Source organism: Solanum dulcamara, chromosome 8 (genome assembly GCF_947179165.1).
Source record: "Solanum dulcamara chromosome 8, daSolDulc1.2, whole genome shotgun sequence".
NCBI lineage: Eukaryota > Viridiplantae > Streptophyta > Magnoliopsida > Solanales > Solanaceae > Solanum > Solanum dulcamara.
In genome coordinates this window covers 68,378,058-68,439,005 of record NC_077244.1, presented here as the reverse complement: position 1 = coordinate 68,439,005, position 60,948 = coordinate 68,378,058, and the positions used below count along the sequence as shown (strand labels likewise).

Here is a 60,948-nt window from a genome sequence, read left to right as displayed (position 1 = left end):
TGTATATTGTTATACCGACACCAAATTGAATTTTGTGTTGAAATTATTTTTATAGTGTAAGATAATTGTACTTTTATGAAATTTTTCTCCGTACATTGAATACCATTTGATTAATTTTAACATGTTATATACCTTCGGATCGGTCTTCCATTCGAGCTTATTCAATGTACGGAGAAAATTAATCAAATGGTATTCAATGTACGGAGAAAATTTTCATAAAAGTACAATTATCTTACACTATAAAAATAGCCGCGTGTAATAATGATGAAGCGGACAAAACATATACCCTCCGGATGATACAGACATGTCAACGAAGAGGCCCCTTGAAGCCTCTTATACTAAGTAGTAGTTTCTTCCTTACAGAGTAAAGACTAAAGAGTAAACCTTTGGAATCCATTTTACTAAACCTCAGGGGTACAAAACATAATTACCAATAAAACTTGTACTCAATTGCAACTTCCGTGAACAGCCGGTTATACGATAATTGACCGGTGCAAACTACCAGTTCGGTGCACCAACTCCATAGCCAAGCACATTGATTATCGAGCGAGGACGAAGAAAGAAGAGACTGTTGCTGCTTTCAGTGTCTACCAGGAAAACCGTCGGTTCTTCGTTTTATTCCTTCGCAATTTCGTCCTCACAGTCCTTCTCTGGCTCTTCAGTTTGGGGTAAGACATTTTCGTTTTAAGACAAATTAGGTTTTTTTAAGACAAGGTTTATATGCCAGTATTGGGTGATTCTTGGAAGTGATTCGTAATTGTGTTAACTGTGCTGTGTTACTGATGTTTTTCTTCTATTGTACTCAACTTCTATTGCACTTCCATGTTGTTTCAAGCGTCCTTGGAATCTTGACTTCTCTTTGTGTGTGATTCTCTTTGACTAGGAGTTGAACGTTAGTTTTCAGTGAATTTAAATTTTCTCAGACTTTGTGGCCTAATCTTGACTTCTCTTTGTGTTATGAGATAGCAGAATTGCAAGCCATGTTGCTCTTGTGTTTCCAAGGCATATGAGAGGTCTTTATCTAAACGTAACCTCGGAATTTGAGTGGTTTACTGATATCATTTAGTGAAAGTTGAACGAAACCTGAACAATTAGAAGTTAGATGCTCAATTTAGTTCCCTAGGTTCAGATGAATTTTGTTCTGAAGGTGGCATTTTATTTCCTTGTCCCACAGTTAATTTGTTTTTAGAGTTTTAGCACAATTAGATTGGAGCAACAGTTTGCTGAAGCTGCAAATATCGCTTGTTGCAGGAGTCGTGGAGGAGGAATTGAGATCAGAACCCAGAATAGCACATGGATCAGAGTATGTAATCGTGTTTGATATTTTTAGCCATATCCACACTTTGTTTTCTTAATGAATCTCGTAAATTGTTTGCCTTAAACCTAAAGTTGATGCCTGTTGCTAAGATTATGCATCTGGTCTTTTGTTGTGAGTTTTGGTAACATTATGTTAATGAATCGGGCCTTTCCTAGAACTTTTTTACAAGCATGGACGATACCAACTTCTGACATATGTTTTTTATTTGAAATTGATAACTTGGAGTCAGCGGTATTTATATTGTGAGGGTGGGTAATGATAGTGATCTCTATCTTGGAATTTCATGATTTTGGGAAAACGTTCGACTACAATGATTGGGATTGTAGATATTTCTATAAAGTAAACACTTCTATTTAAACTATTTGGATATTGCTATCCTTTGGGCATAATATCCTTTTTGAGAAAGGTAACATTATATTAATCATCATTACAAAGGCGTGCTCGAGTTCTTTGGGCATAATACTCTGCTACAATGTTAGATGCTGTGGTCCCTCAGAGATGATTTAAGATGTAATCACTAATACGGTTGCATTAATGATTGACCTTGTATTTGTAAAAAGGAAAAAAAAGATGGCTGGCTCTGCTGGTTTCATATGTCCTTCTGGTTAAACTTGTCCAGTTTATCGTTGTTCGACATTCAGAGGACAGATTGGTCAGAATAAGTTAGACATTACTGATGGAATACAGTATGAACATGAACTCTGTTCTTTTAGCTCTTTCCTTGAGCTTCACAGAACTATTACATTGTTGACTCTTGTAAAGACATCTGACTATATTCAGTGTTATCAAAGGCAAAAAGCGCAAAAAAGCTCTAAGGTCCATTGAGGCTTTAAGCACAGAGCGCAAATAAAAGTGTGGGCTTTAGTGAAAAAAGGCACAAAGGGAGAAAAAGATACAAATATATATGTTTAGTCCAAGACCAATAATTATAAACATGAATGACAAATATATGACCAAAGAAATTGAAAAAAAGTATGATAAAGTGAAATATCAATTGTTTAGTGAAACTTCTTCAAAAGAGGCTCATTGGCAAGGAAAATTTTGTCTTAGAACCTAGATGACCACACTGAAGGGCACACTAAAGTTCATATATTTGTTAGCAACTCTAAAGATTTACCATTCGATATTGAATGTAGATAGATACTACGCATCAAAATAAATAAATAAATGGAGATAGATACTAGTTACATATTATGTTGCTGCAGTCTACTGCATCTAATCACTGTTTATTGACTTCATTTTGTATTACAGTTTATGACCAGTAGCGGTTGCTTATGTCATTTTTATGCTTACAGATCTCCTGCAAGATGCCAAAGAACATCCCAGTAACAGTTATATGCCCCCGAAAGATGCGGAAAACAATCAGTTGGGAATCTTTGACAGACCTCTTCCTTGCTTTGGTTGTGGAATAGGATGGTTTTCGTGAGTTTTCTTGCTTGTTGCTCCTCTTTTCATTCCCCACCTCTCTTCTGTCATTTGTGTCATGATCTAGGCTTCTCTTTGGACATATCTTATATGCTCTAAGGTGTGTTCTTCTTCTCCTATCTATTTCTATTGCAGCCTGCTACTTGGTTTTGTATTCCCATTCATGTGGTATTATGCAACAATTCTTTACTTTGGGAATTACTACCAGAAAGATCCGAGGGAGCGAGCAGGGCTAGCTGCCAATGCAATAGCTGTGAGTTACCATCCTTAAGTGCAAGTTGCATTGATTCTGATTTCAGTTTGATCACCTAGAAAGTCCTTATAATGCCAAGGGAATGTATCTTCTCTACAGCACAATCTTAGAGCCCGTTTGGATGGGCCTCAAAACCAACTTAAAACCCCTTTTTAGCTTTTGGACGTGTTTGTCTAATGCTAATTTTAAGCCATAAATTCTTAAAGTCAGTCAAAAATGAAAAGTTAGGATTTCTAACCTTTTTTTTTCTAAGTGCTTAAAGTCATTTTGTTTGACCATAGAAATTACTTTTATATCCCTTATATTTTAACTAAATTCCCAAACTACCCTTTTTATTCTTTTAACCCTAAAATTCAAACACTTATTTTCAACAGAAACACTTTTATCCAAACACTCAACTGCTTATTTATAAAAATAACTTTCAGCACTTCAAAGTTCTAAAAGTACTTCATACATAAAAGTTACTTTTTTTAAGCTCATCCAAACGGGCTCTTAGTACTCTTTCTGATCAATAAATATTTTTTGCTTACCTTCTCCAAAAAGAAGAAAAAAATAGAAAAGCCAAGGAAGTTTAGTTGTCTGCTATTTGTAGGATCAGCTGCATTTTGTCCTCAAAATCCTCTATCTATTTATCTTTGTACATGTATCTCAAACAAGATCATCACTGCAGGCTCTGATATTTACTGTAGCAGCTCTAGTTGCAGTTGCCGTGGTTCTTTTGTAGTCATCTTGTGCTATGCTCTTATTCTGTTAGCTGATATCCATAATCCAGAGAACTAAGAGATGACTCCCCTATGGAGTTTGTAGCTTCACCAGAGCACGCATACAGAAAGGTGACACCTACTGGAACAATGCTGCAGGCCATATGGGGAATGGGAAATAGCCATTACCAAGGCTATGAATATGTAAAGATATGTAATACTAATGTCCATTTGTTGTGCTGTCTATTAGACGATAATATGACTTAGTCCTGTAATATTTTGGTGCATCGATTAATTTTATACACGCGGAACCAAAACAGATCGTTTTTCAGTTGCTCATGGACCCATCATGTGTATATAATTTTTCATTACTACCTTTTTTTTTTCTTGTTGCTGCCAGTGAATTTTATATATGTTGTTTTAAACAAATTTCGATGAGGATTACTAAAATATTTCCAACTGAGAGCTTTTCTAAGAAAGACAGTGTTGCATGCGGCAAAACTAAGCTACTCAAATAAGATGCCAGAATAGCTACAGTATGTAAAACTGAATCCTCTTTTAAGATATCAATGACCATTCTGAGGTGGCTGAGACAATCCCATAGAAGGGTTCATTTATTCAGTTTTCATGCTTCTTGAATAGAATATAAAAGAGCAGGGGTAACATTATCCCCTCAAACTACAAAACCAATTCATTTGATGCTATGCTACAAAATGTTCAGAACCAGTTCTGACACTAGCCAACATCAATCAAAGGAGCATAGGAAATAGCACAAAGTTGCAGCCGCCAAAAAGTTCCATTTATTTACTTAAAACATATTTCTCTCATAAGAAACTCTGAGCCTTTCATGACTCTAATTCTACCAGTGAAAGGATCACCATCTAACCAAATTCTTCATCACTGCTGAAGATGAACCAAAAGATGATGATTTTGGTATATAAGCAGAACTTACTCTTCCAAAAAGTCTGAATGAATCAGAACTTGGAATTTTTGCTTAACAGATACTTTTTGAGAACATCCATGACTGATCCAAAGTCTGCTTTCACCTGTACCGGGGGATTAGCAAACCGGCATTCCATGTTCTTTATTTCTTTTGAATGATAATCAACCTTGGATTGAGCAAACTTCAATCCATGAGCTGTACTCACAACAACAGCCCTATCAGTAGGCCCAATAACTCCAGCCTTTCTCAGCTTGGAGAGTGCAGTCAATGCCACACCAGTGTGGGGGCATATGAACATCCCAGTTGAGTCAGCCTGAGCCATCGCATCCATCAACTCTTCCTCAGTTGCCTCCTCCACTATCCCGTTTGACTTCTTTAGAGCAAAGACAGCCCTATCAATAGATACTGGGTCACCAATCTGTATAGCAGATGCAAATGTTGTATTTGCCTTGACAGGTTTGAAATCTTTCCAACCAGATTTATAATGCACGTAAAGCGGATTTGCATTGGCTGCTTGAGCACAAACAAGTCTCGGGATACGATCAACAAGTCCCAGCTCCTTGCACATTTGGAAACCTTTGTAAAATGCATATATATTGCCCAGGTTCCCACCAGGAACTATCACCCAGTCTGGAACTTCCCATTCAAACTGCTGCAGAATCTCTATTGCTGCCGTCTTTTGTCCTTCTAGCCTCAAACTATTCAAGGAATTTGCCAAGTAAATGGGCAACTCAGCTGTGACTTCACGAATCAACTGCATACAGCCATCAAAATCAGTGTCAATACTCAACACAAAGGCCCCATTGGCTATTGGTTGAACCAGTTGCGCCATAGATATCTTATTTGCAGGTAAAAACACAATTGATGGAATGCCTGCAGATGCACAGTAAGCTGACAGCGCAGCGGACGTGTCTCCAGTGGAAGCACAGCCCACACCCACAACTGGTTTATGCATTTTCCGCAACCGATTTACTTGACTCACCAATACGGTCATGCCAAGATCCTTGAAGCTACCAGTGTGGCTGATTCCACAATGTTTGACCCACAAATCATTCATGCCTAGGAATTGTTTCCCATATCGCTCAGCCCAAAAAAGATTGGAATTTCCTTCAAAAGCACTGACAATATCATCACTGTCAATTTCAGGTAGGACCCACTCCTTCTTGGACCAAACACCTGAACCATAAGGCCATGTAGTCTTTCCCACCCGGGAATCAAACAGGGACCGCCAATACTGGCCATCAAATTTCTTGAGCGCGTCCATATCGTGTTGGACATCGAGTAGGCCACCGGATCGGCTGCGATAAATGATCTCATCGAGAGAATACCACTCACTGGAGTTAGGATCGGCATTAAAAGGTACATACCTGCAGAAGCATATGCAAAATTTTAAGTTAGCAGGTGCAGACTACAATTTGCACCCACATTTTGGTAAAGTAAGTGGGAACATGATGTAAATATATATTTCTACGATTTGCTTACAGTTAGGAAGTAACAAATTAAGTGAATTTGTATTATTCCACTTTTAATGCCAATGTTATTTAACTAAGCCTATTCAACCTTCAAAAAGTGTGATTTTGTTCCCTGAGATAACCTTGCTAAAAAAACTTACGCAATCATTTTTAAAAAAAACAAAACATAAAATAAAAGGTGAAAAAAGTGTTGACCCTGCCTACGAATACGATAGAACATTACTGATGCTCCAGCACTGATGGGTAGCAGGCATCAAACTAACCGCAACACGGCTTTCATCCTATAGATTTCCTCAGGCATTTCAGCCCTTCTGATTCAACATTTACGCCTACAGAAGGCATATACCCTTAACTTTGCCTTTCTAGCTTGCAAAGATAAAGGCATGGTTTGCGTACATCTCACCCTCCCAAAACCCCACTTGTGAGATTATACTGGACAAGGAGAAATCTTCATTTGCATCAAAGAGTTATCAAGCTTTCTCCTCATTAGCACTTCCATACACTCAATAAATCACCTCAAACACTCAAAAAATCCCTGATCTGTACTTCATTCAGATACGGCAGAGGCAGAAGGCCCCTCCATTCTTGAACCAGTGAAGTCCAATCTTTCCAACATTCATAGTAATCAGGCCAACCCCATAGTCCCGTCGTTGTACAATTCCCAGTCAACAACCCACCATTTAGAAACCCCAAAAATAACAACTTTTCTCTCCTACCCACAAATTAAGCTGAAAAAACAAATTGAATCTTGAAGGATGATTAAATAAGGAATATCTTAGGAAAGGGGTTTTTCTAATCACCGCTCTATTCCTGCTATTTTTCTAGTTTCTCTATTAATTTTAAAATAATGATACCCTTAACGCTGAAACTTTTTTTAAAAAACAAATAAATAAATTGAATGAATAGAAGGTTGAATGCGGTCATTTCAAATAATAGGGAAACCATAACCCGAATAACGCAACAACTCAGCAATGGGTAGCATAATACGCATACCTAGCAGAGAAATTGTGTGAAGATATGTCGCGGCGGGCTTCTTCGCGGATGTTCTCGTCAGCAGGTCGGCGGTGCTTCTGAAGTTGTGGAGATTTGGAGATTGCGTCGTCTGTAGAAGATGTGGCTTTGATAGGAGTGCAGAAGAAAGCACGGTTGGATTTAGAAGGAGATTGTTGATGAAGATGAGGGTTCGGAGAGAGGAAAGAGGATCTGAGCATGCAAGAAGCCGCCATTGTTGAGTGGGCTAGCTATGCGGCAGTAGAGATGGTAAAGAGGCGAATGAGAAATGTAAAAAGGGTAATTATTCATGTTTTTTCTTAATGAAAAGTGCTATTTGGCCAAAAAAAAATTGGCCAAATTTGGCTAAAAACATTAAAAAGATTAGAATTGAATGTCAAGATATTATTATGCTTCCACAGGTAAACAAACAGCTCATTTAAGACTTAGCTTCATTGAAATAAAATCAACTCATGTACATGATTTTTCGAAGATATGTCTTTGATGTCATTCTAATATCTTTTTATTGGGGAGGAGCCGAATATTGCCAATAAACTCATTGTAAAATATTTGATTGTGTATAGCAAGGTTCATCAGTGCCCCAATTGACTAATATATGGAGTTTCATCATCAAGAAACTCTTCATCCTTAATTTGAAATGGATCTTTATTTATGTTAAGAGATCTCACAATTATTAAGATACTGAATAAATGTGATTTATCCATGTAAAATCGCTTCAAGATTTTTCTGAGTATGTTAATTGATGGACAAATATTTCATTTGTCAAATCTGTAGGTCATGACAAATTTTTTTCATTCCAAAATTTTTCATATTCCCTTTTCAAACACTCAATAGCTTTTGAAAGCATTTTAAGAGTAATGATATTCAAATCATCAACATACACAACTATCATAACAAATTTAGATCTGACCTTCTTATACAAATGCAAGAATAAATAGGTTCATTTTTGTATCGTTTCTTCCCTGATTGTTTCAATCCATATAAGGATTTTTGAACTTTAATGAACAAGTTTCTTTCAACTTTTATATGCTTCAAACACCTTGAATGCTTCAAGTATTTTCATACAACCTTCATCGTCTAGTTAGACGTGGCAATCATCCATTACACATATTCAAGTATTTCATCTATTGTCAGACTAAAACAAGTCTCATTACATTCACCACTGGAGAATATATCTTTATTTAATAATGTCATGACTTTTGTGAAAAACTCTTTATGCCCTAAGGCACAAACCGTACTTTATATCTTACGGTTATACTTTTGCATAATGATTCATTTGTATCCCACTGACATTATATCTTGATCTTTGAATGATAACTCCAAAAACATCACTTTTCTAAGTGAAATAAAATATTCTTGAATAGTGCATTTTATTTGCCCAATCATTTATCTATCTAGACTATATAACGGATTTGAATTCAAGATCTTCATCACCATCTATAGCATTAAGCGCTACTTGATATCAAAGATACCGTCGATAGTCATTTGACTCGATTTCAATATGACATAACTTATCGAGATTCCTTCATTTTTCCATCATTTCACGTACTTGAACCTTTGCCAAGATTTTATGAAGTGTTATGACGTCATACTCATTTCACATAACTCCAAAAACATCGCTTTATATGTACCATAGATTCTGTCCTTGAAGGACTTCTTGCAACTGAATTATAACATAGGGTCAGCAAATTCATCTGGCAATTAATTTACAACATTATGCAAATGATTATCTCTTGAACTTCAATTTCACATTTTTTTAACGAGAATCTAGATAATTCATCTCATTCATAATTTTCAATTGCCCATCATCTCTCCCCCTAATGTTAGATTTTCTAACATTCACCTCAACCTTATTTGGGGATTCATCAAATATCTCACATTTGACCTTTAGATGAAAATTGTTTGGTTTCTGGCCCTTAACCAATTATGATGGCTAAACATCTTTGACTTGATGCATACATGTGTTGTTACATGTTAAATAAATCCATCTCATATCAAATTTTATTTGGGAGTTTTGTTCTTATACCTATGGTTTAGCTATAATTGGAGGCACACAATTTCTGCTAAACCAACTAGCATTATCAACATACTTTCATAGTTTGGAACTGTGCCCTTAATTTAATAATTCAAGCAAACAACCTTACAAAAATTAATTTGTAAATTGACAATAAAGCACATGTGACCATTTCATAGATGTAACTATCATATAGTTGCAAACGGTCCACATGGTAGGTGAACGGGCCCATATTCACCATTTTATAAGTTCTAAAATCTCAGGGAATACAATTCCAACTTTAGCTAGTACAATGATACAATGATCATTTTATCATGAGAACAAGCAACACAAGAGAATTCTTGAAAGATCTCTTGTTTCTTCATCATATAGTCACGTGAATTCTCAATTAATTTTGCATTACATTTAAATCGGAATGGCCAATCGGTCATGTCAACTGATCTTTATTTCAGTAAACTTCTAGTTTACTTTTGCATGTGATTCCATCATCATACCCATGTTTATATACAACAAATAAGAAGAAAAGGCAGATAACCTTTTATATAAATATTTATAACCCGCTTCGATTGTAGTAATTTGAAGATATTAAATCTTTTCATAATTTATAGTCTCAATTATAATAATTTTTTATTTTCAATTTCTCCGAAACTTAAAAATTTTCTTTTGAGACTTACTACAACCCCAATATTATTTCTCCGATAGTACAATAACTCTTTTAAAGCTCATAATTAATTTTGTGTACTATCTCATGACACCATCCATATGGTGAACATCTTCTTTAAGGAGAAAATTATATTATTATTATCATAGATAAAATTATTATAGACAAGACATGCTTCTTGCTTTACTTTTGTCGTATCATAGATACACAACCAGTGATTATTTATGCCAAAATAAAATTTATTGATTTCTCTTAAACCTTCCGTAGAAGTGGGTTGTGACATATATCCAACCCATAATATTTTTATTTGTTTCTCTCAAACCTCCCATGGAGGTGAGTTATGGCATATATCCAACCCATAATATTTTTTATCGCATCTTGCCTCATTCACTTTTAGAATGGTCGAGCATTCATGGTGCTTATCACAAATCACATTCTCTTCAGGAAATGTACTAATCATGTGTCTATGCTTCATAAATTTGCATTATAGCTCACTATGCCTTTAATATTTATTATTTTTGCATGACCCGCTTCGACATCATTTTGAAAGGTCAAGTGTACCTCACACATACACAGACACCCTTTTCTGAGAGTACAGGGGTAAATATGACCCTTTTCCGTATTATATATTTCTTAATGAACGTGATTTTCACTATCAGCTTGTTTGGATGGTGGTTTTCTGTGGTATGGTATGGTATGGTTAGTAAGAGAACCATGTTTGTTTTGATTGTTTCTTTAATTACATGGTATTGTATGGTATGATTTGGTTTCATGGTTTTATAACCATGAAAACCCTCGCTTTTTGAAACCACCAATTTGGTGGTATCCCATTGTTTATTTTATTTTTTTCAATTATACCCTTACTTAATTTTAAATAACTCTTATTTACCCTTTATTAAGGGCATTTTCATAAATTTATCATTTACGATATAGTTCCATATAGTCAAACCAAACAACAAAATTATCGTTAAACAATAGTAAATCATACAGTCTATCCAAACATAATATTGTACTATATAATATCCTATCATATTGTACTGTACATTATGAAACCATGAAAACCACCATCCAAACAAAGTGTAAGGTGATACTTATTTTTGGACAGATGGAGAAGTACGTTTTTGACAGAGAGAGATATAATGTGGCAACATTTTTTTACGAGTCCGACAGCCATGAATCAAACTCGATATTTGTATTTCAAACAGCTGAATATTGTGGAAATTGTACATTATTAGGAATTACATTTTTACAAACAAATATGAAAATTGTACTTTAGCTTATCAATTTTTGAAAAATTGTAACCTTCTTTTCTTGAAAGTAGAGACCAACACAACTCGTTATGTCTCATTTGGTTTGATTTGATTTAATTTGTAATATATCAAATCAAGTCAATTTTTCACAAGTAAACACCAACAGACACATGTACACTAAAGTTGTATCTTAAGGGACAATGTAAATATTTTTACACCGTTGAGAGAATTGAAAAAAGTTAAAACGTTGTACCCAAGAACCAATGGATTCGATTAGTGTATACTCTTTCCGTTCATTTTTGCTTGTCCATTATTCCAAAAATAGCATTTCGTTGGATGAGGGCCAACTAAGAAATATACGATGCCAGTATTACCATCTTTTGAATGGTGTATGTAATCAACATGACCATAATTCACAATTCTAGGCAACATCAATGAGTAAAAAGCAACAGACATTTACACCAAAGTTGGTGGGAAGCTCAATAGATCACATTAATGAGACTTACCCCTACTGAAACAAGAAACATTAACTGTTTAAAATCACAGTATGGACCTGTTTTTGCTACTTTAAGACTATTTTTATACTAAACCAGCAATAGAACCCTATTCATCAGCTGCATGTTCCAACCAACAGTATACAAAGATGAATCACAGTGACATTAAACTTCCACGAGTTAGAGCCAAACGGCCTGAATAACCTGACCAACAGAAGATGCTACGTTATATCCGATTTTATATGTCAACTCGAGCTCTCTTGTGGCTACAAGACGGACACTTGTATTGCTTGATATGCTCAGCCTTGGCAGGGGTAATCTTCACACACTTGCCGTGGAACCACTTTTCACATATGTCACAGCATATCCAAAATTCATCCGCCGCATAATACTCTCCACAGGCGCCACACAGTGTCTCACCATGCTCATCCTCGTCCTGCTGCTCATCCAAGCCCTCCTCTTCATCTTTAGGCTGCAACTTTGCTAACTTCTCCTGATAATCTGGTGCCCTCTGCTTTTGCCACATAAAAAGTAAAATAATGATAACCAAAAGAGGTGAAGACCATGTATCCAGACATTAGGTATCATTGTTACAAGATTAGATCAGATTAACTGGTAAAATTGTTGTCATGTGACCAGGAGGTCACGGGTTCAAGCCTTGAAAACAGCATCTGGCAGAAATGCAAGGTAAGGCTGCATACAATAGACCCTTGTGGTTGGGCCCTTCCCCGGACCCTACGCATAGCGGGAGCTTTAGTGCACCGGACTGCCCTTTTTAGCTAGTTCACGGACAAGCTCTCATTGATATCTCTAATATCCCAGAAAACAGAAAAACAAATATGCAGTAGAATGTGACAGGTGATCAATCAAGATCCAAGATACTTGATATAACTTCAAAATTAGCATCTCCCAGGTCATGCTAGCAATGCATCTAATGCAAATTTGTCTCAGAAAAATTAAACAGCATGCTACTTCTGACTTGCAAACCAACACATTGTGCAAAGATAGACTTACCGCCTTGGAATTTGACTTGGATTTTTTGCCGCTGTGGCCGGAAGATTTTTCTTTCTTTTGCTTCTTTACAGCACCAGTCACTACTTCATATATTGTAGGCAATTCATTTATCATGTTGAAGAGCCTCTTCCTGAACAAGAACTAAGAAACTATGAGCAACAGAGAAAAAAAACGCAGTGAAGTTCATGAGGTGGGGAACTGTGATGACTTCTGCCACCACTAAGGCACATATTGACAATGTATATTCTTATGTGGGTCTCAAACAGAAGGCACAATCTTGGGTAGGTTAATAGGAATGTGAACCTAATAACTATATAAAAAAAAACAGGAATTAGCTATGAATTTTGTCGCTAAATTTGTGCGTAGCTAACAGCAGTCACTAAATAGGTTCAGCAACGACTTTTGTTGTTTAGATATGGAATATGTCCGTCACTAATGCCTTACTTTTTTTTTGTAGTGAATAGACCATTCTATCCTATATGCAGTAGTGCTAATGGAAAATAACCAGAACATGACTTTCCATTAACATCAAATTTACTTTTCTACGTGAAAAGTTGGAGCATTTTCAATACATCAAACCCTCTGACAAATGATCCTACATGTAGCACCCTTCGGGGTGGCCCAGCAGTGGTTTGGGTTTGGAACTTCCATGTTGGAGGTCTCAAGTTCGAAAGCCTTTGCCAGCGAAAGCAAAGGGTTTGCCTTCTGGGTCGAGTTCGTCGCACCAGGCTTGCCTAGTGGGTTACCTCTCCTGTGTGTTTGCGAGCTATTGCATAGGAGCGGGGGTTTTACCCTACACACAGGGCAGCGGCTGCGGGTTTCCCCTGCCATAAAAAAAAAGGATCCTACATGTAGCAAACACAAAATGCAGAAATGAAAAAAGAAAATTGAACCTTGCTCAATAAGAGCTCTTTCACAATTTCAAAGGAAATACTTGAGCTTGAATACAATGATGTTGGTTGGTTGACTGTGCTTAACCAAAAACCGACCACAAAAAACGATAAATTCAATGCAACACGTCCCAAATCAAATAGATGCATGGAATTGCTTGAGGAAACAAACCAGGAAAACAGATGAACCACTTGATTTACTAGGGATCAAATACAAACATTAAATCAAATGAACTACTAGAAGCAAATATCTCCAAAATTTATCACATCACCAACATAAATGAATTACCTACATATTTTAATCAAGTGATGACCTTAACGTCCTCTTTAAGTATGGAAATATGTGTGCTTTACAACAAAAGAAAGTTTGGATGAGAAAAAGTACCTGCTGGCTTTATCAAATCCAAATCTAGCACCAAAATAGAATGCGACAGAAAGCAACCAGGAATCACTATGGACGGCAACTAAGGATAGCCAGTCCTTTTCTTGCATCCCATCTCTCGCAAAGTTGATACCAAGAGCAGGCTCGGGGAGCTCTGGTGGTACTTCTTCAGCAGGCAGATTGACCTCCCATTGTTCATTTGGGAGCCCATACAAGCACAAGTTTTCCTTCTCTGGATAATACACAATGGAGATGTTTAACCGCTTGAACTAGAAACTACATAAATCATAAAAGATGGATTAAATTACCAAATTAAAGTACACCACATTAATGTTAATCAAAAGCTTTTCGTTGTGTGAAGGGGACCATGGTGTGAAAAAGGAGCATAGTAAATATTACCACAAACTGAGCCTCAATTAAAAGAGAAAGAGAAGAGTATAAATAGGGAACTAAGTACTCTAAGTCAATCACCTGATATATGACAAATCTGATAGCAGGAGTATGGGTCAATGCCATTACATATTGGCACTTCCAGTAGCAAAGCAAGTTCACTTTTGAAAACTTTGAGCAAATCTTTTCATCCATAAATTGCCAATAAATGCATCCAATTATGACTATATTTAGGTCCATAAAATTTAGCACAGATTCAGAAGCAAGGAGTAAAATCAAATAAGGAAAAAAAACGAGATAAAAATATGTTGAAGCTCAATGCCCTGTAATTTAAAAGTAGTGTTCTGCTTCTAGAGTAGGTAAATACTTATTACAGATATGGAAATACAGAATTTATAAATATGCAAGAACATTTACACTTGCTCAATCCTTTTTTGCTTTTGCCCTTGGCCAATGTAACGAAATGGAGGAACTGCAGAGAACATGACATGACAAACTGAGAATTTACGTATATGTTTACTGGCATATACAACAACAACATATCCAATGCATTCCCACATGAGGGATCTGGGGAAAGTAGAGTGCACACAGACCTTACCCCTATCTCGTGGAGATAGAGAGGCAGTTTCTAAAAGACCCTCGGCTCAAGTAACACATACAAGTTAGTTTGAAAAGAGAATACAGATGTAGAACAAGGCATAGCAAATAATAGAGAACGTAACAGACCATACAAAGCGGTATAAAAATCTAATAAATACAAAAATTTCTTCTTTATATGCATATAACGCTACGAACTACAATAATGCTAAGATACTCCTAGAAAAACATCAGACCAAAATAAGCATACTAACGTGACCAAACATATCATTAACTAGTTGATATCACCTATATATATCTTTTTCTTCCATCTTACTCTATCTTTAGATGAATCTGAATAGATTCTAAGAAATTATAAGTCTCTCGAGACAACTTCCTTCTACATAAAAGTTTAACATTATATGCGATTGAGAAACCCAATGCAGCCTAATTTTCTCCAAAGAGACCTAACTATGTGTGCAGTACAAATAAAAGACGGGAAGATTGAGCAACTAGAAAGGAAAAGGCCAAATTGATCATAACAAAAAGAGCTAATCGATTGACTGCTCCTATATAATTCCTTGGACCAAAACACACCCTAATCCTTTCTTCCTACTCTGAGCACTTATATCAGCACAATAACTTATTCAGAGGTGGAGCAAGAGTTAAGGCTTGTTGTAGCTTTAATTATGCAGCAAATGAACCCACATATCAGACATCACATTTACTTTCTAAGTCAAGTCAATGGCTGGGTATCAGATAAAAGGGTCACTGTGGGTCAGTTCTAGATTATTTCAACAGCAAATAACAACTAGCACAAAACTGTTTAACTTCTACATAATGAATTGATTCTGTTTCCTTAAAATATTATCACAAAAAAGAAACACACACACTGAATTGCACATGAAAGTTGCCAATGAACACAGAACTCAGCAAGGATGGCAAGTTCAGTCGGCCAGAACACAATGACATCATCTTAGTCTACTGCAACATCAAAATTCTCTAATAAAAAAAAAAAAGGCAGCCCGGTACACTAAGGCTCCCGCTATGCGCAGGTCAAAATTCTCTAATACCCAATACTAAAATGAAACAAAAATCGCAATGACAGTCACTACTAACAGCTTATACAAGTCAAGAAATTCCAAAGTTTATACTGAAAAGATCCAACTGGAAGAAACCCTTACCAGGATCACACTGCTGATAAAATTCTTCCACATCTGGAATTAAACAAAAACAAAATAAACCAATTAGTAGCATTTCATACTTTTTATGAACACAAATAGTAAAGAAATAGAAAGAAAAAAAAAATGTGAAGCAAAGGCAAACATCATTACTACTATTTGGGAATTCAAAGAAAAAAAAAGGGTGACTGTCATTTTCTCAAGAACTTATAAAGATTGAAAATCTCATCCAAATTTCACACACATCAAAACATAACTCAAAAAAAACTCGAGGGTTTTAGTTGAGCAATTATTAAAACTCAATAAAGCAGCAAGACAAAAAAAAAAAAAAAAAAAAAGCAAAACATCATTACTACTATTAGGAAATTCAAGAACTTAAAAATATTGAAATCTCATCCTAATTTTACACACACAAAAAAAAAACTCAAGGGTTTTAATGGAGCAGTTATTAAACTTCCAAAAAAACCAGCAAGACCCAACAAAAAAAAACACCTGTGGTAAGAGCCTTAATCAAAGCAACACGTCGACTCTTGAAATCCGTAAAAACATCTTCCACAGTGCGGGAATTATACTGTTCTCCGTCTCCTCCACCGTCCATTAACACGAAGAAAACCTCGATTTACAAGAAGGAAATTTGTGGGTTTTGTAAGGAAAGGAGAATGCGTACGGCTGCACAGTTTGGGGGGCAAAAAAGAGAGGGAGGAGGGATTTGAATTGTGTGTAGAAACAAAGAAGAATGGGAAAAAGGGTTTTAATAAGTGAAGGGAAGATGATGACTCCCCAACGAGGAAACCTAGAATACTGGATAACGTTCAAAAATACCTAATTAAAATTTTGTTAATTTTAACTCTACTAGCTGCGGTAAAAGCTTAGTAGCAATGATTTTTTAATTTTTGTTTCTCGGATATCTAACACATTCCATCAAGTATGGGCTAATCTTATTTTTTGTCGTTGAGATTAGAACAGATAAAAAAAATTATTAGATCAGTAAAAATAGTGAACAGATAAAAGAAATTATTAAGTCAGTAAAAATGATTTTCTCCTTATCCAATTGTGGAGAGAAGTTTTCCGATTCGATCGTTTGAAATCTCTTTTGTAAAAAATAAATCAGAAACCTTGAAAATAAAAAATATATTCTGATAACGGAAGAATTTATCCTTTTGATCTTAATTGATGTTACCGATCAACTAAAGCATAAGGGGACTTTTTTGTTTGCATGAATATTGGCTTCTTTTCAATAGGCAGATGACATATCTTGCTTGGTGAATCTGCAAGTGAATCAGAATAAACCGCCCTAGCTCAGCTACTGATTGAAAAGTCTTTTCGTAGTAATATTTTGTTTTTGTTGAGATTTAAATATGAGACGCAATGTCGCCCAACTCACTAGATTGACCACAACAATAATATTATTGACTACCACATCTTATAGTATTTTATTTTATTTTTGATTTTTTTTATAAAAAATCTTTTTACCTATTTTTCATTATTAATAGAGTTTGACAAATATACCCTATTTAATATTAAATTCTTTCAAATAATAACTTCTATCAAAATATCATATTCAGCAATTTTAAAAAAAAATAAAAGGGCAATTATCCTTTTTAAAAAAATATATTGCCGAATGCATAGTTTGTGGAATCAATCTTCACTAATGCTAGAGTTCGGAGAATTAGGAGATATCCCAAATCTCATTCTAATTTACCCTACGTCTGCAAATAAGCCGTTATATTAGTAATTTCTACGTAACTAATATTTATATAATTTATTTTTATATAATTAATATTTGAATAACTTATTCATATATAATTAATATCTAAATAATATTAATCGGTAATCAAAGAACCCCTTAAATATTAAGTAAGTAACTTTTTAGCTTCACCATTATTAATATCTGCATAATTTTAATTGCAACCAAATGAACCATGGTTTTATTTTTTTTCGTCTATGGTCTTGGTTATTTAATTCATATATATTGGTTATGATTTGACATTTACTTATTTGAATTTCTCTATACCAATTTATTCGGTATTTTTCTCTTTTTGAGAATTAATTAACTAATCTTTTAAGTTAAATTAAATTATATCAACTAAATGTTCTAAAATTAAATTATATATTCAAAAATTATACAAAAGTACTATAAATTATAATTTTTCTCATGTTAATATAATAAAAAAATATAATTTAAAATATTAATCAAACTTTACATAGTTTAAATCTCAAAAAATAAAAAATGTCACATAATTGTGACGGGGGTAGTATGTCGAGATTTGATAGCTACACTCTTTTTTTCATGGACGTTGATACTTTATCAGGCAAAAGTGAAAGTCTCAATGAGAATAGAACAATTGATCACCTAAATTTTGAAGTTAGAACTTAAAACTTGAAAATTTGAGTTTTTGAGGTTGCTTTTAGACATATATTTTTTGATTATTTTTTTTTGAAGTTTTGTGAGTGAAAGTAAAATTTCTGTCAAAAAATGACTCATTAAAAATATTTAAAGATCAAATTTTGAAAATCGGATGAATATTATGATCAAACAAATATTTGAGAATAAAATTTTATTTGATTCAAAATTTATAACCAAATGCTTGCTTAAAACTAGAAGGAAAGTTTTTGAAATATAGTTTTATTGCTAGGGGATATGCTAACCATAGTTTTTTTTTTGTCTATTACCCTTCTATATGTTATGTACTATAGAGTACTCCAATATCGTAAATTATAATAAAAACAATCTTTCTTTAATCCTGTTTCCTACTTGTCTCATGATGGAGATAAAAAGGAAGTAATATCTCGTATGTCTAAGTATATACTTGGTTAAAATATATGCAATAGAAATATAGGATCTTTGTTGTATTCAAGATAATTTTTTTAGTGAAAAATTATTTTAAGTTTAAGTGCGATTCAATTAAGTGAATGAAAAAAGTTAATTATAGATAAAAAGATGTTAAAGGGACTTCGTACTTTTCAGATAAATCATCCTATATCTATATGTTCATCAAAACTATGCAAGAAAAGCAAACAATAAGATGGTAGTGGATAAAAATTTATTTGTGCTTGATGTTTACACTAAATCATACTGGTTTATCATAATTAAGTTAAAAAATTTAAAGTAAAAATATGTATTAATTAATATAATTTAACAATAAAAGTGTAAGGTTAAATACATATTTATTGAGTTGGTGTAAGTGTAAGGTTAAATACATATTTATTGAATTGGTGTAAACGCATTTTTACCGATTATAGCATATAAAAGTAGTGACACGCAGCAGTTTTCTTCCTTTTTTTCCTGCTACTTTGGCTTCCCTGGTCGCTCTTACCATCTCATCCAACAATAATATAACTGAAATAAGAGTCTCATTTATTTGCATTAAGCTCATATATATTAGTAACAGCATTCCCTAATCAATTATCAATATCCACACTCACTGAATTAGTAGAAAAATTATCCCAAATACTTGAGTAAAACGTACAAGTAGTCATCTATACTCATACAGTTAGATTTTAACTTGCAACAATATACCGAGTGCAATTCAACAAGTGGAGTTAAAGATGGAGGTGTGTAAGAAGTCTTTTGGGAATATTTTCCATGCCAATGAAAAATAAACTTGAAAAAAAAAAGGTGTAAATCGACTCTTCACATCTTTTTTGGTTTTAATTTCCACCAATAAGTAGCTAAAAGTCTACTAAATAGTATTGAAAAGAGAAACATACATTATGAGTACAGATCAAAGAGAAGAAATATCAACTGCAGTATACCAATGAAACATCACAGTTAACTTCACGAAAAACTGTAAATCTGAAAGCTTACAAATCTATGATTATGACAAATTCACAATCACTGATATCCCCAGTATAAGGAAGAGCTCTAATCAAATCATTGGAACCCCCCTTCATCAACCAGCTGAACTTCCTTCACCAATCCATGAAATTTAGAGTAAGGAATTATTTCCTACAGCATCAATCGGTTTAACCCACCACGCGATATGGTTTGCCAACTGCTTAGTACTCTCGTCGCATTTCCTATCATGTCTCAACAAAGCAACACTCAGTTTAAGCCACTAACAGACACACACACACACACACACACACACAGAGAGAGAGAGAGAGAGAGAGAGAGAGAGAGAGTTGACGCTTTTCACTAGTTTGTTATATGACCCCTAAGACTCTTGCTGAACTGTGGCTCTCTCTAAAAACAAGAGAGATATTCACATAATATTAGAAAACGCAAACTCTCAAGTACACGGTTCACTTATGCGAAAAAGGGGTTATTTGGCCAAACATATAAACAATCAATTTTATATGCATAATAATCAGAAATACTGTTATTGATGTATGAACCAGTCAACAGACTGGAGCACAGCTTAAGCGTTTGGCTGCTGTTACGTAAATTCATCATTATTTCGGTGTTACTGGAGTAACGATCAACAAAAATAAATGTAAAATGTCAAAAGATTTCTTACAGAGGGGTAACTCGGCATATAGACTACTTGCCGAGGGTGACCAATCATCATCTGCTGTCCGTACTGCATCAAAAGGAATAGAATTTTGAACGTTCTGAAACTCATTTCAATCATATGACAGAAGAATCAGTACACATATATGCTGATAACCCAAAAAACTGACAAACCTGTGGTCCAGTTGGATGGAAAAATTGTTGTGGTACAGGTGCCTGTGGATTAAACATAACAGGCTGATGTGCAGAAAATGATGGACCAACCTGCATCACATATATGATTAACAAACCTTCAATAATGCATTAAAATGTGAAAAAGGGGAAACAGGGAAATAGCACGTCTTTAGTTGAAACACCAACAAGTACAAGAAAAAAGATTTCACAAAGATGTGACAATAGCTTCAAAAGATTTGTGAACTTCACCGGCTATCTTCCAACAACATGAAAACAGTATGGCAGTTACAAGCAATTTCAGCTCCTCAACGCACTCCATAAATTGTAGTTCAAAGAGGAGCACAAAAGCAATAAGCTAATACATCTACAGCATTGCATCGCTTATGGTCACAGGTGCATGGACAAATTTGGAGGAAAATGGAAAAGAATCAAGGACGCCTACAGAACAAGTTCTCAGCTTTTTTGGTTTCTTTAAAACTATAGGCAGATCAAAAGAACAAATTTTCTCAATAACAACATACCCATTGTAACCCCACAAGTGAGGTCTGGGGAGAGTGGTATATTCAATACAACATTAATTAGACCCAATAAGAGAAGTACAATATTTTACCACAATTGACTGCAACAGCACATAGAGTTTTAGTTCCACCATGAAAAATGAGAACGAAGGGTAACCAATCAACAGCAGAAGATTACAAATGAAAGAATCCATATGTATTCCACCTCATGTAAATTAACATTCTTAGGAAAACACACTTGCAGATTTTACAAAGTGCCACCCAAAAATGGGTTACCGACAAACAAAATCTATAAATATTTCCACCAGCATGGCCAAATATTTCACTCAAAATAAAGCTGATAGATACTACACAAGTACATATCCAAACTATAACATAGGTAATACAGCTAATGAGTCAACCATGCTTTGACTTCCAAAGACAGACCAGGTAAAATTCATAGAGATTTTTTTTTCTGTCAAAACAAACTCCGCATATATTGACTATAAAATCTACAATCATCACTTACCCCAACAGGCATCCCATGCATATTTGGAACAGTAGCCACACCAGCTGGATAATAGAAGGAATTATCAGACATCGGAGAAGCGGGTCTCAAAGGTGATTGAGACACCATGAAACTCTTTGCATTAGGATTTAGTTTAAATTCCTGACAAAATATTCAACAGAAGCAGAATAGATAAACATGTAGATGATTAGCCAGGGGGAGGGGGGAATAGCATAACTCCAATTGAAACTATGGAAATTATTGCAGGATCATTGTTCTTTCATTTTGTTGAAAAAGGGAAGATTAAGAAACAGTTCTTGCCTTCGCATGTGGATTCAATGTGGATTTTTCTGACGAAAATGAATTTACAGAAGAGGTTCGTGATAATCCATTGTCAGCTGACGTTGAGGCAGCACCTATTCCATCAGAAGCGGATAGAACAGAACTACTAGGTCGTACACGAGAATTAGCAGATTGTGAAGCCCCTTGAATCTTGGAAGACACCGCACCCTCAAACTTCTCTCTAGAAGAACTTGTGATCTTATCCTGGTCCACTGGAAGAACATGCAATGCAGAGATGTCTGAAGACAATCTACCCCCATCAGAAGTTTCCATTTTCATTCTTGAAGAAAACTTTGAATCTGCAAGAGTAGAAACCTAAGGTCAACAGAAATAGATGTTGGAAGAAAGACATTGACATAGTTGAATTCGCACTGTCAAAAGCACAATCGTATCACAGACCAGGAGACAGCAATTACCGACATCAAGTAATTGTTATTGCAAAAGCATGACATATCTCATTCCTTGGTCACAAATTCAATCTCAATTTTCAGGATGCGAGTTGAATGTAGGCAAAATGTAATCACCCTATAATTTTACCATTTAATTGCACCAACACATTCTTCTCACCAAGAATTTCTGTAACTTCACTAAATCCTTTTTTTAAAAAGAAAATCTTTGTTGTCTTGAAGTTGCATTGATATCTTGTAAAATTTGGAAGACTTGTGGAAGAGAGAGAAAAGATTAACGCAGTGAGACGATAGATAGATGAGGAAGAAGAAGCCCGATTAGTTTTTTTTTTAATTTCTGGCAAGACCAAAAAGCCCTGGTAATTGATGTGTTTTTAAATGACTATTGAGGGTAACTTGGGTAAATCAAAAGTGGTTACAATGCAAACCTACTACATGACTTACTACCTTCATGTAGTAGGTTAGCAAGACCCTATATATATATATATGTTGGCCAAGATACAGTATATCTTTTTGCCTCATTCACAGAGACAGCCGACCTCAACTGTTTGGGACTGAGGTATGGTTGTTTTTACTGTAAATGAAAAATGCAAATATGTTGGCCAAGTGTCCACTATTTTCAACACAAGGGAAATAATTAAAAAATTCCATTCGTGGGAGTTCACATGACATATCTAACTACTCCAGCTCACAAGACATACTCACCTTCCAATACTGACGTTTGAGCAACTTCAGCTATCTACATGAAACAACAAACGCCAACCATAAGAAAGTTCTCCGAGAAAAAGTACCCAAAACATTAATAATAAGTTAAAATGAAAACACTAAGCATCATGGAAGTCAGAGATTAGCTAACCATTTGATTTCTCGTATCCTCTTTATTGCAACTTGCTCCAGCATGCTCACTAAACAGGGTTTTGAGTCCCCTAAAAAGATAATTTCAGTTAGAGAGACGATAAATGAGATTACTAACAAGGCTAACATTATCTTTTAAAACTACAAGTCGTGGAACCAGAAAATAGACTTAACAGCCTAAGGGAATAAAAAGTATCACCGTGGTAGAAAGGAATGATCATAGCAAACCTGTTTATGATAGAACCATCTTTAGCGACAACTTCAGCTGATGACCGTTTCGCATGATCATCATAACAAGTCTGGTAGACATCCCTGCTGGTACTTAGCTGGGAAGATTGCACTTCATCCTACGGGCAAGATAGGCATAGAAATACTAAAACACGTCATATAATTAGCTTATATTTATCATAGTCGAGTACACAGAAGTTAAAGTATTGTTTATAGGCTCTTAAACCACATGATTCACTCTGAAAGCGCTTGGTCTAACAACAACATACCCAGTGAAATCCCACTGAGTGGGGTCTGGGGAGGTTAGAGTGTACACAGACCTTACCAATACCTCGAGGAGGTAGAGAGGCTGTTTTCGATAGACACTCGGCTCAGGTGCATCAAACTCAAGTACAAGAAAGAAAAAACAGTGAAGAAGCATAGCCGTTAATAAGCAAAGCAGTGTAGCTGAAAGTGCTTAGTCTAAGACATGGATAGCTGTCAAATTCACCAGCAATAGTAGACAATAACCAATTAAAAATACTTTCCAACTAGCTTGAGATATTTGACTATTATGACAATATCTTCCTCTGTCATCCATATGTTAAGTTAATGCCTTGGATTTCATAATAAGAAATTACAAGTTACACGAACTGTGAAACAGAACCCACAATCATTCATAGAAGGAAAAAGCCCCAGTACCGCACAACAAAACAATTCTTAGACAGACTAATGAATGTGGGTAAACAAACGTATACCATGGAGGAAGATCTTGATGAAACTTGTGCACCATCATTCATCTTCCTTCTGGTCATGTCAGTAGATGACTTGCCCATAGCACTAGATATACCTTGAAATGTCTCATCATTACGTGAATCCAATAATATGTCCTCACAGTCATCATAGCCGCTATCATCAACCTCTCTAACAACTGCAGAAAATCTGGTTTCCTCGTCAACTTCTAGGTTCTCATGAAGTTGAATCCCTCTCTCCTATGAAAAATAAATTCCAAGCAATGCAACTAAAATTAGAGCGAAAGAAGCAGAGTAAAAACACTTAGAAACAAAGAGTTCTGTATAAAGGGAGCAATTACCCCACCTCTGCTAGATGAAGATCACGTGTATCCTCACCCTCAATTTCTCTAGCTATTCTTAGAGCTTCTTTTTCCAACTCACTCATCTGAGGACCTCTCTCAAGCTTTGTCGTATAAAGGTCCTCATCAAATGTGCTTTTTACTCCAAACAGTGTTTCATTGGCTTGAAACTGATCCCAGCCCCTGAAAAACACGCACATTGTAAAGATTGAAGCAACTATAAAGAAGATATCAATATATTACTAGTATAGACATGCAAAAAGATTAAAATTAGCATAAGTATAACAACATTGGACAAAGAGAGTCTAGCAGTTACTAATAACTGGACGATACAATAATGAAGAACACCATTCTATGCATTCACCTTGCATTGACATAGAGCAGAAAGGGACATTGGCAATGTAATTGAGTGAAACTCATTTTGTAAAGGGGCATTCGTCCTGAATTAAAATACAATAATGTGCTATAACAAGTAGATGTGATCTTCAGAGCAGGGAATCACACCTTTTTCCTCCTTTTGATGATTACCCACATCAAAATTAAAAAAGGAGCTACAGGAGGAATTAACCCTTTTATTGTACTTTGAAGACAGTTGAAAACCTCTATGATTCAGTAGCAATATAATAATTAAACCAGAGGAACTTTTCCAGTGCTATATCTGGCGGAATCCAACTCAATGTCTATCTTCAGAAAAAGCTCAATTCATATTTACTTAGCTTTAGAGAAGAAGCGTTGCCTATAAAAGGAAGAACTTCACAAACAACACTTCCACGACAAAGGAGGAATATGTTTTGGATAGGATAAAGACACTGAGACAGATAGAAAGGAGGAATGTGTTCCGAATATGTAGGAAGTATGCATGAGAGGGACGGGATCAAGAAAATAATTACTGCCTCAATCCCAAGATGGAAGGAGGCAACACACATTCTCACTATCCATATCACTCCATTTAGACCCATTTCATTCGAATATTAAGCAACTTGGGGTTCCATACACAAGAATTTTTAATTCCTACTAACATAAATCTCTAAGAGGACCAAAGAGACCCGTAAAGACATTGGACCTAATGTAAGTATAGCGTCAAGACTAAGCCTTAATATCACTAGCTTGTGTTGCCTATAAGGAACTTTTTTTCCTATTCTTCCAGTTTCTCTGCTAGATATGCATGGATTACTAGAGAACATAGCCTTTTATGAATGTGATGCTCAAGAACAACTAACATAACCATCCCACTAGAAGTATCACAAGAGTTCTTTTCTTTAACCACAGTAATACTCTGTTTCAACAAGAACATAGGATAATAATTCTATAAGAAGTTGATAATGACATAATGTAAGCTCAGAATTTTTCTCCTGTTAATTTCACCATGGACTAAAAGTGGCAGTTACTACTTAAACCCATGTCTGCTAATTAAGTTAAATAAAAGTGACCAATTACGTAATTATAAATTGATATAAGTACAGTATTAGCATTTTTTTTAATCGTATACTCGGGGGTAAAGATAGGTCAATGGGTACGGGTGTTAAGATACAATCAAGAAATGTATATTATGATATTTATAAGTATATATTTTGTCAATTAATTGAAGTTATTAAATTAGAGCTTAGAATAATTAAATTCTTTGTAAACACTTGTTTTTTATACATAAGTTATATCATTTAATACCAAAGTGTTCTAGTGCTTTATGTGAATATATTTCTATGGCACAAACCGAAAACAAAACCAAATAGCTAATCAACCTATACTTCTTGGCCATACATTTATTCAAAGCACCCGAGTTAGGTTGATCAAATCTAGAGTGGATCAATCACCCACACTCAAATCGTGTCAGATCGACAGTGGTACGTCAAGGATTTGAAGGATCCCCGCAATACAGACTACAGATATCTAAAACATAAACAATCAAAGGAAATGATGTGAACTAGCAACCTATTCCAATGGCCATCAAATATATTGTCCAGTTCAGGACATTCAGGAGCATCATCATCAGGTAGCCAGCGTTCCAACTCCCGCTCTACCTCAATATGCCGAGATTGTGAAATACATGAATCTGTCAAAAGTTCCTGCTGCTGTTCCAGCATGAATTCTGTTCTGAAGCCATCTAAAGTTGTAGGCACACCCTACTCCAAAGCAATAGAGTATCATTATTACAACTAAAACTAGATGAAAATCACAACAATTTGAGTCAAAAATTGATTTGAAATGATATATAAAGGTCTTCCATGAAAGGCCATCGCCATCATATACTGTGATCTGATTTGCTTGGTTGATTATTTAAAGTGTTGTCATTGTTGAGATCAGACAGTGCATAAAGTAATTGCTGGAAAGAATTATAGTAGTTGCACACAAACCTTTGCTGTAACTTGTACAAACTCTTTACCCGGTATTATCAAAGTCTTTGATGGAGACTTGCTAAAAGTTTCAGAAGTATTCTTCATCCCCTCAGAACTATCTTTTATCAACTGCGCCATTTTCAGAATGATACCTGTGCCAAGTGAAGGGAAGAAGCCAATATTAAATATAAAATAGTTGAACATATGCCAAAACAATGTTTAGAGTCTTCAATTAATACCCAAAGACCTTCAGTCTTTCTTTTTTTAATCAAGGACCTGCAGTCTAAGTTAACTTTTCTAACATACCAAAATCTTTTTCAGGGTTTGTCGCATGAAGTATCCCTGAAAACACTGATCCGTCCATCACTTGTACTTCCACTTGATGTCCAACAAGACAGGTACTTAAATAAACTAGTCGATCACGTGACAGGCTTTGATATGCTCCCCCTTTACCTGGAACACTTGCAATTAGAACTACGGAAGAAATCAAAGACAATCGTAAGTCAGTGGCTCCCACCTACACCTGTAAATTGTCGAGAAGTAGTTTTTCCAGATTGCACTTTATTCTCCAACTTAGTACCCATTTCTCTATCAACTTTACGACGGTCATATCCATTGGCAGAAGGCCTTGGCTGCACGGGTTGCTGCATCTTCCTAAGAAATGTGTTAATTTATAGGCGTGATGCAGTTCAGCTCAGGTTCAGTCTATACACAGCAGAAGACAGCACAATAAGCAAATAACCGTAACTGCTAAAGATTGAAATTTGAATGAAGCATCTTTTTTGCAAGCATGACAAAGTACCAAACTGCACAGTACACACCAAGGTGACACTAAGTCAGTAGACCTGGATCTTCCACACCAAGGCGACACTAAGTCAGTAGACCGGGATCTTCCACTAGCTGGAACACAAAAACCAGGAATAAGAATTATATAACACAAAACATAATGCATCTTTTGAACAATAACTAGGCATTAAGGCACTTTATTGAACTGTGATTAACAAGAAACAAAGTAAAATAAAAGGCAGTGTCCTCTGCAATGCAAGGTGAGAATTGAATGTTAATAGATGCAGGACATTAATTTCTCTTATGACAAATAGAGGGTTTCAGCAATTGTTTTGCAATTTTAGCATTGGTTCAGGTATTGGAATAGTAGGTTCTTTTATATGTAATACAGGCCCAAAAGGATTGGGCTCCTTAATAGACTTCAGTCGTTGCTTGCCAAGCCAAAATTATTACCCCATTGTTGACCCTAACTCATTACACATGGCCCTAGATACCTCACCATCAGATTTGAAATTCAAAAAACTTCTAGCATGTCTCCTCGAAATCCCCTCAGAGGTCCATTTTTTCACCAAAAATTCCAGTGATAATATCCTTTCCAGAACAGTGAGCCTTTGCGTCTGACAAACTGTAGTGCTTTCCAACCCAAATGCGTATATTGTACTCGAACTCTCCAGAATCCACTGAGATGGTCCCCGGAATACAATTAAGAGGCTTGTGACAAGAATTCAAGCCCATTTTAGGTAGCCTCCTCTTCAAAATAGTTTCCTCTTCTATTTTCAATGAACCACACATTTTCACTATGTTGCTCGGACTCTACAAAAAAGTCTACTGGTGCGCATCGGATTCTCAAAAAGTAGTGCATTTTTGGAGAATCTGACACAGGTGCGGCATCGAAAGTGAAGAATCTGCGCAACTTAGCATTTTCACCAATTTCTCTGAAAGTATCCTGATTCCATACGGTAGAAGCATACCCAATAACATAATCAGAGGCGGACCCACGTGGAGCAGTGGGATGGCATGTGCACCGCTTAACTTTAGAATATTGTTTTTTTATATATGTATATACCTTAAGAAAGGATGATATATTTAACTATGCACCCTAAAACACAAAACTTATTGGGGTGCACTGGTCTAACACACAACATAGTCTTGATCTTTCGCGCGACATCGTGGGTTCGAATCCAAACAGCTGCAGCTGCGACCCCTTCTATTTTTTTGCCTTCAAATTTTGTTTTTGTCACCTCGTCCGACCCCGCCCCTTTTTCATTTAATTAAAAAATTAAAAGCCCTAGCTTCCCTTTCTTCCACGCTATAACAGTTCTACAAAACAATTTTCCCAAAATTTCAAACTTCAGTCCAAACACCAAACAACGACAGCTTTATTCATCAGCGTCCCAATCATTGACAGTTTTCAGAATATGAAAGTGTGATGTCAAATATGAATGGATGATCTACTTTTGTTATAATAGTACTAAATTAATGAGATTCGATGATTTTGAAGTTTCTACTTTGCTCATAATTTATAACAAGTTTTAAGAGAGTTGTACCCTAAACTTTGTAGCTAGTAATTGACATGACTATGTTAAAAATGGCGGTGCCACCCTCATCTTTAAATCCTGGGTTCGCCTCTGAACCTAATCTAACACCATTTTGGTATATTGTTGTCTGAGACGAATCCCGACATTTGTGACCACCGGTCCAGCCTGAGTTCCATGTTTTTCCATCTTCATATTCTTTTGATTTACCGAGATTCCTCGTCCGATGGTAATTCGAGGACCTGAGCCCCACCCCCCACCCCCCGAAAACCTTCCAAATGTTGTGAACACCCTCGAATCTACCCAACAAAGCAATTTTGAAGGAACTCCCTCTTTTGTTCAATGAGTTTGTTGTCCAACAGTGATTTTAGGCTCCAACTAGTTCCTATCCTTCAGCCCCATTTCACTTTCAGAACATCTAGAGTTTTCACTGTCCCTGCATAGCACTGTGGTTCCTTTCCCTTTAGTAATCTGGCTTTCTCTACAACTTTTTGTATTTTTCAAGCTATATCGACCCAGGATGTGTCATAGGAAAATCCCAGGATGATAATGTTGCTTCTGTTTTGCACAGATAGCCACAAATCTTCCATGCAATTAAAATACTGAGTTACAGAAAACTCATAGAGTTGGTCCAACTGATTCACTCTCCTGAATATATTCCCAGATCCTTCTGATGCAGCAATTATCTTTACGCATACCCATATAACATATTAGAACTCGTCTGCTGATTGTCTACTGCCTTACAAGGTTTCTTCTTCTCTCTACCCTTACCATATGTTGTAGGATGGAGCATATTTGATGAGATCAAAGGACTTAGAGTAGGCAACGAAAAATAACTTTCTTGATATTTGATGGATTAAGTTCCAAACAATCACCCTAATGAAATGATTGGAAATAAACATAACCTCGGACCAACAAGAGCCTAGTTCCAGTTGACAGAAAACCCAGTCTACCAGGAAAAGCCAAGAGTTAAAACACTTGAGAAACTGTTTTTTTAAAATTGGAGTCCGATGAAGTGAGCTCTTACAAATCTCTTTACTGGCAGGGTTCTGTGAAAATGACTTTAAGCTCAAGCTCAGAGTAGTATTTTCCTTTAATCAAGTAAGATTTTCATTAATAAGCCCAACATCAGAGACTTGGTGAAGGAACAATTGTGAACTAGATAATAAAACCCTCAGCTGCTATTAAGCTTTTAAATGATCAAATGTTGAACATTAGAAAGTTGTAAGGGCAGTAGGTAGCGGAGTGTTATGGTACTTTTAGGTGGGAGAGGCAGGGGGTTAGTCTCCTCTTCTCATCTTCCCTTCATTCAGTTGTATTATTTAATATTCACATAGTATCTTATTCTTCATTTTTACTACTACCTATTGCTTCATTTGCTTAGTTTATCTTGCTATTTTGTTGTCGTTATTTTGCTTTAATTACTCTTCTTTTGGGCCGGGGTCTTTCGGAAACAATCTCTCAAGAAAAAGGGAAGCCCAACTACCAGAACCTTGACAAACAAACTAAGAGTAACCAAGAAACGACCTGCAGTGAATCCATTTTCCCTTCATTGGAAAGTTAAGCTCAACATCTTCTGCCCAACACGCAATTGATATTTTTCTTCTCACTTTCCTTCTTTTTCTGTACTATACATAATCATACCAAGTTATAGGTGGAGTCTACAGGTACCTATTAACCATTGTGATTTGTGAGTTAACATACAGCAACAACTCCCATCCTAATTAGTTGGGTCGGCAATCTTTATATCCATTCCACTATATTTAGGTTCATTTCATGATTTTAGAAACTCAAAACTTGAAACAACAAGAAACAAACAAACGATTTGGCACAAAGAGCACGTATAATCAAGAATAACTGCATTCTCCATAGAAAGGATCTTCTCTAAAGCACCCAACTTTCCAAACAAGACAATCAACGGAGTAGGAGCCAATCCAAAATCACAGCTTTTGCAGCTGCTTCACAGAATCACAAGTAATTAATTGAAATCCCAGCTTCAAAACGAAAAAAGAACAACTTTTTTGTTCAGAGCTCCATTCAGAAACCCTAGACCCATATTCTTGTGCGATTCAAACTACATGATCCATCAATAAACAAAGTAGATAAGAAAGGCGATACTTACAAAGAGAGAGAGAATGTGGCGATCGTAGCAAAGAGAAACTGAAATTGATTATCAGAAACGACACCTCTGTATATGTGTCAACGGAATTGAAAGGGTGAAGTCTTGCGCGTCATCCGCCACCGAGAAACTGAAATTGCCCCGAATTGCTCAAAATGGATTATCACACACAGTCCATTATGATTGCCTGTTTAGACATCTTGTCTGTATCAATGTTTACGATAACAACAAACACACAGTAAAAATGAGATTCGAAGGGAATACAATGTAAAAATCAAAGACTTTCGATTTCAATAATTCAAAATAGTAATAAAAAAATAAGATAGCAAATAGTAAAATAATGCGGAGTATACATACAAAGATATTTATGTTTATGTTTATGTAGAAGAAAGAAATACAATAATAAATCCTTTTATTGATGATTAGAATTAGGCATGTAATAGTAATATAGGGATAACTAGTGCTATTCACATAAAATTTATTATTGTTAATACATTATTTGGATTTTATTTTTCTTCTTGCATGACAAACATTTTTGTAAGCTATGCAGAAATTTATATGTTATTGTAAATAAAATAAAAATACATTGATTAGGAGTAGTAATAAACATACTAAAACAACGTTTATATGATCCAACTAAAAATGACAAAAACTGTCACTTAGAACTTAAAAATTGACATTTTAAAGTACGTATTTACATGACATAATATTCCTTCCCTTAATAATTTCATTAAATAAACCAGACATAAAAATTGGCATGTCCCCTTAATTCCTTCTTTGTGTATGCAAAACTTACTCAGTAGTACTGTTATTATTTTTAAATTCAACAGATAGTAGATAGTAGTGTTAATTGAACACTTTCTAGTTGATGTGGATCTAAGCTCATAATTAAATTGATTTTCCTGTTACATTTAATATCATTTATGTGGATCTAATAAAATTTAACTTGCGTTAAATAGTATAATGAGATTTTATTCTATAAATGAAATTTAACTTATTATAGAAGGTTGTTTGCTTCATTTTTCAAGTTATTAATCTACCTATTATACATAACTATCTGTACTTATATTTTAATTGGTCCTATGTGTACTAAAACAATCTATTACACTTGCAAAGTCGAACACTTTCTAATATACCTATTTGACAAAGAATCCAATGAGCTTCACAGATTCCTTTTTGTGATGTTTTTCAAACTACTGATGTCAAACACAACCATCTGATTCACACATCCCGTCAGACCTCCTCTCGCTTTCTTTTTTGTGATCGTGGTGTTTGGATCAGCTTTCACATACCTTCATTAATTTTACATGATATTTATTGTCTCTCTTTAACAATATGTATCAGGTAACTCTGTCCATAAAGACTAGGACAGATAAAAAGAATCACCTAGTACTTTTATCTCCTCTGAAATTTGAACTTGAGACCTCATGACTCTCAGTCACTTAATTGACCATTAGATCACACCCTCCGATGTCAGACCTCCTTTCTGTCCAATCATTTTTCATAGGCCATTTCTTTTTCAATTTTCCCCTTCCAGCTGTTACTTGTGAACTCTATACAAAAAAAAAATAGTTGGGTGCACTAAATTTCTCTATGCTTGAAGTTCAGAAAAGGATCAAACCACAAGGATCACGGCCTTATTATGTATTTCTACAAGAGATTGTATGTAAATAAATCACAAGTGACATGAAAAAAAGCTAAGGAAAGAACTTACATGATTTAAACCATTATTGCAAATGAGCAGTACCTAAATTATTAAGGCTGAGACCATAGGGTCACAAGAACATAAAGAACTGAGGTTCACATCTCAATGGAAATGGGCAATTTTTACATCTTCAACCATAAGACCTTAGAGACCGGTGGTAAACAAGCTGGCTTTTTATAATAATTACAGTAAGACCTTCCTACCTCAAATGAGAAAGCCTTTTAATCTGGTAATAACTGCCAATTTCTATTGCTTTTAATCATAACTTTTGACACACTCCACTATAAGTACATTCAACACAACTACATAATCCAAGAACACATTCCAAATGCAAAATATTTGAAAAAACTACGTTGGTACAATATAAATTATATCCTTAATTGTTCCTGATTTGGGCAACAAACTCCAACTTTGACATGTCACACCGCGAATTGCACAAAGCATCCTGCATTCTAACTGGGATCCATTTAATCGTCTACTTAGTCAGATAAAAGAAAGTGATGTCTAAGCTCTCCAAATGTCAGTGGTAGATCCAAAAAATCCATGATTTTGACATGATTCCACTCGCCAAGTGATGTAATTGACAGGAAGGTTTTCTGTGGCTTACAGATGAACGCATATCAGCATATCACTTCGTGATTATACATGAAGCGGACATCTTGACATGATGAAACTTAAAGACATAAAAATGATCACCATCACCATGACGTAAATATGAAAGTGATATTCTAACCGTTGAATCAAGTCACCATATAAGAGAAGGCTGTGCACTCAGTGTTTCCCTAAAGACGTAAATTAATCTTCTCAGACCACTTGAAGATATCCGAGTGAACTTGATCACCTCCCAAGTCTTTGCCTGTTGCACCAGCTGCAACTCTCATAATATCTTCAATCAAAGCAAAATTTCCCATTATATCAACATGGGCTCCACTCTGTGTACCACGACCCTCAAAAAGGTTAGCGGGAGGAGCATGATCATACTCCCTTATGTAATTTTTTATTCCAGAAGGATTAAATCTGGTTTTTCCACGCCATCCTTTTGCACACATGAAGCCTGCACTTAAAATAGGCACTGTCTCATCGCCATCAACAGTGAAAACACCATTCTTCAAACAACCTTCATTCCCTTCATCAGCTGAAGTTTCAATCTGGAATGGAATATGACATTGTGCTATTGGTGTCTGCCCGTAAACATATGCTCTTTCAGTTGGAATGCCAACTCCATACATTGAATAAATCTCCATGTCAGGAGCATTAGGTAACCTGCAGGGTTAATAAGGTACAAATAAAATGAAGCCGAGAAAATAGAGATCTTTAAAAATCATTTTCTACTCGTAGACTATAACAAGAGGCATCCTTTGTACATAGACAACAACTAAAATAGTCGGAGACAAAGTTCAAATGGAAGTACTCACTTTGTTTCCAATGGATTTGACCAGTATTTGTAGTGTGAATACATTGGATCGTCCAAATTTTCAGCTATCCCATATGAAAAATGAGCTCCTCCACGAGCCATCATCTTTGGAGCAACAAAGTGGAGTAAATCCAAGATATCTCCAGCTGTATAGACCTTATATTCTTCCACAGCTTTTATACCAGCAACACCCATGTCATAGTACTCAGTCCACACATCACATGTGTTATTTGCAATATTAGTTCCCTTCACTGCACCCTGCATGTAAACAAACCCAGTTACTTCCAGACAACAAGAAGTGAGTGGGAAAGAGATAATTTCACAAAGCTTATAAGTAAAAAAAATTAAGGCATAAATTGACATGTCAAAAATATTAAAACTTGGTATAATAAGCTTAGAATTCCAAACTATGGAAGGACATAGATTGTGACATCACATATTATTTAGTTAAATCTTATACGGTACTACTGAATTAATGTTCATCTTATATTTGTTTCGGTTGAATAGTTGTAGTTGTTCTTTTTTATTTGTGTTTCTTTGATTTGTAAGGATCAAAATGTTAGATGACAGGTCTACCAAAGCTATGCCTAACAAATGTCTTTCTCAAGCATAAAAATTAGATATCATAAAGGAACAAGAAGAAGAAGTTCCTGTCTAAGTGCTAATTCGCTTACATATAATAAATTTATTGATGATCTTTCATGTTTATGAGCCTTAAAAGTTCTAATTTGTAAGGTGTCCTTAAAATTATCATCCATAATCTTCAAATAAACCATAATATAGTCAATGTTGAAACAAATAGAAGAAAGCATAGAAATATGTATAGAACGAAAAGTAAGGAGCATTTGGTTTCTGATTAGCATTACTCTGAAGTCAATCCTCGTAATATCTGATGAATGTTTCTGTGCTGCATCCTTTCCAAATGCTATCATCCTTCCATAATTAACATGTTTTCCTTTAGTTTCTATAGGTTGATTGTTCTGATTGCTTGACATCTGACTAGTCTTGTCTCTTAACTTTCTTTTGCGAGGAGAATAGCCTTCTTCTGGAGACCAGTCAAGACCACCCCAGATCGTCTCTCCTCCCTTTGGTATCATTGACATGGTTGAATCCCAAGTCCGCAGCATCTTCATTAAATGTGGTAGTGTTTGAATACGAAATAAATCCTTGTCCATAACAACTGATGCTTTACTCCTGAAAATTTAGGTACTAGTGAACAAGAAGACTACTAACGAAGAAGGAACAGATTACATGCGGAAGCACTCAAGGACTTGAATTTTTCATGAATACCTACTTAAAATCATTTTGTACATAACATTTAGTGTTAAAAAAATAAAAGGCTATTAAAATGTATCTTTCAGAACATCAACGATTCATATTGAGAAGTTGAGGAAAAAGAAAATAAGGATGTAGACCACATGTTTAAATGCAGTTACTCACACGTCAAAGCACCAGCAGATACTCAAATCTAGCTAGCTCAAGAAGCATATATGAATCAATTTTACCTTGCAATGGCGACATCTCGCGCTTCAGCTGAGAAAAGTGCAGCTAATGCTTTAGGAACACCTAGAAACGGCGCACCAATATTCATCACTGCTTTAATATGTTTGGCACACCAATCAGGACCACCCCCACCACCCATTGGAGCTGGTGCCTCCACCCACTTCATGAAATGCAAAAAGTAAATAGCCCCCATAGAATGTGGAACAATTACTGCCTTATTGCCTCCATTAGTTGTAACCATCAGTTCTATATTGCTTTTTATCTGGCTTAGCGTCTGGTCACGCACCTGATGAAATGAATTGACCATTATCATTACAACTTTTTTAAGTCTGATTAAGAAAACAACAAAGGTCAAGCAAAATGACAACCCCAAATAAAAGTGAAATTCATGCCTCAGTATTCTGAATTGAAAGCCTCCAATCATATGCAGCCATATACATCGTTTTCTCCTCATATCCTATTCGCGCTAAATTAGCAATCAAAACTGCCCATACAAAATATCCTGGTGCAAAGTAATCTGCAGCAACAAGTCCAGCAACTGGTCTAACCCGAATTCCCGGAGGATCCAACCCAGATTCATTGTCCAATGACATGTGTTCCGCCCAACAAAATGGTCTGTTGCCATCACACAAAAAAATGATCATTAAAATAAACTTCTTCTTTTTTGCAAGCATTACGCAGATAACCATATACTAGCTATTCAGTGGCAAATTTTAGAGCACAACTCATTTCCTGTATATATATTTAGAAATTTATCAAATATCTATAAATATTTAACGGTAAGGCTATTTATTTTGAGATAGCCCTAGGAACCCCATATCCTGTATCTCATCTCATACTATTGATACCAATGAAGTGAATGACCCTGCATCAATCGATGAAAACAGACCGGGTTCATCTGAACCAAATACTTAGCATAAATTTAAAGTTATTATAATTGTAACAAATAGTAAGTGCAATTGGTTCAATACTAAAAACTTTATAGATTGAACCCATAAAATTCAAAAAATTCAGGATTTGTGTTTGACCTTTTATACACTTCTCCAAAAGTGCCACCCCATAGCCGCTTCCGAAACAATCCTTCAGCACACTGATGTCCCTCCCATAGCTCAAGGCCACAAGTAACAATACCAGGTACAAAAACGACTGGATGTTTAACCTTTAGCCCTTCATTTCGTAGCTTGATCCCCGGAGGATCAGCTACTGGCCCATTAATCGCCTCTGTTACGTACTGTGGGAACGACGCTGGCATAGCATTGTACGAAAATAATAAAATCCACCAGACAGTACAAATGTATCCCACGAACCAACAACAACTATCGATACATGACCATTTCTGCTTCGTTAAAATCTTCGTCTTAATTTTCTTATCATCATCGTCGTCAACTACTTCAAGCGGAGGAATTTCATTTTGATGAGGTGCTTTTCTTCTTCTAATTAATTCCATTCTTAAAATTCACATAAAACAAATTAATAGTATTATTTTGTTTGAGATGATGGATACAAGTATGTTATGTGTAATAGCTTCCTATAATGGTGGATCAAGATTTTAGATTAGTGGAGGGAAAAATAACACTTGTGCTTAATTAATTACTACTGCTGCTATTTTTTATTTCTCCAAGGTTTGCTCTTAAAATTTTGGATGCCAAATCCGCATAACAAAGGAATTATAGAAGGAATTAGATGATTCATGTGAACCAAACTAAAACATTATGGAGTTTCATTGAAAATGTTTTACGACCAATTCTATGGAGGGCTAGTTTCAAATACATATAATAAAGTAATTAGTTTATGATAAATATGACTATGTTTTATTTACATAAAAAATAGATAAAAGTTATACATGACTATCAATATAGTTTGCCAACAGTCATTGAGAGTAAACACTTACTATACAATATAGCTTGCCAACAGTCATTGAGAGTAAACACTGACTATACAATATAGCTTGCCAACAGTCATTGAGAGTAAACACTGACTATACAATATAGCTTACATATACATGAGTTATATAATGACTATACATTATGATACACTCAAATAATTGAATATACCTTAACTATACATGAAGTATACACTGACTATACATGAAGTATCCACTGACTATTCAATCTCGATCAACTCAAAATCACCTTTAAACCCTCCCAAATTTTAGATATGAATTCGATGTTTTGAATCTTTTGATGTATAATTCGCTGGAGCATTCATGTTTTCGGTACATCAGATTTTTTTATAAGAAAAAAAAGACGAGGAAAAGAAGCCATTAATGGCGAAATTGAAAGAAGAACATATTCGGTCAATTTAGATAATTGTGAAAATTGGACCAATTTTCTAGCCAAAAAAAAATGGTCGAATAGTCACTTTGCCTAATTTAACAGATGAATATTGGGCATATTATCAAAATATGGTCTAGGAAGTTGTTAAATATATTGCACCCTCTTGTATACATGAATTATTGCATGTATTGGCAAGGAGATAAACGTAGATAGAAACTTCTATATTAATAAAAGAAACTTGTATATTAATAAACATTAAGTAACATAGATAGAAACAAGTTTGGACTGGCTTAATTTCTTCAAGTGCTTTTAAACTAAAATACCTTTTAAGTAATTTTGTTATGTTTGGGTAAGTTAAAAAAGTGCTTATAAATATTTAGTTATAAATATTTAGTTTTAAGCTAAGATAATAAAAGTAAGCCAACAATCATAATTAGAATTTCTAACTTATGATGTTTGGCTTATAAGTCAAACCAGAAAAATCAATTCAAATAGGCTCTAAGACAATTAGGTGCTTGTAGCCTTTGGGAATATGCTTTTCAGGCTCCTTGATAGAACTGCACATGTCCTAATATTATTTTTTTCTTATTACATTAGAGTATGTATTATTTTGGTATATACGTGTGTGGCTAATGAAGCTAATGGTTATTAATGATGACTTTTGTTAAGAACCAAACAAGCAGAATCTTTTAGACATGCTGTGGGCAAAAGTAAAGCATTTTAGATTAAGTAGTCCCAGGAGCCAACTCTTGACAGAGCTCTACTTTAGGGGACAAAAGTATACGATCATGTCACAAAAGGAAATAATTCCATATTCCATTTTCCATGCAATGCAATCATATATTAAGCACTAATGGGCCGTATACGTTATTGGTACTTGTTTTGGACTTCGGAGGCTAAATTAGGATTTTAATTGTATAGGTCTTCAAGTTTCATAATGATGATTTTGAGTGATAATTATAATTTGACTTTAAATTTAATAGTTGTACTTATTTCATGGATTATTTATACATATACATTGTTTTAGCAAAATTTACTGAGTTTGGCCAAATCCGCATGTCGCTCCTGATTTGAAAGTGAGCTATGCAAGTATTAAATTCAACACGAGTAATATCATGTTTGTAGTTTAATTAAGAGGTAAGATATTCATATATAAGATTAATACAATGTTGACTTTGTATTATTAGCAAAATTTATTCGACAATGTAGCTACAATAAGCTGATATATAATTTTTTCAAGTTATCATACCCGACTTGTTACAAAGATTTATATAGCAAAATCAAAGATTTATTTAAACAGATTGAAAAAAATAATAAAAATATCAAATTTAAAATTTGAATCTATGATCTAAAGCAATTTATGAATCTCCTTTGTCACTTCACTTCTCTCTCACGTCAAAGGATTCAATAATGTATTTAAGGTTCAAATTTATCCCTGAATTTTGAGAAATTGTTTAAATTTGTCCTCCATTAATAATTAAAATCAAATATTACTCTTTCATTACAAGATTAATCCAAATATGCCTTTATTTCCAACAGGTGGGGCTCTCTTTACAAGATTAAGATGACCAAATTTGCCCTTATATAAACTATAAAATAATGTTTCAAATTTGGCCCTAATTAATGAATGTTGAGTGGTGGATGAGATGGTCCTCAATATTCTTAAGACTTTCCCAGCCTTTCGTTGTTTTTCAAGCTTTGATCATTTCCCCAGATCCCGCAGCTCATAAGTCTATATTCGTCTGTATTTGTTCATTATTTTAAAAATAATAATAATTATTATTATTATTATTATTATTTATTATATTTTACTTTTAGTATTAATTACTTATCTTCATATATTTTTCAAAATCTAATATTAAATATCTATTAATATATATTATAATAAAATATTCATATAAATTATTATTTCTTAAGATCATGCAAAGTCCAAAGGGGAATAAGAGCTAAACCAACACCAAAGTGGGTCGTGGTGCAGTGGTGAGACTGTTTCATCTTTAACCAGAGGTATCGAATTCGAGCTTTAGGTATGGAGAAAATTTTGTTGGAAGCGCCATCCATGAATGTGTTCTGCAGTATGCAATTCGGATTTAGTCGGAACTTTAATGCGGATTCTGAACACCGAATGAAAAAAAAAGAAAAAGAGCTCAACAAGAAGGCCATATCTTAGACACAAAGATAAAGCAGCAGACCTAGGATGATAAACAAAGTCCTGGACCATTTAATTTGATTTCCCACACTATTTAAAGCATATTATTATCATTTATTTCATGTCCCACTTTATGAAAACCATATGGAATACATTGCTGAACAAATGAAAAATTACAACGGATAGAAAATAGTAGTAATGAATATGATGACATTTATTGACCTCTACCATACTATTCAACTTTATTCATGTCACCCAATTTAGTTGTTCGGTCAGAAATTAAGTACAACAATTCGGGCTAGAAAATAAACCAAAAATCCAACTCTTTCCAGTAACTCATGCCTTGTACGAAAAAAAATACAAAGTTAATTATTTAAAGGGGCAGTTTAAAGTTTTGTTTTACACGTTCAATATAAATTTAACATGTGATGTATTTTAAATAAAAATCAATTGAGAATTCTAAGTCATTTAGATGTCTTGAACTTAGAAGTAGTCACTGCAAATAAAGAATTTAACGTAATATAATTGTTGATGATTCTTAATTAAATCATTGTAGCAATAATAGTTTTACAAGAAAAAAAAACTATGTAACGCTTTAATTATATATAGTAACTTTTTCAGATAACAAACCCAGACCGACTAAAAATGTAAATTTATAGTTACAGAAATAGAAATAAGGACATCGAAAATAATAAAGCAGAAATTCCTATTTTTGCAAGACTAAATTAGAAGGAGAGGCTGTAGACGTTATAGAATTAAATATGAAATGAAATAGATCATGTATATATTGCGGTGGGTCCTTCATAGGTTATAAAGAGTATATATTAAATAATTCAAACATGTTGTTCAAATAAAATAGCTACTACATTCACGTGGCTTGATCATGGACTATTAAAGGTTGGCTTCTTTATTTTTACCATCATTTACTTTGTAGGCTTGTAGGTACCCCCTACCCCTCTTCATTCTCATGTAAGGGTCCATTGTTCAATTTTTTTTAAAAAAATCAAATTAAACTTATTAAATCAATAAATATAATATGTGGTTTACTAAATTGTCCTAAATATCTTTTGAAAATTGAATACTATTAAGAAAACGAAATAAGAGTATAGTTAGATAAATAAATATATTAAATTTTCTCTTGAAATTCTAAGTGACACTTGTTTCGGAATATTTTTTATTACTAAAGTGACACTTATTTTGTCACGAAGAAATTATCTCATTTATGTCCATCTTTGCATATGATGTATAAGTCCTATTAAATAATTTTGATTTGGAAGGTAAATTGCTTCATGTCACATACAACTCTTCATTCTTAAAATTCAAAGTCGAGACATATAATTAAAATTTTAATCGTAATCCTTATTACTTTATCATAACTTTTATAATAATGATGGAGGATTAATAATTGTCGATATAGTATTTAGATGCCTTGCAACATAACCTATAGAAAACAATCAAAGACATAAGTAAGATACAAACATTTCTATTATACTATGTAAAGCGATCGACTAACTTTCTAAATAAAGAAGGGAAAACAAATTCATTTTCATCATACTCTTTGTAGCTATGAAATTGCCAAAACTCTCTTCCAATAGTATTACTAACTTTTGTTGCTAATCATGACATAAAAATATTTATGTCCATAAGCCATATAGCCAAAAGAAAAAGGTAAAAGAAGCCATGTGGTGAAGCTTCTTTTTAGCAGATGGATAAAAAGCTTCATGTAGCTTAAGGCCTCAAACTCACCTTTATTTCCTTTCATTCAAAATTTAATTTTGACATAAAGTGAAGACATTGTCTTACTTAACAGGTAGGGTTATGGTGGCAAACACTAAAGTGATTTAACTCTGATTAGAAATGGGATTTGAATCTATGGTATTTGAATCTAACTTTACCACAAACTTATTCTTCATGATAAGGTAAGAATTGTTCAAGACTGTTGAAAATATAACTAACTAAATAAAAGTGTGCTTTCTTTAGTAGATTAAGTTTTTAAATGAGATTATCACACAGTTCAATATGATGTTTAAACATATAGAGGTTCATTGCTAGGATCGAAACTCAATGTCACTTATTATTAAAAGGATTTACCATGTACATGGTACATGAAAAAAGCATTAGATCCACAAGTGAGGGGAGGGGTGTGTTGAGAATACAATTAAACAAATAAAATTATAAGCGCTAAACTTTTAGATAAGATGATCACACGTTTTAGCAAAGACCGTAAAAATCACACACAATGTAAGACTCAACACTCATGCTGTTAGAACATATGAAAATATATGCTGACAGATTGTATATATTTAGTTCCTAATATATAGATAGTTAGTTTGCTTAATTATAGCCGAATTATACTCTTGTATTTGGTGTATATAAATTGATTATGTTAATAAAATAAAGGCAAGGGATTAATCTCTTTCATGGTATCAGATATCTAGGGCACGATCCGACCTTCTTCCTCCTTCTCGGATTCTCGCTGCTGCTGCCCCTCTCCTCTCCCTCTTCCTCTCTTCTCAATCACCATGTCTGACTCAAAATCTTTCTTTCATCTTGCTCTTGCTGTATCCAACATCAAGAACCATGTTCCCATAACTCTTGAGATGGAGAACATACAATATTCCATATGGGAGGAACTCTTTAAGATTTATGCAAGATCCCATCGGATAATTGATCATTTTATTCCTTCGACAGCAGACACGAAGAAACGGCCTCAACAAGAGGAGGACAAAGAACGGTGGTCCACCCTTAACGCCACTGTTCTCCAATGGCTCTACGCTACTATTTCTCATGATCTTTTGCATACAATTCTTGAACCCGACACCACGGTGATGGGGGCTTGAAATCGCTTGTGTGACATATTCTAAGATAACAAACACTCTCGTGCTGTCACCCTTGAGTAAGACTTCACTCATGTCGATATGGCAAATTTTTTGATCGTCTCTACTTATTGTCAACATCTCAAATCTCTGGCGGATCGACTAGTTCTTCAACTGGTCTCTAGCCTTATCGAGCCCTACTAAGGGGCTGTCAGCAACGGCGGTAATGTAGACCATGGTGGTCAGCTGGGAGGTGGCAATAGCCGCCGAACTGGGCAACCTTCCGCCCTATTCTCTATGGGCTGGCATTCAGCAGTGGCCATGTATGGCATCATTGGGTCCTTGGACTATACCACCGTGTCCATATCTTTCAACTTCTTGAATCCAACCCAATTATCGACAACAATAGCCACCACGAGTAGGTATTCATGGCCCCTAACCTCAACAGGCCTACACGATAGCCCCTACCCCTACGGGCATTAAAGCGATTTTGCATACTCTTGGGATCACCTCTCCGAATAAAAATTGGTACATGAACACGATGCCACTTCTCACATGACATCCACACAAGGTAACCTCACGTCTTATTTTACTAAGAGCAATAAACGTGGTATAATGGTTGATAATGGTCAATCAATTTCAATTCATGGCTATGGTCACATGACTTTGTCTTCCCCGTGTTCTCCCTTGCTCTTAAACAATGTCCTTTATGCCCCTCACCTAGTTAAAAATTTGGTGTCAGTCCGCAAATTTACCACTGATAACTCTGTCTTTGTTAATTTTGATCCCTTTAGGTTTCCTGTGAAGGATTATCAGACAAGGAGGCTGGTACTGAGGTGTAACAGTCGAGGAGAGCTTTATATAATTATACATCCAGTCACTTCACCATCTACTTTTGCTATTTTGGCACCTTCTCTTTGGCATGTTCGTTTGGGTCACCCGGGAGCACCTGTGTTGAATTTCCTTAGGAAGAATAAATTGATTGATTTTAATCAAAGTAGAGATGTTGGTATTTGTCATTTTTGTCCTCTTGGAAAATATGTTAAGTTGTCATTTTATGCTTCGTATTCTAGCACTCTTATACCATTTGATATTATACATAGTGATCTTTGGACATCACCCATTTTGAGTTCCTCAGGTCATTAATATTATGTTTTGTTTATGGATGATTATTTTAAATTCTTGTGGACGTTTTCTTTATCGCAAAAATTACAAATCTTTTCTACATTTTTAACTTTCAAGACATTTATTCGAACTCACTTTGAGCGGGAAATAAAGAATATACAATATGATAATGACATGGAATTTGATAATGGCCCCTTTTGGAACTTCTATAAAGCCAATGGTCTGTCGTTTCGTTTGTCATGTCCTCACACATCCCCTTAAAATGGTAAAAGCCAAAAGATAAATTCGTACGATTAATAACATTGTTCATACCTTATTGGCCCATGTTTCCCTTCCTTCTTAATTTTGGCACCATTCTTTACAAATGACAACTTACCTTCTGCACATCCTTCCTCATAAACTGTTACACTATCAATCCCCTCTTAGCATTCTTTATCAGAAGGATATATCTTATTCCTATCTCTTGTATTTGGGTGTTTATATTATCCTTTCATTCCCTCCACACTCATCAACAAACTTCAACCCCGATCAATCTTGTGTGTTTTTTGGGATATCTGTCACATCATCGTGGGTATAAATGCTTTGATTTTTCTTCTAAAAAATCATCATTAGCCGTCACGTAATATTTGATGAGACACAATTTCTTTTTGCCAAGTCACATACTCCTCAAAATCACACGTACTAATTTCTAGATGATGGACCCTCTCCCTATGTGGTTCGTCATCTCACTACCCCCACAAACCCACTGGATCAATACCTTCCTCCTATACCGCTGCCCATCCCACCATGCCCAGCCAATAGATGTGTCTCCTCAACTGGGGAAATCACTTTTTCGTTGTCTGCTGGGCCGAACTCAGCGTCTTCTTCCGCTCTCCCACCTAGCTCTCCTCCTCGACTGACTCCCATCTCTCCCTTTAGTCTACCCACCGATCCTGTTACTAGGAGTCTGCATGGGATCTATAATCCTAAGAGGTCTTTCAACCTTTTTACATCCGTCTCGAAGTCTTCTCTACCTCGTAACCCTATGTTTGCTCTTTGTGACCCGAATTGGAAAATGGATATGGATGATAAATAAAATGCTCTTATTCAAAATAAGACGTGGGAGTTAGTGCCCCATCCTTCAAATATTAATATTATTCGATGTATATGAATTTTTGCTCATAAAGAAAAATCTTATAGTTCGTTTGAGCGACATAAAGCTCGTCTTATAGGTGATGGTAAAACCCAACAGGTTGGCGTAGATTGTGGTAAGACATTTAGTTCAGTTGTCAAATCAGGAACTATTCATGCGGTTCTTAGTTTGTCTTTCTTCAAGGCGTGGTCGATTCATCAACTTGACGTCAAAAATACTTTCTTACATGGTGAACTCAAGAAGACTGTTTACATGTATCAATCTTTGGGCTATTGGGATCCTGATAAACTTAATCATGTGTGTTTGCTGAAGAAATCTCTTTATGGGTAGAAACAGGCTCCGCGGGCTTGGTATAAGAGATTTCCTGATTATATCCATACCCTTGGATTTTCTCATAGTAAGATCGATCATTCCTTATTTTTTATCGTCGAGGTAATTCTATGGCTTATGTTTTATTGTATGTCGACGATATTATTTTAACTGCTTCCTCTAATGAGCTCCGTCAATCTATCATGTCGCTTCTTAGCTCCAAATCTGCTATGAAGGATTTGGGCCAATTGAGCTATTTCTTGGGCATTTGTATTACTCGTCGTATAGGTGGTTTGTTTTTATCTCAAAAGAAATATGCGTCTGAGATTATTGACCGAGCTTGGATGTCATCATGTAAGCCATCTCCAACTCTGGTTATACAAAACTGAAGCTCAGGCTACTACGAGCAAATTGTGTGAGGACCCATCACTTTATCGGAGTCTTGTCAGGGCATTGCAATACCTCACGTTCACGAGACCCGATATTAGTTATGTTGTACAACAGGTATGCTTATTCATGCATAACCCGTGGGATGAGCACATGTATGCTCTCAAGTGCATCGTGCATTACCTACAAGATATTTTGGATTAAGATCTTTACCTTTATCCTTCTTTCGGAACCACTCTTATCTTGTATACTGATGTTGATTGGGTGGGTGCCCTGATACATGGCGTTCGACTGTTATACTCTATATTTTTGCACATTGGACTATTTATGAGCTAACAAACATAAATTCAAGGATTTTTAATTTTAAATTTTAAAATGGCATGATTCGGTATAAATAACGAGTTATATTGATGATATATGTGAAGTTAAAGACAACTTAAGAAAGACTCTTGAGCCAAATCAAAGTGGAAGTCATCAAATATTTTTTTTAAAGTCACGTTCACGGGTAGGCTGACTTTGGGAAGCCATAAACCCTTTAGCATTTGGGAATTTGGGAAAACTCTCAAAATAAAAGTTGTAGAAAATTAAAATAGCTTTCCAATCATAGGTTGTGGGTTGGGGGACTACATTGATATAAGGATATATAGATGTTTTAAGGCGGAAGAGTCGAGCTGAACAATGGATTCAGCCCAACCCGACTCCAACTCGGGTCAGGCCCAATACCCACACCCTTTAAGGGATATTTTCAGCCTTCCTTCCTTATTTTTAGACTAACAATACCCAAAAATTTCCAGAGAGAGAGAGAGGATAATCCTAGAGAGAAACATCAATTTCGATCAAAATCTGAGCCCCAAATTCCGAAGCTCATAAAGAGAAAAGTGTTGTACGTCGCGTTACCTTTAATTTCAGTTAAAGATCAACCAAGAAGTGTTAATGTGGTTTCTTCATACTTACGGTAATATTAAAGTCCCTTTTTATTGTTAACAAGTTTATTTAGTGTTTTAACGAATTAGAACGGAGAAAATAGCGTTATAAACTCGTTTGTCATTTTGTTGAGATTTATGGATTAAGAGTCTGTTTTGGGTGGATTAAATGGATGAAATTAGGTTATTTATGATGTATAATAATTGTTGATGATGTTGATGAGTTATTGTTCTTGAATTTGAAAGAATAAAGTATAAGAAGATATCATATATATTTTGGAACTGTTTGGTATGATAATTGTGGCTATTTGCAGTAATATTTTGGGAATTGTTTCATGGGATGGAATATCGAAGGATTAGCTATAGTGGTTATTTTTATTATACTATGGATATACGGAAATAAAGAAGTGAATACAAGCATCGACATCCGAATATATATTTGGCTATTTTGGAAGAAACTTAAGGATGAATTTAAATTCTATACTGATATGAAATTATTGGTATTGTTGTTGTTGATATATTTATTGGTGTTTGGCTAAGTTGGGATTTCGAAGATTATTACGTTGTAGGGAAAATGTTGCTCGAATTTTGTTAAGTTTCATTTGTACTTGGATTTAGTTAATAAGTGGTGTGTATATCTAAATGTGACCTATGTTATCTTAATTTTAGACCCAGGAGCTTGAGAAGTAGACATTGGAAATTTAGATAGAGTTCAAGGTATGTAAATGTCACGATCCAATCTCGTAGGTCGTGACTGGGGTCCGAGCTGGACCCTTGTGTACCTAACTATCAAATATAAGGATTATACACTAGAACCCCCATGGGTGATAACATATGTGCATACATATAGCCTCTTTCGTTTACATCATGTCATGAAAGGGCATACAACCCGACAAGCCTGCCTTAACATAATAACATTTGCACTATGCCGTGTAGGCACAACTGAAACAAACTTGTAAACAACCCACGTACATATGTGTCACGACCCAAGCCTAGGGCCTAGACGTGACAAGGCGAATGAGGAACCCAAAAGTATCTCAAACAATCCTCTTAGCATTCTTTTAGCCTTTCATAGATAGTGATAATAAATAAACAAGTGGAAATCATAATAGTAAATCTTCAACTTACATATGTCTAACAATACTTCTAACTTTTAGATTTAATGGGGCTAAGACAAGTCCCTAGCTCACCCTCAATCATAATAGAAGAAATGTCATAATAAAATATCTCAACATATCATAAGCTATAAAGATAAAAGAGTATTATTCCCGAAACATGGGAACTCACCAAAAGTAGTCTTCAATGGAATCTCAACTAGCCACATGGAGGAGAACGAGGAGGAGCACTGTTCCCTACATGGTGATATCATGTAAGCAAAAATGTTTGCGTTAGTACTTTAAATGTACTAAGTATGTAAGGATGCATGAACATTGAAGAAACATTAAAACATTTATGTATTATGGAACATAATGTAATGCATGCATAATAAATCATATAGATATCCTTTAAAACATTTATTTTGTGGGAAATTAATCATAACCGATATTTAAGACCATGCAAGCTATTAAATGTAATCCAACATAACCCCCTACGTTGGCCGGAGAGATTATTTGTCAGGTAGAACTCTGTCAACTTCATTCATTTCTTTAACTTTAACTTTAATGGCTATTTATGAATCCATTAGCCTAAGCCTACAAGGGCTCCTATGTTGGCACATAGTTAATGAGACAAGGGATTTCTACTAGGATTCCCTTACCGAATCTCACCTCAATGACCCATTCGATGCTAAGTCAATCCCACAGAATAGTTTAATACTTCAAAATAGTCATAGCATATAGTTTGAGAATTCAAAACATCATATTCGGTAGAATAACTCATTAAAATATTTGGTAATTCAAATATGCAAGAATTGTCCTTGTTTCATAAAGAATTCATCATTCATATCATTTCATCATTCTTTCATTTCATAAGACTCTCTTTTGATCATAGATATTTCTTTCATAAATATTTATTTGGAGTCAAAGCTTTCAAGGCAAACTTTATTAAAAATATAGTAAAACTAGGTGGATTCACATCACTTCAACTTGCAAACATGTATGTAAATAAATATACATAAATACTTTAAAAATTATGCTTTAAACAACCCACCATTAATTTCAAAAACCTTTAAAGAGATAAATAGAGAAATTACTTGCAAACCATCAATTCATACATATGAAATTATATTGCATCAAAATACACCAATAATCATTAGTTTAACCATGATTCATGCTATTAAGTAAAAAAAATAAGAATTACTCATAAAAAAATATTACTTAAAATCAAGAGACTTAATTAAAAGAGTTTTTGAATTACATGGGTGGAAGAACCCATTGATAAACACCCACATAACTTAGAGTAAAGCTTAAAGAAAATAAATATAATTTATCATATAATCAAAATAATTTAGGTACGAGAGTGGAAGGAATACTCTCATTGAAGTCTTACATTCCTGAAATCCAAAGCTTTAGTCGAAACTGAAGGACTTAATAAACACTCTTGAGTCCTAGATTTTTTCCTCGCCGAAATATTTTGTGTACTATCCGGAGTATATGAATTACCGAAATGGTATTTCTTCACTACAAAAAAACTAAAACTATATTTGAGAATGAGTAAAAAAGTGTATAGAGAGAAAAATTGATTGAGAAAGCTTGATGAATAAAATGAGAAAATAAGGTGGATATTTATAGAAGTAGAAGAGGGACCTAATAATAAATAAAAATAATTACAAAGGATGATTTTGAAAATTCAATTGAGGATTTTGATGTCATGGATAATGTCAAAGGGTTCTAGATCTTTCCATGATAGGTGAGATGAGTTCTTTTTACTAGAATACTCTTTTTCAGAGCTATATTTGAATAAGATAAATTTTTTATTAGGATTTTGTGTCTTGTAAGAATTGTAGATATGGAAGTCTAGTTTCATGTCGTTCAAGAATCAACTAATTTAGAGCATCCTAGAGTGAGATATGATTTTTTTATAAATACTCTATTCCGTCACAGCATCCTATCTTACAATAATTAATTTATTTGACCTACTTAACCTCCGAAACTTAAAATATGATACAAAAATTGTAGGTAATGATATTGTGGTTACTCAAAAGTTTGAATCACCTAATTTGGACTATCCTATGAAAAGTTATGCCCAAAATACAGAGGATGTATTATTTTTTTGGCGAGAATTGAAACATCGTATACTACATTTTTAGGGAATGTTACAATATGTCTACAGACCTCTAAGAATATCAAAGGTAACATATGGCGGGACAGGACCCCTGTCGTACCCATAAACAGGCAAACATATACATTAAGGATCAGTACCAAAATTTGGGCTCCGGTACAACGAAGAGCTTCAAAATCGCTGAGCGGAAACCCTAAGCTGGCGGATCTCCAAAATAAGTACCTGTATCTGCGGGCATGAAACGCAGTCCCCCGAAGAAAGGGGGGTCAGTACGATATATGTACTAAGTATGTAAAGCATAATACATCATAACTGAGACTATATCTGAACCAGGAATGCAGGGGACAAGTATAACAATTAACAAATTACTGTACCTATACCTTAGGACACGTAGTCATTTACATCATCATACATTGTGCCCGGCCCGCTAAGAAACTCGGTGTCATAATTATTTCATCACATTACCATATCATCATATCATTATGTCATCATCCTTTTCCACCATGTATATTATTTTATCATGTCATCGTATATGACATTATATCATCGTATATGATATAATCTTATAGTATATGTCAACATATTATACCCGGTCCACTATGGGGCTCGGGGTCATAAATGTATCCCTATATTTTCATATACATGCCTACGCAAAGTATCCGACCCTTTAGTGTGAGACTCGGTGAAGGGAGTAATGTACGTTTATAGCGTACCATCATCATATATATACATACCGTACCCGGCCCTCTAGTGAGGTATTCGATGTTCCTTCTTTATATTACCATACATATCATCATATTATATCTGGCACGGGACGCGGTGAATAATATCATCACATACGGCGTCATCGTATGCTTTATCTTCATCATATATGATATTTTATCATCGTATACTATATATATATATATATATATTTGGCCCGAGATTCTGTGAAAGAGTAGTAAAATTATGCACGATGACGTTTTTGGCCCCCTTATGGGACTCGAAGAAAGAGGGGTTACAGTATGCGCGAGTAGAGTAGTGAGAAACCATATGCAAGTAAAGTCATCATCTAAGACTCAATGAAATAATCAAGTGAACCTTAACTTGAAGACCAAAGTAGTAATCGTCTTGAGTATCTTCTAAACATCGTTAGGGATTATATCAACTGGAGTCTCAGGAATCGTAGATGTGTATCGAGACAAAGCTAAACATCCTATGGAATTAAAGACGTTTGTCATCGTAGAGACCTTAGGAGTAGGAGCTTATGCATTCAATTACTCTTCATCAAATAGGAGACTCGAGGGTAGTAGTTCAACTACTTTAAGAACCTTACATTCAGACGTGACTAAGAGTCATGGATCATGTTTTTATATATAGAAGGCTCGAGGGTGATAACACAACTACCTTAAGAGCCTTAGCATTTAGAAGTAAACACGAGTCACGAGTTATACTCAAAACTTACAATAAGAACCACCTCCACACTCATACCATAGTTCATTTTGCTTACATTTAAGACATTCCAAAAGAAAGAAGAGACATGCTTTGCATATACTACCTTTCATTATATCGAAGCCTTAAAAGGCAATAACTCAACTATTTTAGGAGTTTTAACATCAAGAAGTGAATGAGACTCGTGGTTCATGCTTGGAATTTATGAATGGAATCACCCCAAGCTTATATACATATCATTCATGACTTATACCTAAGACATGCCAAAAGAAAAGAAGGGATAGCCTTACATATCTATAATAGCTCAATTGTAAACTAGCCTGCCTGGTACTCCTTCAACCTATTTAACATGAGAGTATACTAAAATTAATGACCTTCGACTTTTCAGATCCTAAATTCATATTCAAGTATCTATAGGAATCATTTCCTTGTCAATTTCCCTCGACTAGTTTATTACTAGTTCCGAAGTTAGCGAAAATCGGGCAGCATCTCCCCTATAATTGGCCCTATCTAAATTTCTAGTTTTAGCCTCTAACCTTATCATCCATACTCACAACAATAACCAGCAACTACGTATAATCACATCACTACAATACTATGCAATACAAGTTCCAACCAACTCACCCAAAACTATGGTACCAAAATAAGGTTTTCAATCTTTACATCGTAAAACCTTTAACCACACGTAATGGAGGGTTATGTGGCTGCAACCAGCAGCTCCCACACACCTTTTGAAATATGTTTCATTTTTGCAACACATAATAAAAACATTTCCAATCGCAACAACATTACTCGATACCGATTTAACTAGAACGATTCCAATTTAGTTTGTTTCTAACGTCAAGCATACTTATGCAATTTTTCTACTTCCATATTCCTTTAACACATGTAATATAATCAATAACAACACCATTAACCCCAATTTGAAAGGGGGAGCCTTACCTTGTCGAAAACTAGCCAAAACCCGCCTCAAAAGTTCCTTAATGCGGCTGAAATTGTGGTGGCTGGTCGTTACCCTTTTGGTGCTTCTCCAGCCAATAAATTTATGTTATTAACACCCTCAATTTATTATAAGATACCTTAGATAATTAATTTGTGGAGCGAAGCTCGGAGGCTTATTGTCACGACCCAAAAACTGAGGTCATGATGACACACATCTCAAAACTCAATCTGATGTGTAACCCTAAAAATAAAACCCATACAAGACTCCCAAAGGGGAAAGTGATGCCACGATTTAAATAAAAGAAAGAAAAAAAACAATGAAGAAATTATCCCAAAACCTGGTGTCATAAGTATAAAGAGCATCTAATACGAGGTTCGAATATGAAGATACAACATAAGTCTCTGAATGATACAAAAGACTGAAAAATAAAGATAGACTAGTGACGATCCGAATTTTGGGACCTCACCACTAATCTGAGAATACACAATCCGCTAGAATATTAACTGCCACATGGGGTACCCCGACTAGTATCTGCATCAAAAAGGGACACAGAAGTAGGGGTGAGTACAATTCACATGTACTCAGTAGGTTTTAGCTGACTGAGTATAAGGAATTAATCAAACCTATGAAATAAACTAAGGAACACATCCACCTGCATACAGAAAAGTCCCACTTCGGCATCGGTGCCGCCAGTTTATATATATATATTGACGCGAGTAAAGTAAATCCATAATAACAATTCATAATCATAATTAACCAGATAATTCAAGCTGCACAAATATCAATGCAATACAATGCAATATAATGATGCAATGATGTGGTGGTACGGTAGAATCAAGACTGTCGCACAGACTGTCGTACACCTGCTGAGCTGTGCTACCAAGCAGGGCCCTTGGGGGTCAATCACAATATCTCATTATCCTTGCCACCTCCTCGTGGTCAAGGGATCATAATGCATCCACTACCCTGCCAGAAAACTGCCTCGGTCAAGGAGTCAAGATACAAAGGTTAGGATCACAATGCATCCACTACCCTGTCGGAAAACTGCCTCGGTCAGGGACTCAAGATACAAAGGTTGGGATCACAATGCATCCACTACCCTACCGGAAAACTGCCTCAGTCAGAGACTCAAGATACAAAGGTTTAAAGGTGTTTCATTTTCTTTCTCAAAAAGAATTTCCATATTTCTTAACTTCCCATGTTTCATGATATGATGAATGAGGATGAATGCATCAAAACACATATGTATGGAAGTAATAATCAACTCACATGTGGTATAAAGTTCAAAGTTCTCAAAACTTAACCTACACATGATATTCACCCTCAATAAATAGTAACGGGAAGAACACACTTTCATTTAAATATTCACCCATTTCTCAACAATATTTCAATACTCAAGTATGCTCAAAACCCCCAACTCAATCTCTCAAGCGGCATCACAAGTCAAATAATATACTCAAGCCTCTCTCTTAGGCAAATCATAATTCACATGCTCTGAAAGCAAATAAGATAACTAATAAGGCCCCCACACGGGCTATGTAATACAAATAAACTCCGTCATGGCAACACATTAATAAATAAGCCTTCACACGGACATCACAATATATATAACATTCTCAACTCATACTACAACCCCATCCCAAAGTCTATAACACATGAATGACTAATTACCCTATCTCAATCTCAAAGAAAGCTAGCCAAACATACCTCAATTGCCAAAACCGCACTTGAATAGCTCTATCGGACAAGCAACTCTCGAATTCAGCGCCCAAAATGACAACCCACTATCAACAATGAAACATACACATCACAAGGAGTCCAATGACACTCATATTGATAGGTTGCAGAACCGGGGGTAAAATGGTTCAAAAATTAACTATTTTCGAAAAGGGTCAAATCTGGAAATTTATTAAACAATCCCATTTTATTGGTAATAAGGAACTCATGGTTGAAAAACCCATAAAAATAGAGCTCAAAACGAGTTGGAAATCACAATTTTCCTTAAATTTGGATTAGGGAAGAAACAAAGATTTTTGGGGTTTGAAACTAAAATTTAAGAGTTAAAATCGTCAAAAACTTAATGAAAAAGGAAGGTTTTAGGTCAAAAATCACTTACCCAACACTTTGCCTCGAAAATCTCTTCTCAAATCACCCCAAGGAGTTCAAGAACTCAAACAAATGATGAAAAATATTGAAATGGGAAGAAAGGGGCATTTTCTGCCCAAAAGGTTACTGTTCATGCGTATCACTGTTCACACGTGTTACTGTTCACGCGTGTTTTGTACAAATTTTTGAAAATTACCTCAAGGTCATTACACTTACCTTGGCGGCCCCTAGGCCGTAGCTCTCCTCTCTTCTTTCTCCCAAGTGTCTCTCCTATTCTTCCAAGTGTAAAGTTGAAGAAATGAATCCTTATTCATCGTAAGGTACATATATACACCTCCAAGTGATTGAGGAATACCTTAGATAATTAATTCACGGAGAAAATTTGGAGACTCACCTTTGAAGTAAGCAATCCGTAGCTATGCTCCCTTATTCTCCAAGTTCTTCAAATTTTAGCTAAGTATGAACAAAAGAAATGACTTTTAGCCATTATAAGGTGCATATATACACCTCCTTATTCTCCACTCATTCTATTGAATCTGAGATAATGATCTAATTGAATATGGCTGCTCATGATATTTTACTCGTGCATACTATTGTTACATCTTTCACCGAGTCCTAGGCCGGATATGTTGTCATGCACAATTTTACTATATTATTCATCAAGTCTCTTACTAAAGGGCCGGGTATGGTATATGATGATATGATGTTATCATGATATGGTTATGACACCGAGTCTCATAATGGGCTTAGTACGGTAAAGTGTACACTACTCGATTCACTGAGTCCCTTGTTAGAGGACGAGGTACAATATATATATACATATGACGATATAATGATATAATTATGATACCGTGTCCCATAATAGGCCAGGTATGGTATATGATGATGATATGTATGACTTCATTTCATAAGACGTAGGTACAGTGATTTATTGATTATTATACTTGTCTCCTGAATCTTTATTTCAGATGTGATCTCCTTTATGGTATTTTATGTTTTATATACTCAGTATGTATTTCGTACTGACCTCCTCTCTTTGGGGGGCTACATTTCATGCCCGCAAGTACAAATACTTATTTCAGAAATTCGCCAGCTTAGGATTTCCACTCAGCTATTTTGGAGTGCTCCATTGTACCAGAGCTTAGATTTTGGTACCGATCCTTTTGATATATATATATATGTTTATTCAGGGGTACGGCGGGGGGCCTGTCCTGTCATATGATACAGTTGATACCCTTAGAGATTTGTAGACATATGTGTGGGTTGTGTGTAAGTTTGTTCAACTGTGTCTATACGATGTGTTGTAGATATTAATATGTAATGGTAGCCTTGTCGGCTTGCATGTTCCTTCATGATATGACTAGTGGTGACTTTTCAAGAGACAAATGATAAGGATGTATTTATATGAAGATGTTATGAACCATTGGAGTTCTTATGTAAGTTATCATATTGTTCGTGGTTCAGCTTGACTACATCTAATAGGTATATATAGGGTTTCCAGATCGGGCCCCAGTCACGGCCTACGGAATTGGATCGTGACATTGACGTCGGGTTATTGTGTCTTTATGGGTTATAACTTGATCTCATGGTCCGCCAAACGTCAAGCTACTTTGTCCCCTTCGAGTGTAGAGGCAAAATACTGAGGAGTTACCAATGTGGTTTCTGAGTCATATTGATTGCGAAACTTACTTTTGGAATTTTATTGTCCTATTCCACGGGCTACTTTGATTTACTGTGATATTGTTAGTGCCATATATCTGGCAGGTAATCCTTTTCAGCATCAACGCACTAAGCACATTGAGATAGATATACATTTTGTACGGAAAAAGGTGACTCGTGGTCAGATTTGAGTGTTACATGTCCCCTCTGGTTATCAGATTGCAGATATCTTCATCAAAGGCCTTCTGTTGGTGTTATTTGAGGATTTTCGGGATAGTCTTAGCATTCGGCGATCTCCCGCTTCGACTGCGGGGGTATGTTAGAATATATGAAAATATATTCTGACAGATTGTATATATATAGATAGTTAGTTTCTTTAATTATAGCCTAATTATACTATTGTATTTGGTGTATATAAACTGATTATGTTAATGAAATAAAGGCAAGGAATTAATCTCTTTCACATGCACATCCATAACTAAATATTTAAAACATGAATAATATAACATGATAAACCCTAAAATGGATATGTGACCCAACTCAACCCAAAATAATTAATTTATGAAATAACAATTATTCAAAATCATATAAAAAACCACATAATCCATCCACTGCCGTGGGACTCAACAAATTACTGATCTAACTATCAAAAATTTGTAAAAGGTGTAAGATCATCTGAAGTTCTCATAAATAACAAAGATCGAGGTTGCGTACCTCAATCAATTGTATTCTCTCCGTTTCATAATACTTTATTCATGCATTCTAAGAAAACTTTAATTAGAAGTTATTTTACTACTAGCTAATTTTGCTAATGATGTTTGAAGCCCTAAATTTAACTGTTACTATTACTTTATATAGTTATTTAATATTAAAGATAACATGAAAGAATTATATTATTTTATTAAAATATATAAATAAAATAAAATATTTATTTTTAAAATAAAATATTTATTTTTTAAATAAAATGAAACAGAACATGTATGTTAAAAGAAGAATATGAAATTGCCATAAAGTAACTATGGCCATAATGAGTAAATTAGATCTTTGCATTACATGAAGTGGTGGCAGTCTTTTCAAAGGTGAAACTGGGACAATAGGATCTAATACTCCTTTTTAAAAACAAATCACCTAATTTGACTTAACACAAAAAAAAATTAAAAAATTTAATTTTGTGATTTTAAGGTAAAATTACGTCAAACATATCAAAATACTATTAATCTTGTGGCCTTAAATATAATACGTGAAAAAATAAACTAAAAAAAATCATTCGTTTTTTAAACGAAAAATGGAATACTAATAAATAAGAAAGGGGTGATAAGGGGACCACACATTTTCACAAATTTAGTCCACAACATGGAAAAACGGAAAACCAATTGGGGATATTTTTGAATTGTCGTGAAGAGTATTGAGATGACAAAAGGCATCATTAGAAATCCGCAAGCAAAGGAGTTACTGTTCAAAGAGGGATGATGACATAGCAAATAGCGAAATAGCCCTTTTTGGCCTTTTGGGGACTGAGAGCGACAAACATAGGGTGGCGCGCGCACGCACGCACCGCACGATTAAAGGTACAATGCCCAAAAGACCAGCGCACGTAACGCCTACTTCAGATCAGGATCGCCAAATCGCCACAACTTTTATCCGCCCCGTGCTGTGCCCCCCGAGAGGTGAATGACAGAATTTTATGAATTTTGAATTTTTAAAAGGGAAAAAAGCACTTAGATATCTTATTTGGATGGTTGTTATTTTTGTATTGTTAGTTGAAATATAATATTTGTTTTAATTGTTATTTAAATTTTATTATATCATATCGTTTAGATTCATCATTAAATAATGACGAAAAGATTCATTTTATGTATTGATTGATTTGGCATATTCGCGTCGTTATTTTAATATTTTTTTTTTATTTTATCTTTATTTATTATTTAATAATTATATTTCATTTTTTACCTTATCTTTTCATAGTAACTATACTCCGTATCTTACTTTTCTTGTAAGTTTTATCTTTCGAATCATGGATATGTGACATTATGCAACGACGGAGAATGATACAATCTATTTAAATACTATATTTATTAAAATAATACAGTACGATACAATACAACACAATATAATACGATAAATTATGAAATAATACGTAACAACTTCCAAACAAAGTGTTATACTTCAAAAGAAAAAAAAATTTATCTTTAAATGTTCCATTTCTTTCATATTTCTTTTTATTTTAAAATGACATAAATTTATTCTAAAATTCGCGTGCTAACGTCAACGCCCTCCTATATGATACTGATAGAGTGTCAATATACCGACAAAGTATCATAGAGGATTAAACTCAGTCCTATGTGATACCGATATGGAATCAATATTCTGACGGAGTATCACAAGGAATATATTTTCTACTAATTTAGAGTTTAATTAATAAAATTATGACTTTAATAATTTTTTCTTAATTGTTTATTTTTATTTTTTGAAAAAAAAGTTCAATCCTATATGATACCGATAAAATATCAATATACCGATGTAGTATCAAAGAGATTAGGCTTAGTCCTATATAATACAACTATGGTATCAATATATCGATAGAGTATTACAGAGGATTAATTCATACCAGTGATGTTGACGTCATGCTGATGTTATGCGCGAAATAAGAAATGAGAAAGTGGGTAAGAGGATAAATAGTTGAAAAAAATATTCGGGTGCACACTTTTTAATAAATAATTACTGATTTTATCGATATTTTTTTATTTATTATCATTTATAGCAATATATTACAATACTATGATAAATCTGCTATGTATTAAAAGTGAATGAAACATGCAATATAAATGTATTGTAAGTATTTTGAAATATATCATGCCTGTTTGATAAGAAATTGACACAATGTATTATAAGTGTATTAAATTCTGTGATAAATGTATTATCCATAATAAAACTTGTATTATATGTACATCATAAAAATATTATTGTTATAAATAGTAGATATTTTCTTAATATAATATATCTATGTAAATTTCCCTAAATAGTTTGGACCATTGGTCCATTAAGGATAAATAGTTTGGATTTGATCCAATTTAGGTAAATAGTTTCACAATTAGGTCTATTTTGTATAATTTTTTTCTTTTTAAAAAGATGACTTTAAATGCTAATAACTGAATTAATGTGTATTATATTTTAGTATAATATATTAAAAAATTAATGCATGTATTAGTTTTATACATTATTAGTACACCTTATTTGATACACTTTTTTTCCATCTATGTATCACCAGTACTTACATTAGTTATACATTATATTTGGCATTAAGGTATGTATAATTAATACATGAAAATTTATGATATTAGTAATATAAGAGGTTTTAATACATGCATTAACATGGTTAAATTCTTTCAACATTCTTTTCATTGTATTTGTGTCGCGTATTTTTATAAATATATACTATTTTTCTTAGAAATTATGCAATGCATATTATTTTTAATAACCAAAATTAAACAATGCATAAGAAATAATCTCCATATAATTAATGACGATATAACTAATATCAACATTATTAATACATGTCATTCAATTCAAATGGATTTATAATTTGGATTTTTTTTAAAAAAAATTCAAATGGATTTTAGAATTTTAGCTTTTTTTTTAACAAAATAATAAAATAATGATGTGGTCGAATCTTCATTCACCACATAAATAAAATAGTTTTTATTGATAATGACATGAATGAATAATTTCTTAAACGAAAATGACATAAATGTGTTTTTTTTAAAATAAATTAAAATAAAAAAATATTATTTTTATTCACTCTCAAATGATTCCAACACCTCTCCACCTATTATGTACTCCCTTTAATCACAATTTTAATAGTCATATTAGTAGTTATTATGTGACAAATCTAAATGTTATAAGTAAATTTAAATCACATACTGCATAACTTGTTTAAAAATGACACTCTCAATAAAAAAATTTCTCCAAATCCAAAATCCACTATTACTACACAACCCAAAAATAGTTGTGACACACTGAGTTGTAAGAGGGGGAGAGAGAGCGAGAAAACAACTTGCCACAACCCTCACTTTGAATTTTGATACTTGGTCCGTTATATAGCATCGAAAACCCCACAAATCTCAACAGCCCTTTCTCATCTTTTCTCTCTCTCACTTTCTACCTGTAACTGCTCAAGTTTCACAGACAAAAAAGAGAGTGATGAGTAACTGGGGAAGAATGGAAAATGAGCAATAATAGTATATTTGATTTGAGTAACGAAAGCATAGTGAGATCCAGCTCTCTCTCGTGATCTCATCTAATCCACCCCAACTTATACTATACCCCCTATTTCCGCCTTTAACGCCTCGGTTACTCCATCCCTCCTTACTATTTTACTCTTTTTTTTTCCTCCTTTTCACAAAAACCAACTTCATCTCTCTCTCTCTCTCTTTCTTTCTTCGCCATATTCGAATTGAGCTGTTGTTTGAGATTGATCCCAAGACTAGCATTTGCATTTGCATTTGCTTGTTTGCTTTTCAGATGTATATCTATTTTCAATGTTCAAAAAGCCTCATATTCTGAATAG

The 60,948-nt window shown here is 34.6% G+C and overlaps 6 protein-coding genes across 10 annotated transcripts in view; 2 read left to right on the top strand and 4 right to left on the bottom strand.

Annotated features, from left to right (window-relative positions):
* The first annotated feature begins 248 nt into the window (after positions 1-248).
* Positions 249-4,075, top strand: LOC129899069 (60S ribosomal protein L18a-like protein). Of its 2 annotated transcripts, none has more exons than XM_055973859.1 (5): positions 249-668; positions 1,252-1,303; positions 2,614-2,740; positions 2,879-2,996; positions 3,667-4,075. In XM_055973859.1, the coding sequence occupies exons 2-5, from the start codon at positions 1,294-1,296 to the stop codon at positions 3,718-3,720; spliced, it is 309 nt and encodes a 102-aa protein (XP_055829834.1). In that variant the 5' UTR covers positions 249-668; positions 1,252-1,293; the 3' UTR covers positions 3,721-4,075. The 2 variants fall into 2 exon arrangements, with proteins under 2 accessions (XP_055829834.1, XP_055829835.1); XM_055973860.1 differs by having other exon boundaries at positions 1,175-1,303.
* A 211-nt stretch (positions 4,076-4,286) lies between these two features.
* LOC129899068 (threonine synthase, chloroplastic-like) lies at positions 4,287-7,443 on the bottom strand. The gene is made up of 2 exons (XM_055973858.1): positions 7,106-7,443; positions 4,287-6,007 (listed from the first exon to the last, which is right to left on the bottom strand). The coding sequence occupies exons 1-2, from the start codon at positions 7,336-7,338 to the stop codon at positions 4,672-4,674; spliced, it is 1,569 nt and encodes a 522-aa protein (XP_055829833.1). The 5' UTR covers positions 7,339-7,443; the 3' UTR covers positions 4,287-4,671.
* Positions 7,444-11,483: 4,040 nt separating this feature from the next.
* Positions 11,484-16,803, bottom strand: LOC129899811 (PHD finger protein ALFIN-LIKE 3-like). Of its 2 annotated transcripts, none has more exons than XM_055974822.1 (5): positions 16,468-16,803; positions 15,979-16,011; positions 13,832-14,060; positions 12,557-12,686; positions 11,484-12,056 (listed from the first exon to the last, which is right to left on the bottom strand). In XM_055974822.1, the coding sequence occupies exons 1-5, from the start codon at positions 16,571-16,573 to the stop codon at positions 11,781-11,783; spliced, it is 774 nt and encodes a 257-aa protein (XP_055830797.1). In that variant the 5' UTR covers positions 16,574-16,803; the 3' UTR covers positions 11,484-11,780. The 2 variants fall into 2 exon arrangements, with proteins under 2 accessions (XP_055830797.1, XP_055830798.1); XM_055974823.1 differs by having other exon boundaries at positions 11,484-12,053; positions 16,468-16,770.
* Positions 16,804-19,597: 2,794 nt separating this feature from the next.
* LOC129899091 (polyadenylate-binding protein-interacting protein 4-like) lies at positions 19,598-31,545 on the bottom strand. 3 transcript variants are annotated; one of them, XM_055973895.1, is made up of 16 exons: positions 31,288-31,545; positions 27,647-27,744; positions 27,362-27,549; positions 27,151-27,297; positions 26,863-26,996; positions 26,441-26,631; positions 24,517-24,694; positions 24,177-24,410; positions 23,440-23,558; positions 23,213-23,282; positions 23,062-23,095; positions 21,929-22,248; positions 21,629-21,769; positions 20,603-20,692; positions 20,436-20,498; positions 19,598-19,995 (listed from the first exon to the last, which is right to left on the bottom strand). In XM_055973895.1, exons 3-16 carry the CDS (start codon positions 27,492-27,494, stop codon positions 19,975-19,977), a joined length of 1,875 nt encoding a protein of 624 aa, XP_055829870.1. In that variant the 5' UTR covers positions 27,495-27,549; positions 27,647-27,744; positions 31,288-31,545; the 3' UTR covers positions 19,598-19,974. The 3 variants fall into 3 exon arrangements, with proteins under 3 accessions (XP_055829870.1, XP_055829869.1, XP_055829871.1); XM_055973894.1 differs by having other exon boundaries at positions 27,666-27,744; positions 31,288-31,544; XM_055973896.1 differs by having other exon boundaries at positions 27,368-27,549; positions 27,666-27,744; positions 31,288-31,544.
* A 2,146-nt stretch (positions 31,546-33,691) lies between these two features.
* On the bottom strand, positions 33,692-37,353 carry LOC129900946 (phospholipid:diacylglycerol acyltransferase 1-like). Its single transcript, XM_055976034.1, has 6 exons — positions 36,935-37,353; positions 36,299-36,521; positions 35,909-36,192; positions 35,270-35,597; positions 34,405-34,661; positions 33,692-34,252 (listed from the first exon to the last, which is right to left on the bottom strand). Exons 1-6 carry the CDS (start codon positions 37,351-37,353, stop codon positions 33,772-33,774), a joined length of 1,992 nt encoding a protein of 663 aa, XP_055832009.1. The 3' UTR covers positions 33,692-33,771.
* Positions 37,354-60,389: 23,036 nt separating this feature from the next.
* LOC129901432 (protein Brevis radix-like 2) overlaps positions 60,390-60,948 on the top strand; it is a 5,249-nt gene continuing 4,690 nt past the window's right edge. Inside the window, exon 1 of the mRNA XM_055976602.1 lies at positions 60,390-60,948. This exon is cut by the window's right edge and continues 291 nt beyond it. The gene's annotated coding sequence lies outside the window, so the exon portion shown is untranslated.

Excerpts from the sequence above, each read along its gene's own strand:
- LOC129899069 (XM_055973859.1), top strand. Across the intron at positions 2,741-2,878 it reads TGTGGAATAGGATGGTTTTC|CCTGCTACTTGGTTTTGTAT; the intron begins GTGAGTTTTCTT and ends TTTCTATTGCAG. Across the intron at positions 2,997-3,666 it reads TAGCTGCCAATGCAATAGCT|GCTCTGATATTTACTGTAGC; the intron begins GTGAGTTACCAT and ends TCATCACTGCAG.
- LOC129899068 (XM_055973858.1), bottom strand. The coding sequence starts at position 7,338 with ATGGCGGCTTCTTGCATGCTCAGATCCTCTTTCCTCTCTCCGAACCCT. Across the intron at positions 6,008-7,105 it reads TCACACAATTTCTCTGCTAG|GTATGTACCTTTTAATGCCG; the intron begins GTATGCGTATTA and ends ATGCTTCTGCAG.
- LOC129899811 (XM_055974822.1), bottom strand. The coding sequence starts at position 16,573 with ATGGACGGTGGAGGAGACGGAGAACAGTATAATTCCCGCACTGTGGAA. Across the intron at positions 16,012-16,467 it reads GATTAAGGCTCTTACCACAG|ATGTGGAAGAATTTTATCAG; the intron begins GTGTTTTTTTTT and ends GTTTAATTCCAG. Across the intron at positions 14,061-15,978 it reads TTATCAGCAGTGTGATCCTG|AGAAGGAAAACTTGTGCTTG; the intron begins GTAAGGGTTTCT and ends TGTATTATCCAG.
- LOC129899091 (XM_055973895.1), bottom strand. The coding sequence starts at position 27,494 with ATGCAGCAACCCGTGCAGCCAAGGCCTTCTGCCAATGGATATGACCGT. Across the intron at positions 27,298-27,361 it reads TCGACAATTTACAGGTGTAG|GTAAAGGGGGAGCATATCAA; the intron begins GTGGGAGCCACT and ends CAAGTGTTCCAG. Across the intron at positions 19,996-20,435 it reads ATATGCCGAGTTACCCCTCT|GAAATGCGACGAGAGTACTA; the intron begins GTAAGAAATCTT and ends GAGACATGATAG.
- LOC129900946 (XM_055976034.1), bottom strand. The coding sequence starts at position 37,353 with ATGGAATTAATTAGAAGAAGAAAAGCACCTCATCAAAATGAAATTCCT. Across the intron at positions 36,193-36,298 it reads TTTCAATTCAGAATACTGAG|GTGCGTGACCAGACGCTAAG; the intron begins GCATGAATTTCA and ends TCATTTCATCAG. Across the intron at positions 34,253-34,404 it reads TCAAATCCATTGGAAACAAA|GTTACCTAATGCTCCTGACA; the intron begins GTGAGTACTTCC and ends TTAACCCTGCAG.